Raw genomic sequence first — 60,412 nt, forward strand, 5'->3', positions numbered from 1 at the left:
TGAGGACAGTGGACCTGCAGCTCCTGCTCCTCCATCACCTCCACCACAACCACCACCATCATCACCACCACCACCACCAGCATCATCATCACCACCGCCATCACCACCTCCACCACCACCTCCATCACCACCTCCATCACCACCCCCACCACCATCTCCACCTCCACCACCATCTCCAACTCCACCACCATCTCCAACTCCACCACCATCTCCATCACCAACTCCACCACCATCTCCATCACCAACTCCACCACCATCTCCGTCATTACCAGAGCCATCAAACCTATTCTTCCACCACTAGCATCATCAGACCACCATCATTACTACCACCACCACCACCACCAAAATAACCATCATTACCACCACGACCACCATCACCACCACCACCTCCGCCACCACCACCATATACTCAGGGCAGAGACAGGAAGTTGCGTGTGTGTCCTTGGTGCTATGAGATTTCGGACATCCAAACGCTGGAGTAAGAAGAGATGCTACCATTGATCCACACCGTAGGAACACTAACCCTAGGTCACTTTATGAATGGGAACTACATATTTTTATATTCTTAGTTACAGAAGTATATGGAATGTACATGATTTTATTGAAATTGTAATTTCCTTTCCTGGTTCACAACTTCTGAAAATGTTTACTACCGACCAATTTTTACCAATGTTTTAACGAGTGGTAATGGTGAATATATCGGATTATTGCTCATTTATTTTTCCCATTACATAGTGAACATATCTGTGCACAAATGTCATGACCAAACTTTTAACTTTTAACTTTTATTTTAGTTTGCTTTCCTCAAAAAAAAATCTCAGATATTTTTAGATTGGTTTTGAGATTTTTTGAACCACCTTTTAAGGTATTAATCGTTTTTTTTTATATTTTCTATTTGAGTGATGGAATTCGCATGTACCATAATATGCACCATATATAAAGTTCTTAGAAATGTTTCCAGCTGATGTATTTCTCTACTTTTATTCAGCCACTAGAGGGCGACAGAAAAACTGACCTGGCTCAACTGCCTTAAAATGCTGCATTCATTCTTTCGAAATATGTACGTTCATCGTCCATATAATTTGTAGATTCTTCTGCGGTTTCTGCAGTTGAACAATTGAACAGCTTGAATACAGGCCTACAGAATCCTAAAAGGTTTATATTGTGTAATGCAAATACCACAGATTCCTTTACAGTATGCATCATTACAATCAGAAGAGAGGAAGTACAATTATGTAAATACGACCATCTTGCCTTAAATCACTGCCGGTCTGTTCGGTGTGTGAGACTGTCCTGCTCCATTCAGAGAGCTCTATGCCGCTGCTGCAAGCCGTGCTTATCTGGTGATTAAACAAAACACTCATGTGCAGAACGCACTTTGACCTCGGGCTAGGTTCTGCTAGCGTGAACAGCTAGCAGCTCTTAACATGCTCTGGAGCACAGTGTGATGGCGGGAGATTGCTTCTAGTCCTTACACAGGCTATTCTATGTCTCTTTCCAGGATTCTTTATTCATTCATTCATTCATTCATTCACTACTTCATTCATTTACTTACTTGAAGTGGCATCAGGGTCGCTTAGGCAGGGTGTTCGACTCCTGGCCAAAAGGTTCCAGGTTTGAGCCCCAATGTTGCTGCCTTACCTGTAGGCCTCCAAGAGCAAGATGCCCCTCACCCCTAGCTGCTCCTTAATGACCTGTCTCTGTACTGTCTAACCCCTACCTGCTCCTTAATGACCTGTCTCTGTACTGTCTAACCCCTACCTGCTCCTTAATGACCCGTCTCTGTACTGTCTAACCCCTACCTGCTCCTTAATGACCCGTCTCTGTACTGTCTAACCCCTACCTGCTCCTTAATGACCCGTCTCTGTACTGTCTAACCCCTACCTGCTCCTTAATGACCCGTCTCTGTACTGTCTAACCCCTACCTGCTCCTTAATGACCCGTCTCTGTACTGTCTAACCCCTACCTGCTCCTTAATGACCCGTCTCTGTACTGTCTAACCCCTACCTGCTCCTTAATGACCCGTCTCTGTACTGTCTAACCCCTACCTGCTCCTTAATGACCCGTCTCTGTACTGTCTAACCCCTACCTGCTCCTTAACGACCCGTCTCTGTACTGTCTAACCCCTACCTGCTCCTTAACGACCCGTCTCTGTACTGTCTAACCCCTACCTGCTCCTTAATGACCCGTCTCTGTACTGTCTAACCCCTACCTGCTCCTTAATGACCTGTCTCTGTACTGTCTAACCCCTACCTGCTCCTTAATGACCCGTCTCTGTACTGTCTAACCCCTCCCTGCTCCTTAACGACCCGTCTCTGTACTGTCTAACCCTTTACCTGCTCCCTTGTGACATTTATCAGAATTCACCGTTAGTCCTTTTGCATAATAAGCATCTCCTAATTGACTAAGTAGTAATAAACCGTACACCTCCGTTGGATCCCTGATTGGGCCCTAATGGGGGGCAAAGGTCAGAAGGGGAGGAGCCTAGGGTGGAACCACCAGAGCACCACCCCTCTCCTCCACCTTCTCACGGTGGGGTGAGAAGGTATTCATGTCTACTTGTAATTGCCCACTAAACAGAACATTCCCTCAAGGTCTGTTGGAAGCTGTGGAAACTGTTAAGTCAGGCAGCAGCAATTACAAGTAGACATGAATACAAAACGAAGGGTCTGATGATGATGATGATGATGATGATGATGATGATGATGATGATGAAGAAGGATGTATTGATGCGTGAAATTGGTTATTTTATGTGTATGAATACACTAATAATGTTGAGTGAGTGTGAATGTGGGTGTCCTAGCAGAAGTCCATTTCCAGGCCACATCTAGCTCATCATAACGTATTACACGCTATTAACACTATGAATAGATCGATGAATGCTGGCTGCGTTGCACAGATCATTCTGTCATCAGTAATTGTTGTGTGTGTATTGACTAATTGTCCCTAATCAACAAATGCTATTTCACTTTCTTATATAAATAATTTGTCCAACCTTAGCGTTGTGATGCTTAAAGGTCCTAATAATGCCGTTATTTATATCAAATTAAGTTATTACGGTGGCAAATAAAAAAAAAGATGTGACAGTTTTCTCACAACGTCTCATTGGTTTAACCGACGGCATTCCTTACATAAGCACATAAGTGGTGTTCACTGAATTCAATTTAATTGCATTTCAGATTTCTGAATAGGCTGTGGCTACATTTTGTGTATGAACTTGTCGTTCCCCCGAGGTGGTGACAGGGGCTTTCCCTGGACCAATCAGAAGGCTCGGACGAAGCTCCGACAACAAACAAAAGACCGAGGTTACCCGAGCTCCAGAACCCTGAACGAGCCATCCGGCCGACGTCGCTCTCACTTCCCTGCGAGTGTGGACCAACTGATCCGCCTGTAAACGTCGACCTCCCCCCCCACCGCCCCCAGCCCCGCGCTAGTCTCCTGTCGATATAGTGACCGCTACGCTGTCTGTTTCGGACGCGACCAACGAGGCGTCGTGTCAGCCGATGTCAACCGAGCAATTTGAGCCACGATCGCTTGTTTTCGCTGGGGGGGTTGCTGAACGCTAGCGCTAGCCTGGCGAGCTAACTGGCGCTAGCCTGGAAAAGCTACCTCAGCGCTAGCGGACGGCGGAGCCTGTTAGCCTAGCGTGCTAGCGCATTAGCTCTGCTCTCCCTCCTCCCTCCCTCCCCCCCCCCTCCCCTCCTCCTAAATAAAACTTGATCCTGACGGACACAAGCGGCGCTGGCTTGTTGCTGACAAGCCACGATCTATTCGTAGCCGTCGCCTGGTAGCCATGTCCGGCGGACAGCCGTCGACCGCCGCCGCGGGGGGCTGCGGGTTCCTCATGTCGGTGGTGGTTCACGGGGACTCCGCGCTCCACGAGCAGGAGAAGGAGCTCCAGCAGCGGCTGCGGCGGCTCTACCCCGCCGTCAACGAGACCGAGACCCCGCTGCCTCGGTCGTGGAGCCCCAAGGACAAGTTCAGCTACATCGGCCTCTCTCAGAACAACCTCCGTGTGCACTATAAAGGTACGCCGCGGCCGGCGGACCCCCCCCCCCCGGCTCCCCGCAGCCCCGGGTCCCGGAGCGGGCTAGCGCTAGCTTCTGCTCCGGCGCTACGTCAGCCCGCTGCGGCGTAGCAGCAGCAGCGGGCTAGCGCTAGCGCTAGCCCGTCAGCTAACGCTAGCACGTAGCAGCGAGCTAACGCTAAGCCGTCAGTTTGCAGGTTAGCATGTTAGCATGTTAGCCCGATGCCACTGTGGCTAAAAACAAAGTAGGCTAGGCTACTTGCTTGAACAACAACAAGACAAGAGGACATTTTGCGAGGAAAAAAAAAAAAAGAGGGGGGCCAGCTGGCGACTCATTCCCCCCCCCCCCCCCTAGATCTGAGCGACCGGGACCGGGGCGCCCTGACCCCGGTCCCCGGACACCACCGCACCGTAGTGCAGACTCCGGTTCTTTATCGGTGTTTTCTCCAGATCGCCTGGTGCACACATTAGACTCCGTCGCAGGATGACATAATTATGCAACTCGGCGAGCTAGGACTGGTCTGTTTGGTTTGGCAACCGTCTCAGTCGGGGCCGTGTGTTACCTCATGTCACGGTTCAGGGTGTATGTATTTATAACATCCCGTTTTATTTTGGATGACAAGGATATGGAATAGGAAGGCCCCCGTGGAGGATTAGGTGTCGTAACGCCAGTCCCGTGTTGTGAGCAGGCCGGGGCAGAACGGCACAATGCACAATGTTATGGCTCGGTCATATTTGACATTCAGGCTGGTCGTGGTGAGGGCGGTGGGACTAGGGGACCAGCCGGGCTGATCACACGGGGGTTTGGGTGTGCGGGCCTCGGGAGACAAGACCAGACCAGGCCAGGGTAAATCGAGGTGTGACGGGGCTGGGTGTGCTAGGCTTGTGTCTGGCCCTTCTCTCTCGCTCTCTCACACACACACACACACACACACACACACACACACACACACACACACACACACACACACACACACACACACACACACACACAGTGTTCCACAATGAAACGACGCCTCCTCACCTGACTGCTCCTTGTACATGTCTCGGGTCACACGGAAACCCAGTGTTACCTAAATAAAATGCAGCCGTTGTTCAGCTGTGTTGTTGTGCCAGTCACATCAGTGGGTGCTGTGCTGTCCATTCTGTTATGTAGGACAGCCATCCACTGAATATGTTCTACTGACACCCCGAGGGACGGGTTCGGGGAGCTGGGCCCGGCCGAGCCATTAGATCACTGGGACACAATGGGAGGACGCGCGGAGAACTCGATTAGCGAGAAATCATAGCCTGGTTTTGTTTGCATGTCCTTTTGTTGTCGAGTTATTCAAGATGGTCCCTTACTCCTGCTTTGATGAATGGACCATTTGTTTTATTAACATCGTCAGATAAGATGCGTTGTGATCGTTTCTTGCAAGATGTACTAGGTATATTGATATATAGTGAGGACTACATGCTCTGACACATGTTACTAGACCACCCTGGCATAGCTAATATTTATAACTTGACCACATTGTCATAACTAATATATAAATAGACAACTATTATTACTTGATATACCCATACCACACTGACATAAATAATATTTATATTCACACCAAACATAATACAACTAGACCACACTGTCCTAACTTATGTATAACTTTTGACTCCCCCTGTCATAACATCTATAACTAGACCGTACTGTCAGAACTAATATAACTAGACCACTGTCATAACTAGCCTACAGAGTCATAACTAATACAACTTGATATAACTAGACTACAGGGTCATAACTAATAGATAACTAGACCAAACTGTCATAACTAAGATAACTTGTATAATGAGACCACATAATCATGACTAGTACAACTTGATACACCTTGACTACATGGTCATCACTATTATAACTTAATATAACTAGTCTACACGGTCATAGCTAATATAAGGAGACCACACAATCATAACTAATACAACTGAAGTTACCTAGACTACATGGTTATTAGTAATATATATATTAGACCAAACTTAATCATGTCTAAAAAGAGAATGGAACTATTATGACTAGTGTAACTAGACCTGGTCACATCCTGGAAGTCCCACAATGATGCTAATATCATGAACCCCACTAATATAACTCTAACCTAGTACAAACACCATGTCACTCTCTTCTGTGGGTCAAAGTAAGACCCCCAAAGAGGCTAATATCATCATGATCCCAACTAATATAACTATCTTAACTAGTTTCACTACATCATGTTAGTTGGGATCAAGATGTTGGCGTCTTTGGTAAAACGGCCAAAGAATCTTTTAGAACTTTAATAACTATCCAAACTAAATTAACTCCCTCAGGTCACTCTCTGACCTCCCCATGCAGGTCACGGTAAGACGTCTAAAGGAGCTTATATCATGATCACAAACAATTAACCACGATTAACATCTCCCCCTCCAGGTCACGGTAAGACCCCCAAAGACGCTGCCTCTGTGCGGGCCACCCACCCCATCCCAGCGGCCTGCGGGGTCTACTACTTTGAGGTCAAGATCATCAGCAAAGGGCGAGATGGGTAAGCACACAAAGAGAGAGAGAGAGTGTTCCAGGTGGTTTATGGTTGTGGATCAGTGTTGTGGGTGTTTAGACTAGACGGCGGTACTCATGTTGTCTTGGAACCGTCCTATAAGTGATGTGTTCCAGGTGAGACCAACATACCTGAGGGTTGTGGAGCTATCCGGCATACACAGGATGGGAAGGTTGCTAGTTTGAATCCATCATGCCCAAGGCGAGCCACTGAATGGCTCAGCACGACCTCGTAGACATTAATGATAACAAAAACACATGTCTAAATTACTTGCCTTTTCCAGTGGTATTGTTCATCTGACAAAATTATAAATGGTTTGACTGGGCCGCTCCCAGTAGATAAGATCCACTAGGAAATTGTTTTCTAGGAATTTCTGAAAAGGAAACGTACACACCGGGTTGCCGGGTTCAGACGCTGCATTCCGACCGGTCTTCACAAGCCAGCGACAGGTCCGGACCTCACTGTTACCACGACGACCTCCACAAACATACATCCTCGGTATTGATTGCTCTGTCTGCACCTTAAGCACTATGTCGCTAGACAACCAACCAATCAATCAACAAATCAATCAACGAGCAGTCAATCAATCTAGGGTGTGATTGGCCAGTAGCGACGTTCCCTGGGTTTCTGTGACCTTCCGGACAACCCTATTATACAACCTGTGGACATCATGTAGTTGAGAGGGCCCCCGTTCCAATACGGTCTACAGGACTAGGTTTGCTGGTCCAATGACGGGCCCTGTCACATTACGGTTTAAAGGCGCCCTACTTGAACGCCAGCTGGGCTCGCTGATTGGCTGACTCCACTCCCATGTGTGATGTCACTCCAGGGTAGTTCTTGAGATGGCTGGATCAGGTGACCGGCACTGGTCTCATCCCACTGGGGTCTTACTAGGGGCCTGATTGGCCGGGTCATTAATGGTCATTAACCATCATCAGAACTTAAGGACATATTACCCTACACGGGACGCATTACCCTACACGGGACGCATTACCCTACACGGGACGCATTACCCTACACGGGACGCATTACCCTGCACGGGACGCATTACCCTACACGAGACGCATTACCCTACACGGGACGCAGTACCCTACACGGGACACATTACCCTACACGAGACGCATTACCGTTGTTATGATATTTTAGTCCAGGAAAGGCCGACGAGACAGGATCGCCTTTAACTCACTTTATTTGGTTAAGGTTATTGATCTATTGTCTATCGTCTATGAAACAAAAGGAGAGGGATGGTATATAACACGCGCGGAGCGTCTCTAAGCTTTACATCTAATCAATACGCCGCCCAAGAGATTCTCATTCTAAAATGGAGGAGTCCGAGTTAAATAGGCAGGTAGAGGTGGGCGTGTTCTGTGGCTTTAAAAGCCCGCCCCCTTCATCTATGACGCAAGTCTTACAGCTTATGTTATGTTTACTCAGTATTGTGGCTGTGGGAGAATATTATGGCTGAAATATGTTACACCGTACACGAGACGCATTACCCTACACAGGACACATTACCCTACACGAGACGCATTACCCTACACGAGACGCATTACCCTACACGGGACGCATTACCCTACACGGGACACATTACCGTCCCTTGTAGGGTAATGTTAAGAAAATCGTCAGATGATTTAAAACGCTGCTTCGTCCTGTAAAACGCCGTAGTTGTGGATTTGAATGAGATGGTGGCGACCTGTCAAACGGGGACCTCCTTGAGGACCGGTTTCATCCAGAGCTATTCACCAGTGAGGCCCAGAACAGTCCTAGTGGGCGTCCCTCCGTCACACAGACCCGCATTACCAACAACGCGCACCGGACCGGGTGCACAATAGCCCCAGGAATCCAAGTCCATAAATAGTCCATTAATTCAACACTTGGGAGCTAAAAATAAAACCCAACCATAACATCAGACGGGACGTGGACCTCGCCAGATGTTTCCACAGACAAGACACGGCCCAGAGGCCGGCAGCTCACAGCCACTCTGTCACCCCGGGGTGCTGCGAGGCTTCAGGGTCCCCCCCCCCCCTCCCGGGCTCCTCTAGTGTCTCGGGGAGAGCCTTGCACATGGAGGATACGGGGGATGTTATGGGATGTGTCATCAGTCAGTGTTCAGTGTCTGGTCCAGGGGGCTGAGGCCTGGCCTGTAGACCTGACTGGGTCATGCCTCCGCCAGGTCATAACATGTTGGGACATGTTGTAACACACTAGGTGCTTCTGGGCCTGATTATAGTTACGGCCAGTCAGTCGTTTAGCGGATGTGTCATGAATACTAATTGGATTAATTACCTATGGCTGCTGTGAAAAGGGCATTAATACCCCAAGGGTCTATCACTATCTCTCGTCCTAATCAGCCGTATACCATTTAATTATTTCAGATTGCGTTGTGTATTCCTATGTTATCCATTACCGAGAGTGTATAATTACCATCTCGTATCCTTTTTATTTGGATCCTGGCTCGTGTCTCGAGCGCTAAACTAAAGTTAAAGTCTGCAGGCATTTTCTGAGGTAGAGTTTAATGGCTGAACGACTACGGTGCGGATTGTCCCCACACTGCTACCCCATCAACACCTCCTCCGTCTCTGCCTGCACAGACGACGCCCTCCTCTCAGGCGTGTGTAACGACGGTGGGGGGGGGGGGGGTGCTAATGACGGCGGTGTGAGGTCTTCCTGACGAGGGTGTCGGGGTATACGATCATAACAACAACGGTGGTTCCTAACTAAGGTGTGCTGTGTGTGTTCCACAGGTACATGGGCATAGGCCTCTCTGCACAGGGGGTCAACATGAACAGACTTCCTGGTAAGTGTGTGTGTGTGTGTGTGTGTGTGTGTGTGTGTGTGTGTGTGTGTGTGTGTGTGTGTGTCAGTGTCGTTGCATAAAAGCTGCCTACTGCTCCAGGTACAGCTGTGTACTCGGTGAGAGTGGGCAGGTAGAGCAGGGGTCTGGGGGTCTGTGCTGACGGACTCACCCTGGAGTCCTCCTCCATGTCCTGGTGGAGGGGGGGGTCATGCAGAGGGTTAATCAAGCCTCCTCAGAGGGTTAACGAAGCCTCCTCAGAGGGTTAACGAAGCCTCCTCAGAGGGTTAGTGAAGCCTCCTCAGAGGGTTAACGAAGCCTCCTCAGAGGGTTAACGAAGCCTCCTCAGAGGGTTAACGAAGCCTCCTCAGAGGGTTAACGAAGCCTCCTCAGAGGGTTAGTGAAGCCTCCTCAGAGGGTTAACGAAGCCTCCTCAGAGGGTTAACGAAGCCTCCTCAGAGGGTTAACCAAGCCTCCTCAGAGGGTTAACCAAGCCTCCTCAAGAGGGTTAACCAAGCCTCCTCAGAGGGTTAACCAAGCCCCCTCAGAGGGTTAACCAAGCCTCCTTAGAGGGGGGTATCAGCACCCGGATGAGACCCAGTTGGATCCCGGAGCCTCCCGCTCTCTGCTGTGGTTATCAGACCTCCCAGCAGACGGCCCCGGGTGACGGGCTGGGCGAGTCCCCCAACCCCCCCCCCCCCCCCCCCCCCCCCCCCCAGCCTCTCAGTGCACTGATAACAGCCGGCTCGGAGCCAGATCACCAGGCCACAGCGACTGACCCAGCGTGCTGCTCTCAGCAGACCGGGGGCCCCCCAGCACCACGCTGATAAAGACTGACCCCCCGGGGGTCCTGAGTCACGGCTCCATGGGTGGAGCCTTTGGATGCGAGCCCACGTCAACGACGGCGTGTGATAATGTGTCCCATCAGAATAAGAACGATACGATGGTACCTTGTGGACAGGACAGGCCTGAAAGGTTTCTTGGGTCACAGCAGCTCACCCACGCAGAAGACAAACCTTAAGACGATAACGCGGATACGTCTAACTTGACGAGCACAGAAGTTCCGTATTCAAGCTCTGTCGATTTGTACGTTTGTGCTGGGCTCACGCTGGAGGTTTGGATTGACCGGTGCTCACAAGAGTGCTTCAGTCCAACCCGATGACAACGTGGACCTCCTCGTCTGGGGTCTGACGGGAGCTGTCAGGACGGTGGTTGGGGTCAGAGACGGATGCTGAAGAACAGCACTCGTATGTTCTTGTGGTAGGATGATTCAGAGTCTCACAAGAGGATGGCCTACAATCCCTGGGCGGATTTGAATTTGGTGGAGCAGTTTTGATTTTAGTGTATTGGGACACACACTCTTTTACCATGTAGTACTACAGTACTGTAGAAGTGTAATGTTTTGACCTGGTCATGTATGGCTCCTAAGGAAATGGATCAAATAACTGTTCTGTCGTTCAAATGGTGTCATGGTAGGATCCAAACGCTGAACATAGGGCTGCTCCATTATGGAAAAAGTCATAATCACAAGTATTTTGGTCAATGTTGAAATCTCAATTATTCAAACAATTATTTTTGAGTTTGAAAACACGATACACGATTTATTCATAATTTCTCTCCAAAAAAAAAAAACACTTTGTAAATGAGAACTTAGAAAAAAAAATACACAAAATGGTCAAATAGAAAATAATGTCCAGATATGTATCCAGCTGTTCTGCAGTTCATCATGGGTCCTAACCTCCTCCTCCTCCTCCTCCTCCTCCTCCTCCTCCTCGTCAGGCTGGGACAAGCACTCGTACGGTTACCACGGCGACGACGGCCACTCCTTCTGCTCCTCCGGTACGGGCCAGCCCTACGGGCCCACCTTCACCACGGGCGACGTGATTGGCTGCTGCGTCAACCTCATCAACAACACCTGCTTCTACACCAAGAACGGCCACAGCCTAGGTAGGCACCGCCGCAAAGACCGCCAAAAACATTTAAGATATAGTGATTTAATGTTACACAGTCTAACTGATCAGAGGGTCGGAATCTGAAACAATTTGTGGCCACATGTTTACATATTATTTATTAATGACTGAGTTATCTACATACTTGAAGAGTGGTAGAGACACATGTTTGTTATTTGTTTTTTGTATTTCTGCCCTTTAGTTTGTGTGCTTTGTTACTGACTGGAGATCAGCTCGATTTGTGTTTTGTTTTTCTTTGACAATTCAATAGTTAAATAAAGACGCATCAATTCATTCTGGTTGATCACAGAACAGGGGGTTTGGGGTTCTAGAAAGTTCCTGAGCAGCAGAGTGAGGTCAGGCTGTGGCTGGAGGCTAACGTTTTGTCTCTTTCGGTCTCCAGGTATTGCCTTCACAGACTTGCCGGTAAGTTTCCTCGTCCTACAAAACGTGTTGTGTATCGTCTATTTTAAAGTGTTTGCACCGTTAATCTGAACTTCAAAGCGGTTAAAAACTAAACAGTCACGGGTAATGAAAATCTGTGCCTTCTTTGGCCTTCTTTCTGACCAATGAGAGGCCTTTCCAAAATGGTGCCTCCCCATTTCGGTTTCATCTTTGATCAAAATATCAAGTACATCCGTTGCTCCATGAAAGGACACGCACACACACATAGACACGCACACACAGACACGCACACACATAGACACGCACATAGACACGCACACACACATAGACACGCACACACAGACACGCACACACAGACACATAGACACACACATAGACACGCACACATAGACACGCACACACAGACACACACACGCGACAGACACAGGTCATGCATGGATTAATTGTCAGAATCGCAACGGCCTTCGCCTCCTCTCTCGTGAGGAGGACAAACGCGAGGGGAGAATTAAATGCTGACGAGAGAGAGAGAGAGAGACACTCAGATGAAAGGCAGCGAGAGACTTCAATGATAAGAACGGTAACGGAGTCACTGAGGCTGAACATAAAATCGATTGAGCAGCCAAACGCGCTTGGCAGTCGCCCAGCCATTCATGGTCCTACGGTGTGTGTGTGCGCACACACACACACACACACACACACACACACACACACACACACACACACACACACACACACACACACACACACACACACACACACACACACACACACACACACACACACCCCTCTCTCTCTCTTCAGCTGATCAGACCAGTATCAGCCCTCCATGCTGGTTGAACACCAGTGCCTCGTTGGTTCGTCCCTTCTTCCTCAAATCTAAGTTCTGTAGGCTTTGTGCCGCCGAGCATGATGTCATCAGACTAGCGCTAATCTCTTTAGCACAAAGGACGACGTCACTCAACTCATCCCTCGAGCCAACGGCAGCAGAGCTAGTGGTTCTGTTGGTGTGGGGACCGGGGGGGGGGGGAGCTGAAGCCCTTAGGAGCCGAACGGGCACAGCCCCACCACAAACCAGTACCACAAACCAGTGCCTCATGGGCGATAGCTCTGGTGTGTCTCCATGCGTACGTGGTCGGGACAAAGCTACAGACTGACCAGATGCATGTCATTCGTATGAGGTACCACTTGTTTGATTGATTGGACAGCTTACCGGCTGTTTTAAGATGACTCTTTTTAGATAATAAAATAAAGAGATCCGCACATGACATTCAGAGACGATGAATACTGAAGGAGACCACACAGCCCCGGGGGGTATCCGCGCTGAGAGGAAGGTCACGTTCTGCGCACGCCACGTTCTGCCGACGGGGCGGTCCGTGGCCCACAACATGTGGATGTCAGCGGGGAGATGGAATGTTGGAATGTTGTCATTCCGGATCCAACTGACATTCAGGATCCAACTGACATTCAAGCGCCAAAGGTCTCTGGAGGATCCAAATGTCACCGAGGATCCAACTTGTCACCTTGCACCTTGGAGTAACAATGTCACTCCAGATACAACTGTCATTCAGCCTCCAACTGTCACTCAGGATCCAACAAAGCCGTTATGACCGGTTTGACCTTCAACGTGATCTACCTCTTGAGTGAGCTCAGTTCTAGGAGGAGGCCCTGCACCCCCCCCCCATGTCCCTGGTGTCCGGACGGTACCTGTGGGGGGGGGGGTACCAACCTAACTAGGCCTGGGCAATAAAACAATAAATGATCGTATCGTGATAGACTTTTGATCAATATCAATATCAATATAAAACATGTTCAATATATATCGATAAGAGACCGGACCACCAAATCTAGCAGCTGGGTTTGTTACACAAACACGGTTCCATACTTCTTTACAATATTTGTAGAGTGTTTTTCATTGTTGTGTCGACAGTGGAGTATTTATCAATGAAGAACAGTGGAAGGTTGTATAAAGTGTTAAACAGAAGTGTTTAAATCCAGCATGGTCATTCCTAGTCTTTTCAGGTCAATACAATTATCAAAAGCTATCGACATCGATCAATATGATGAAGTTATATCGTGATACGTCTTTCAGCCGTATCGCCCAGGGCCTAATCCTAACCCCCCCTGTGCCGTTTGTCCCTCAGCCCAACCTGTACCCCACGGTGGGACTCCAGACCCCCGGCGAGGTGGTGGACGCCAACTTCGGCCAGCACCCCTTCGTCTTCGACATCGAGGACTACATGAGGGAGTGGCGGACCAAGATCCAGGCCCAGATCGACCGCTTCCCCATCGGGGAGCGTGAGGGAGAGTGGCAGGCCATGATCCAGAAGTAAGTCCAGTGTCAGTCCTGGTGCTGGAACCAAAGTACGTGATCCAGAAGTAAGTCCAGTTGCTCGTCCTATGAGCAGTTCAAGAGTTCTGAGTCCTGGTGCCGGAACCAAAGGTCATGATCCAGAACCCCAAGAGTTCCGGGTCCTGGTGCTAATAACACGATCCAGTGAGTTAAGTCCATTGGTTTCAACACCAGGACTCAGAACTCTTTATTTATTTACTCTTATTAAACTGCTTATTACAGAAGCAATTAAAATGTATTGCTTCTGTTACGATGAGGCAGTTTATCTAGATTCTCATAAGTCATTTAGCACTTTGCACAAACACACAAACGCACACCACTTCCTAGTTGATTTTGTTATTGACCCTACTGCTCCTAAATGCAAATCCAGATGGCTGGTCTCGGGTTTTGTGTCATTTAGAGAGTTGTGATGTAGGGTTATTTGAGATTAGGGAGGCGTCCTGTAATGCAGACCTGCAAAGCCCTCCTGTGATTCAGGGCTGTATGGATCAAATGGGTTCTGCATTGTGTGTTAATAGACGGCGTTTAGACTGCCTTTTCCTAACCAGCGGTCGCTCAAAGCGCTTTACAACACCTGCCTCACATTCACCCATTCATGCACACACTCAGACCAGCGACGGGCCAGCTGGTCAGGAGCGGTCAGGGTGTGAGGGCGTCTCGCTCAGCGGACACCTCCACACTCCGCTAGGAGGAGGAGGAGGAGGAGGAGGAGGAGCCGGGGATCGAACTAGCAACCTTCTGGTTACCACAGCTCAACCCGCTCTACCCCCTGAGCCACGTGCCGGCCCTAGTTACCACCTAGTTAGGGGTTAGTGGAGGTGTTGGTTTGTAGTGAGGGTGGTGGTGGGGTGGGGGCGGGGGGAGATCCACACCTCACTGGTTCACCGTGTGTCTGTGGAGCTCCACCGCTCAGCCTCGTGTCGTCTCCCCAGGATGGTGGCGTCTTACCTGGTCCACCACAGCTACTGTGCCACGGCGGAAGCCTTTGCCAAATCCACGGACCAGGCGGTGCACGAGGAACTGGCCTCCATAAAGAACAGACAGAGTGAGTCCCCCCCGGCGCCGCCGGCCGCTTGTGGACGCAAATCTGGATCAGATTTTGTTTGTTTGAACCGAAGTGGTTTGCATGAGCTTAACCACGACATTGGAAATTACTTTTTTTTTTTTTATTCCTGCTTAAACATTGACGTTTGTGTGATCTAGATGCAACATGTTTTTTGTGATGCGTTGAGACCAGACTAGTTTACCTGGTGTGAATTAGGGATGGGTCCGAATATTCGATTATTCGATTATTCATTCCCGAGGGTCAAAGCCGATTATTATTTTTTTTTACATTTGGACCGTTAACATTTTTTCCCATTCAAATAAACAAGAATTAATGGACGGAACTGATGTTGGTTCTGTAGCACTATTAGTTTTTATTATTATTATTAATCATGTACAGAAAAACAATATACACAATACAGAAGCATAAATATTAATATACATGCATACAACACAAACACTGATCACTGTTAAAGTTTAGTTTTTTTTGCGTTTAAGATATTAAGTGATTTCTTGCCGGTGATCCATAGCTGCCTTTCTGAATGTCGGCACACATCGAATAATCGATTATTCGTTCATACCACCCGCTGATTATTCGACCATGAAAAATTTTAGTTATTCACATCCCTGGTGTGAATCCACACTAGCTAACGTAGCGTTCTGCGTGAATCCACACTAGCTAACGTAGCGTTCTGTTGTGAATCCACAGAGATCCAGAAGCTGGTGCTGTCGGGCCGGATGGGCGAGGCCATCGAGACGACCACACAGCTGTACCCCAACCTGCTGGAGAGGAACCCCGACCTGCTGTTCATGCTGAAGTAGGAACCTTTAATGTTCAGTACCTTCTGTCGGTTCTGTTAGTACGGGCTCCTATTCCCTTGACGTTCTGCCGCGGACGTTCTGAGAGAAGGTTCCGCTGAAGTGCTTTATGATCATTTTGATTGTTTTTAGTTTGTTTCTTTGGTGTGTTTGGTTTTGTCAGACGTTGTAGTCCTGTTCTGCTCTCTGATTGGCCGTCTCTCCCTCTGCCCCCCCCCCCCCCAGGGTGAGACAGTTCATAGAGATGGTGAACGGGACGGACAGCGAGGTCCGGTGTCTGGGCGGCCGAAGCCCCAAGTCCCAGGACAGCTACCCGGGCTCCCCCCGGGCCTTCAGCAGCCCCGGCCACAAGGCCAGCAGCTCCACGCCCTACCTCACAGGTACGGCCAATCAGAGAGCCCTACCTCACAGGTACGGCCAATCAGAGAGCCCTGCCTCACAGGTACGGCCAATCAGAGAGCCCTGCCTCACAGGTACGGCCAATCAGAGAGCCCTGCCTCACAGGTACGGCCAATCAGAGAGCCCTGCCGCACAGGTACGGCCAATCAGAGAGCCCTACCTCACAGGTACGGCCAATCAGAGAGCCCTACCGCACAGGTGCGGCCAATCAGGGAGCCCTGCCTCACAGGTACGGCCAATCAGGGAGCCCTACCTCACAGGTACGGCCAATCAGAGAGCCCTGCCGCACAGGTACGGCCAATCAGAGAGCCCTACCTCACAGGTACGGCCAATCAGAGAGCCCTACCGCACAGGGACGGCCAATCAGAGAAGCCCTGCCTCACAGGGACGGCCAATCAGAGAGCCCTACCTCACAGGTACGGCCAATCATGTCTCACTACAGTACATGTAGTGTGATCATCTTTTTATACAATCCTGTTTGACCAGTCCTGGCTCCAGTATGATCGATCACATCCTGACCGTAGTCCTCTAGAATGACCGACCATTCACTGCCACCAGTTCAGAGTTTTGAGTTCAGTTTTGAGTTCAGAAGAGGACGTGTCTGCAACGGGACAGCCGCGGTCATGACCTCAACAGGGCGTGGCCCACAGGCGAGCCGTCCCCTCCCCTCCCCTCCCCTCCCCAGGTGTGTGTGATCATCGCCCTCCCTCCTGTCCCCCCCCTCCCCCCCCTCAGGGTTCGACAGCAACTGCTGTAACGGCGTGACCACCAGCAAGAGCCACAGCTCCTCCCCTCACGCCCACAAGCCCTGCCCCCCTGCCACCACTAGCCCCGCCCTCCCGGCGTCTGACGGGTCCAGCCTCAACGGGACCAGGACTCAGCCAATCAGCAGGTATGACCGCCGCCGCCGCCGCCTCTCCAACCTCATGTTGCCACGCCGACGGCTACACGAGAACGCCGGTTTGGCTAACCTAACCAAAGTGGGTGTTGAGTGACGGCTAGCTAGATGCTATGGTAGCTTTAGAGGTGTGTTTTATGCTAACAAAGTAAGGAGACGATTGTATTAAAAATGATATATAACTTAAAAAGAGGGCTAACATGATTAGCCTCTTAGTTAGCCTCTTTTTTTTTTAACCATTTGTTAGCCCTAATGCTAGCCAGTCTGTTGACCTGGTATACTCTTAGCCTGTTCGTTAGCCTGGTCTTTTAAGTTTACAGTGTACGGTACCGCCTGTGACCTAGCCAGTCAGTTGTCGGGACGCTAGCCAGTGCGTTGACTTGCTAGCCGTAGTCAGCTAACCAGTCGGTCAGATACCAGCTGTGTTCGAAATCGTTCCCTATCACGGATATAATGCACTACATAGGGTGCTCGTCATTTTGTAGTGCTGTTTGAATTCTCAGTGGTTAATTTCGTTCACTATATAGAGGACTATAAAATACCCAAAGTTTGAGTGAACATACGACGGTCCCTACATGTTACTCCCGTATACCACAATGCAATGCGGGCGCATTTACTGACGCAAATGACGTTCAGAAATTAGTGTTAGTGTCCCAATTCTCGTTTGTTCGTTCCCTATATAGTTCACTGTATCATAAACACTATATAGTTCACTGTATCATAAACACTATATAGTTCACTGTATCATAAACACTATATAGTTCACTGTATCATAAACACTATATAGTTCACTGTATCATAGACACTATATAGTTCACTGTATCATAGACACTGTATAGTTCACTGTATCATAGACACTGTATAGTTCACTGTATCATAAACACTATATAGTTCACTGTATCATAAACACTATATAGTTCACTGTATCATAAACACTATATAGTTCACTGTATCATAAACACTATATAGTTCACTGTATCATAAACACTATATAGTTCACTGTATCATAAACACTATAGTTCACTGTATCATAAACACTATATAGTTCACTGTATCATAAACACTATATAGTTCACTGTATCATAAACACTATATAGTTCACTGTATCATAGACACTGTATAGTTCACTGTATCATAAACACTATAGTTCACTGTATCATAAACACTATATAGTTCACTGTATCATAAACACTGTATAGTTCACTGTATCATAAACACTGTATAGTTCACTGTATCATAAACACTATAGTTCACTGTATCATAAACACTATATAGTTCACTGTATCATAGACACTATGTAGTTCACTATCATAAACACTATATAGTTCACTGTATCATAAACACTATATAGTTCACTGTATCATAAACACTATATAGTTCACTGTATCATAGACACTATAGTTCACTGTATCATAAACACTATAGTTCACTGTATCATAAACACTATATAGTTCACTGTATCATAAACACTATATAGTTCACTGTATTATAAACACTACGTAGGGAACAGTGAGCGAGGGAATAGGGAACAGTGAGCGAGGGAATAGGGAACAGTGAGCGAGGGAATAGGGAACAGTGAGCGAGGGAATAGGGAACAGTGAGCGAGGGAATAGGGAACAGTGAGCGAGGGAATAGGGAACAGTGAGCGAGGGAATAGGGAACAGTGAGCGAGGGAATAGGGAACAGTGAGCGAGGGAATAGGGAACAGTGAGTGAGGGAATAGGGAACGATTTCCAACCCAGCCCCTGTGTTGACGAGCTAGCGCAGCCCGCGGCGCCCACAGCGCTCTGACCGGTCCCTCCCCCCCCCCCCCCCCCAGCGACGTGGACATGGAGGTGGACCACTTCTCCAACGGCGTGTCAGACTCCTTCTCCAACGGCTTCCTGAACGGCAGCACCAAGCACGCCGCGGAGACCCCCGACTGCGACGCCGACATGGGTCAGTACGGCCCGCCACGACCCCCCCCCCCCCATTCACAAACCCCCCCCATTCACAAAACCAAACGCTTTACACGTCATCATCCCGCCGGTCTAACCTTTTATCCCTACGGCCGTGTCCTCTGGCTCGAGTGCTGATGTGTGCGGAACACGTCGTACGATTACCCCCCCCCCCCCCCCCCTCCCCCCTCCCCTCCCCTCCCACGAGAGTCCCTTTTGGTACGTTCCTACGTCTGACTCTGACTGAGATCTGATTGGCCCGGGGTCCCCAGAGGTGGAGTCGGGCCAGTCCAAACGGCAGCTGTGCGGGGGGAGCCAGGCGGCCATCGAGAGGATGATCCACTTCGGCCGGGAGCTCCAGAGCATGAGCGAACACCTCCGCCGGGAGTGCGGCAAGAACTCGGCCAATAAGAAGATGCTCAAGGTAACCTTTGACCCCTGACCCAGATGGCTAGCCCTGTCGGCTAGGCTAACGCCTTAACGGTAGATGTCCTTTTTAACTCGTACAGTTAAAAAAAAAAAAAAAAAAGTTAACCGTGTTATAACGGCAGCGTTTGGGTCCACAAAACGATGACCGCTAAAACGCAATTTCAGCTGTACGGCTTTTAAAAGTTTTTAAAGGTCCCGTGATATGCGTGATTAGCCGTTACAAGCCATTTTGTCCGCCTAGATGTGTTGCTGTGATGGATCAGTCCACCAGCCCTACCCCAGTGGACCGTAGCAAACGTTCAGCTCATCTACTCCGTCACACATCACAGGTGGACACGCCCGCTTGTGATGTCATAAGGGGCAGATTTCCAAAACGGCTCGTAAACGGCCAATCACACTCTCGCCTGGTGGCACGTCGTGGGACCTTTTGAAGAAAGGAAGAGAGTTGACAAAAACGTTCTCTTCTCCTTCTTCTACTTCTGCAATGGATGGTGTGCCTGTGACCACTGCGTGGCGTCTGCTTTAGTGGATATATATCCTTCACTTGTGCATCTTATAGGGAATTTGGTCTCTTTTCCACATACCGGAAAACATGGTTGCAACAGCGCCACGGCGTATATGATAACGGGTCTTAAGTCTACGTTCCAGAATACATGAGTGGGTTTGCTGCCCTCTGCTGGTTAACATCAGGGAGTTAACGTCCAGGAGTGCGTTGGAAGTGCAGTGTGATCTTGGAGCCACGTGATCGGACTTCAGAGATATTTGAGTTTGTGAAAATCAACATGTTCACAAATAGATTGTGAAGTCACGGTCATAAATACTAACATGGCTCCACCGGTCTCTCTCGCTCTCTCTCGCTCTCTCTCTCTCGCTCTCTCGCTCTCTGCAGGATGCCTTCAGCCTGCTGGCCTACTCAGACCCCTGGACCAGCCCCGTAGGATACCAGCTGGACTCCATCCAGAGAGAACCTGTCTGCTCCACGCTCAACAGTGCAATACTAGGTAGGCCTACATGGCAGTGTGAATTATAATACTAGGTAGGCCTACACCATAGTGTATTATAATACTAGGTAGGCCTACAGCGCAGTGTGAATTATAATACTAGGTAGGCCTACACCATAGTGACTTATACTAGGTGGGCCTACATGGCAGTGTGTATTATAATACTAGGTAGGCCTACACCATAGTGTATTGTAATACTAGGTAGGCCTACATGGCAGTGTGTATTATAATACTAGGTAGGCCTACACCATAGTGACTTATAATACTAGGTAGGCCTACACCATAGTGTATTATAATACTAGGTGGGCCTACACCATAGTGTATTATAATACTAGGTAGGCCTACACCATAGTGTATTATAATACTAGGTAGGCCTACACCATAGTGTATTATAATACTAGGTGGGCCTACACCATAGTGTATTATAATACTAGGTAGGCCTACACCATAGTGTATTATAATACTAGGTAGGCCTACAGCGCAGTGTGTATTATAATACTAGGTAGGCCTACACCATAGTGACTTATACTAGGTAGGCCTACATGGCAGTGTGTATTGTAATACTAGGTAGGCCTACGTGGCAGTGTGAATTATAATACTAGGTAGGCCTACACCATAGTGACTTATACTAGGTAGGCCTACATGGCAGTGTGTATTTAACGTTCTCTCTCTCTCTCTCTCTCTCTCTCTCTCTCTCTCTCTCTCTCTCTCTCTCTCTCTCTCTCTCTCTCTCTCTCTCTCTCTCTCCCCCCCCCCCCTCAGAGACCCATAACCTCCCCAAGCAGCCCCCTCTGGCCCAGGCGGTGGGGCAGGCCGCCCAGTGTCTGTCCATCATGGCGCGCTCCGGCAGCGGCTCCTGCGCCTTCGCCACCGTGGACCACTACCTGCACTAGCCCCGCCCCCAACACACACACACGGACAGACAGACGGACAGACAGACACACACACGGACACACACACACACACACACACACACACACACAAGGATGGACACACAGACGGACGGACACACACAGACATACAGACGCACACACTCACAGACTGACATGGACGCAGACACACAAACACACACACATAGAGACAGACACACAGACACACACACACAAGGATGGACACACAAACGCACACAGACACGGACACACACAGACTGACATGGACGCAGACAGACACACACACACGGATGGACAGATGCACACAGACGGAGACACACAGACACAGACACACACTGACGCACACACTGACTGACAGACGCACACACTGACAGACTCACACACCTTATAATGGATTCCCTCTCCTTTGCGAGCGCCCCCCCCCCCCCCCCCCCTCTAGCCAGGGCTGTGACATCACTCAGACGCTGCTAGCCGAGAGTAGCTAACATCAGAACACTTTTTACCCCCAGATGAAGACTGCAGCGCTACAAGTGCTCGCCCCCCCCCTCCCCCCCTCCCCCCTCCCCCCCTCCCCCCCTCCCCTGGTCGGGCTAAGCCCCGCCCTCAGGTGGACGTACGCCTGAGTAGCGAGGCACGCGCAACACCGCCGCACTTCATCGAGCTAACGGGGAGCTAGCCTGCTAAACCAGAACAGGACTGCCAACAGGAAGCTAACGGGGAGCTAGCCTGCTAACGAGGATTGGTAAGCCTGAGAGGGGGGGGGGGGGGGGGGGGGTTGCTAGCCGTGCTATCGTTGGCTATCGCCGCGCTAACAGCCGCAACACCGTAGCTAAGCCGGCTCACGGGAGGGAGCGGGTCAGAGCTAGCAGACGCTAGTTCTGCTATAACCGGCAGTTGGTCAGCCAGTCGTAGCTCGCTCGCTAACGGAGGCTAGCCTAGCCGACGGAGGCTAGCCTAGCCCAGCACACAGGACTGCCCCGCGGCCCCGACTCTTCGTCTCATCAAGGCTCCGCGGACCGAGTGCACGTGAGCCGACCGCTACGACACAGAACCACAGACCCTCCGCCTCCGGGGAGGGGGGGGTGGGGTGGGAAGACGGGGGGTGGGGCAGGAGACCTGTGAGTTGCATGAGGACTCCTGACCTCCAGGGGGCGCACCCCACCCCCACCCCCCCACTACCCACCACCTCGTTCAGGCTGTTATATTTTGGCGGGCGGGCGGGGGGGCGGGGGGACGGGGGGGGGGGGGCGATATGTTACTCCCCGTTTTGTTTTAGGTTTTCCTCCCCTGGGGGGTGACATGGCATCGGACAGATGAGTAATATTGTTATTTTTATTCTAATTATCATTATCCAGATTGTTACTTGCATTCACAGTATATTTGTTAAGCGACCGTAATAAAGCCCCCCCCCTCCCCCCCCCTCCCACTCCGTCTAGCGCCGCTGGCTGTGATGTACCTGTTGACCGTTGACATCATCCCCCCCCCCCCCCCCCCGCTATTAGCTACGTATCCAGACCAATGGACACCGCCTCCTCCATCCGTTAATTTAATGAGCTAGCCCCAGTATTAGTGGTACGAGGCCACGCCCCCCCCCCCCCCCCACCGCCCCCCCTCCCCCACCCTCCAGCGTTGAGATGAACCGCTTCGATTGATGATCCTTAAAGGTGACATGTTTACACCACCAGGTGTGAATATGGCTACAAGCCGTTTGGGAAACCTGCCTCTTCTGACATCACAGGTGGGCACGCCCACCTGTGATGTCAGAAGAGGCAGGTTTCCCAAACGGCTTGTAGCGGCGACTCACACCCACACCTGGTGGTGTAAACATGGGACCTTTTTAAAAAAAAAAAACGATTCGGCAGTTAGTGAACGCGTGAGCGAGGGTGAAGTCCCCCCCCCCCCCCCCCCTTCTACGGACGTAGCCACACCCTGACCTCCAGACTTGATACCTTTTACCTTTTTTTATGATTTAGACTTTGATATGTGTTTATATTAACCCTTTATTAACCCAGAACTCAGGAGCCAGCCTCGGCGCTCTCCTCTGATTTGGTTCCAGAGCGCCGAGATCCCAACTTGTCAATAAAGGAAGTGGTTGGCCGTATGTTTTGATATGTATTGATTTGACCCCGGGTTCCAGAGGCCGCTTAGGACCGGTCTGAACAGCCCCGTCTCCCCCCCCTCCGCCACACGTCTGTCTCCCTTTTAGAGGGGCCACCCTCTCCTTCTGTCCACGGGTCCTCCCTCCTTCTTTGTCCCCCCTCCCCCACTCCTCCTCCTCCTCCTCCTCCGACCCATCCCAGTTAGAAACCCGTCTGACGTCCAGTGCGGCGCCCGGGCCGTAGCCCGGTTGTGCGTGGGCGTGCGGGCGGGGCCCCGGTACCGGCTGAAGCCAGCCGGCGTCGGGCCGACCAGAGTCGGACGACTCGTGTCCCTCGTGTTCGTTGGTCTGGATGGAGAGCAGTCACAGCTTTAGAAGTCTTTCTAGACGTGTTTTGAGTGCGTGTGGACCCTGTGCATGCCGTAGTGAGCAGCTGGGTGTGGTTATATTTCTGCCCCGTGGCGGTTGCTACATGATGTGCAATGTGTGTGTGTGTGTGAGGGTGAAAACGATTTCTATTAAACATGACAAACGACAGCGTGTCTGGATGCTGACTGACGCCGGGGGAACGATTCAGGAGGAGCCTCAGACAGAACTTCAACGTTAAGGTCACCTCAGGATACTTTGTGACGGGCCAATGGGATCCAACCGCTTCACCCGAGTCCGTAGTTTGTTTAAGAGCGTCGTAGTAAACTTTAAGCTGATCTATTCTACCGAAATTAAGTAAAAGTACAAAATGTACCAACAATACATTATGACTTGTATTTGACGGTTGTCATATTTAAACTTTAAGTGTATATCAGGTCTTCTAAATTTCACCTGAAATGATTTAGATTTAGAAATATAACCGTACCCAAACTAGACTTAATCTGTTGAGCGGCTCACTCACAACTCACTTCAAATTAATTTGCAGTGCGTCAAGCTGAAACCAGTGACAAATTAAACCCAACAAATCCAGTATCTTCAAAATAGTGTTTATTAACAGGAAATCATAACAGCTGAAATGTGATATGCGCTCAATAGCAAAAAAAACTTTAGTTTATTTTACAGGATTAAATTCCACCTCGTGTCAATATCAAACGCACACTTCAAAACCATGTACAGCAGCTATACAGCAGAAATACCCAGGTCATCACCGCCACAGGACCGCTCCTGCTTCTTCAGGGTACAGGGCTCTTTGTACAAACTCAACCCCACTCTCTCGTCCAATCAGACGGCAGCGTTGTGCACAGATCAGATGTATTACCAGGGTAGGAGAGGCTGCACGCCCTCATCGTTTAGGCTCCCGCCAGAGGCCGTCTGACCCCTGACCTCTACAGCCGGAGGCCGTCTGACCCCTGACCTCTTCAGCTGGAGACCGCCTGGTTCCTGTGCAGCCAGCGCTGCTTCATCCGCTCCGCCTTGGCCTTGTGTTTGGGTGCTGGGAGGGGGACACATCGCCACGGTAACCACACGTTAAGTTACTGTCTGCGTTCTGGATGACGCTTAAACGCTTAAACATTAATTTAATTTGCAAATGCATTCACAGAAGTTTCCATACTTCAGTAAACCCATCAGTACACCTCTAAAGATTGTTTGATGGTTCAAATCACTGCCAACACGGTGGGAATTGTGTAATACCGGGGTTTAGCCAGAGGTGGTGCTGTTGTGCACAAATCACTGCCAACACGGTGGCGATTGCGTGTAATACCAGGGTTTCGCCACAGGTGGTGCTGTTGTACGCGATTGCGTGTAATACCAGGGTTTCGCCACAGGTGGTGCTGTTGTACACATTTATACATCACTGTTCGGTCAACTCACCCCAGCCCTTCTTCACGAACTCCACAGACGGCGCCTTCCTGGGCCCCTTGTTCTTGAGGGACAGGATCTCCTCATCTGCAGAGCGACATCCGTTAAGTCACCGATCGAACAGAAGCTAACACACAGCCTACAGCGGCCCTAGCTAGCATTGTAGCCCGTCTCTGTGGAGGTCGTCCATGTTGGGGGGGGGGGGCGTCTCTCGTCAGAGGCCGGCGGTCGCTGTGGCAACGCTCAAATTGAGACAGATCATCGTCCGAGGACTTCTGCCACAGAGTGTAGCTTGCACGCCCGTTTCTATTTCCACTTCAGGCCGTATTACAGTACGGTGCCCACCTGTGACGTCACTACAGGGTCGGATGTTGAAACGGCTAAACGACGACAACAACACTGACACCTGGTGGTGAAACGGGGGCCCTTTTAAAGAGCCACCACACACCTTAACGACCCCCCCCCCCCCCCCCCCCACCCCAGGGGCCCACCGGCCAATCGGGTCACTGCAGCTGATTTGAATACGAGAGCCACTTCATTCATACAAATCAAACCGGTTCTGTGGTTAAAGAACGTGACGGCGGCGTGGAACCTACTTGTGGTCCTGCGGCTGCCCGGTCCGTAGAGCCGCTCCTGGACGAAGCTCGCCGCCGCCCGCTGCTGCGCCGCCGCTAGCGTTAGCTCGCTGGCTAGCTTCACCGTGTAGCCGCCCTGCATGCTGAGGGTCAGAAGGTCAGAGACAGAGGGTCAGACAAAGGATGCTGGCCGAACTCGGGAACGGACAAAATAAAATGAATAAAAAAGAAAATTGGTGGAAACGAAGGAGTCCCATTTTACACAATGCGCGTATAAAAGAGACCGCTTATTATTACTTTACATTATTAGATAATAAGAGATTGATTGACTTTCTTAAAGTTAAAATTAAATTAAGTACCACGTAATGTAAAGTTTTAGGAATAATTGTTATTTACGTTCTAATTTTCCCAGATGCGTCGATCTCCTCCCCTGATCCGACTCCTTCGTCGTCGTCGTCATCATCACTCTCCTCCTCCTCTTCCTCAGCTGGGAGGAAACGACAGGTTAACTTCTATAACCTGTATTAGTCACGTTCATCTGAGCACAACAGATGTACCTAAATATATACTTAAATATACTGCACACTAAAACAGATGGATCCCACTCTCAGGCTTCCACCTGAATAACAGGATAATAACAAGACGTAAATAGCTCTTATTCTTTAGTTATTTAAGTGAGGTTGAGGTTGAAGAAGTTCAAATGACTTCCATCGAGTTTCTTTCCTTAAAGCAGCATGTTGTGATGTGAACTCGGGGTTAACATGTGGAGTGTCAGACGTGAACGTGCTTACCTTCGTCTTCATCTGGTTTCTTCTTCCTGAAAGATGAGATCAGAGTCTGGTTACTTGAGATCATTACATTTGAGACGTATTTATATACTTCATATACGTGCACTTGGATCCGTTCATTGCGACCAGGCCGCGCTCTTACTGTGGAGGAGCTGCCTCGATTTCCTCCAGGACGTCATCAGGGAGGAGTCTCCTCTTCTGGAGACGGAGAAAAAGGAACATCGGTTTAATAAAGACGCTCCGTTTATAACTAATCCACAAGGCGAGGGGTCTGTACGAGATACACAAGGCAGGGTCACGGGGTCAACTCCCCGTAGCCAGCCACACACACACACACACCTTCTGCTCCTGGAACAGCTCGTGTCTCTTCCTCCGCTTCTCCTTCAGCTCTAGTTTCTCCCTGTGGAGGAAGAGACCAAACGTCACGACAGCGTCCCACTGACACTCAAACTGCCAATCAAATGCACCAGTGCTCCCTGGTGGTTCTGGTTTCTGCGCACGCCGACAGTTCACTATTGACCCGCGTGTGTAAAACACACACACACACACTGTACCCCTGAACTCTCCGGTAAAGACGCTATAATACACTATCAAAGTAGGTTCCCCGTATTCTTGGTGTACGCGGGGTGACCAAAGTGACGTAAAACAACGTGATTCTGTAGCGGGAGAGCATCGTTTGATGGAGGCAATCTCAGGAGGAGGAGGTGGGAGCGGGTCGGCTGGTTAACCGGAAGGTCGCTGGTTCGATCCCCGGCGCCTCCTCCTATCTGAGTGTCGTGGTGTATGACGGATAAAAGCGTCAGAGACACATCGCCTCATTGTAACGTAAATGCGATCGGTCTACAGATTAAAATGCGCTAACATACACATAGGGTAGGGTCTTTGGTAGAGACTCTGCCCCCCCCCCCCCCCGGGGGTGTGTGGGTCTCTCTCTCCTCACCTGCGGGTCGACTCCGCGGCGGCCGCCCGGCTCCGCTGCGCGGCCGCCCGGGTCGCCTCCAGCGGCAGCTCGTCCGGGGCCTCGTCCCCGCTGCTGCAGTCCAGCGACAGGCTGAACTCCTGCGACATGTTTCGGGGTTGGATGGATGGATGATGACGGCGATGCCTGAACTGACTGACTTGTTGTCGTGTTGTCGGTCCCACGCTGGATCTCCAACGTGTTGCTGCTGAGCGGAGGGGAGCTCTAGTACGTAATCACCCCGCGCCGCCGGTTTGGGCGCAGTACTTCCGGCGGTGGAGGGGGGGGGGGGGTCGGTCGGTCGCCCCCTGGTGGTGGAGGCGGTGAACAACAGCCGCACATGTTTTAAAGATAACGGCACAGTAGAAATAGATTATTACCGGAGGGTTTTGTGTGTGCTGCTGGGGTGAGGCGTATGTGTGCGCGCGATATCATAAACACACAATTAAGAATAATGAAATGAAATAGATTTCAATATTTCACCATTTCCAATGAGCCCATTTAGCCCGTTTACATTGTGCTGCAATGTAGCATTATTATAAGGTAAATATAACCGTGTATGAATGTATGAAATGGACTCTATAAAGTCAAAGTCTATTCATGTGTATTCTCGGTCAATCTTCCGCTGGGTTCCGTGCGGTCGGAGGTTGATGAGCGCTCATAGGCTGCGGCTGGCGGGTGCGTAACTGCGCGTAACTGCGCATCTAACAAAAGACCGATTACACACGCACACACACACACACACACACACACACACACACACACACACACACACACACACACACCGCTCTGTCCGCCGACAACCGCCCGGCGCCGTTTGGCTTTAATAACACCGACTCTCCTCTCCTTCTCGCGGTAATGTTTCGGTTCGTGTTTCTATTCCTCGCCGCCGCGGCGGGTCAGTCCGCGCTCGGCCACCCCGCCCTGGACGCGGCCCGCCCGACCGGGCCGACCGAACCCTGCCTGGCCCCGATGCAGTGGGAGGGCCGCTCCGTGCAGTACAACCACAACACGGGCCGCAACACCCGGGCGGCCGTGTCCTACGACGCCCAGAACCAGAGGCTCCGGGTGCTGCAGCAGCACAAGAAGCACACGCCGTGTCAGAAGTGAGTGATGGACAGATGTGTGTGTGTCGGGGCGCGTGTTCTAGGAGCTACCAGGCCGCAGTAGGGCACTCGTGCGGCACGGAAACAACAACAACAACAACAACAACAACAACAATGCGTTCATGTGACTATGCTGCGATAATTCGCTGGGTCATGTCAACGTGATTAAAGAGTTAAAGGTTCTGCAGGGAACGGACCGCGAGTTCAAACCTCGCGATAGGTCAACAAGGCAGACGATCCAACCTCGAGCTCATTTCATTATCACTTACTCTGTGTTTTATTCATTATATGTAAGATGGCTATAATTAGGCGTGACGCACTAGTATGTTAAGGGCGTAGTCAGGTGCCGCTCCGTGGGTTTGTTGACATGCTGTCCCGATACTAGTCATCATGACGGTTAGCGTCATGGTCTTCACTACCATGTTTCAATCGGGTTTTATTATCTACTGTGAGGGGGAAACGTGGCAGGTGTTAGTCTCAGTTTCAGTGGTGGCGGGTCAAGTGTATTCCGCTTCTCGGTGGGTGGGGGTGGTGGGTGGAGGTGGGTGGGGTTGTGAAACACCACACCCTCCACCAACAGGAACAACAGGACGGGTCGTCTGATTTCAGAAGATCTCCTACGCCTTTTTATTTCTATTTCCGTGTCCTAATGCATATTCATGTCTTTTGTAATGTAGCTCCACGTGTGTGTCTCTTAGTTCGTAGTTTGTCTTTTGTGTGTTATTGAGTACACGGTTTTAACTAAACAACACAAATTACATATTATATATATAAATATTATATATATATACATATAGATATACATACATATACATAGAGAGATATATAGATATTTATAATATATATTTTGTGTTTAGTTAAAACCGTTTAATCAATATTTGAATATGCCCTATGACAGCTTGACTGATTGATGGACCGTCTGTCTGGTTATCAGACTGTCTGATGGATGGACTGTCTGATTGATTGCTGTCTGATTGATTGATTGATTGATTGATTGCTGTCTGATTGCTGTCTGATTGATTGATTGATTGATTGATTGCTGTCTGATTGATTGATTGCTTGCTGTCTGATTGATTGATTGATTGATTGCTGTCTGATTGATTGATTGCTGTCTGATTGATTGATTGATTGCTGTCTGATTGATGTCTGATTGATTGATTGCTGTCTGATTGATTGATTGATTGATTGCTGTCTGATTGATTGATTGATTGCTTGCTGTCTGATTGATTGATTGATTGATTGCTGTCTGATTGATTGATTGATTGATTGCTGTCTGATTGATTGATTGCTGTCTGATTGATTGATTGATTGCTGTCTGATTGATGTCTGATTGATTGATTGCTGTCTGATTGATTGATTGATTGATTGCTGTCTGATTGATTGATTGATTGATTGCTGTCTGATTGATTGATTGATTGTCCGCAGGTATTTCGAGTACATCTTCCTGTTCCAGAGCGGCGTGATGTTCCAGATCGAGACCAAGACCCAGCAGTGCTCCAAGACCGCGCTGACGGAGGCCTGGGACCCCTTCGACATCCCCTCCAACTCCACCTTCGAGGACCAGTACGTCATCGGGGGCCCGGGGGACGTCCTGGAGGTGCAGGAGTGGTCCGACAGGAAGCCCGCCCGCAAACGTAAGGCTGCCATTGGTCGAGTTCTGCCCCTACGCCGCGGGTCGCTACGTCGCTGACGTAGCTGCTGGAGGCCGCGGCCGCGACGGCCCTTCTGTGTAAACACGTAAACTACACCCTGAGGAGGGAGAGGCTCCGCCCTCCGGCTCCGCCCTCCGGCTCCGTGGTTTGGGGGTGGAGCCTGTGAGGAGCGATGCAGTCAGACATCTTGTCTGCTGTCAGCTCTGTTCTGTTCTATCAGGACGCCTGTAGACTGTCTCACCTGTCCACCTGTCTGTCTCACCTGTCTGTCTCACCTGTCCACCTGTCTGTCTCACCTGTCCCCCTGTCTGTCCACCTGTCTGTCTCACCTGTCCACCTGTCTGTCTCACCTGTGTCACCCGTCCCCCTGTCTGTCTGCCTGTCTACCTGTGTGTCTCCTGTCTGTCTACTTGTCTTTCTACCTGTCTGTCTCACCTCCCCCTGTGTGTCTACCTGTCTGTCTCACCCGTCCACCTGTCTGTCTCACCTGTCTGTCTCACCCGTCCCCCTGTCTGTCTACCTGTGTGTCTCCTGTCTGTCTCACCCGTCCCCCTGTCTGTCTTACCCGTCCCCCTGTCTGTCTCACCCGTCCCCCTGTCTGTCTCACCTGTCTGTCTCACCTGTCCACCTGTCTGTCTACCTGTGTGTCCACCTGTCTGTCTCACCCGTCCCCCTGTCTGTCTCACCTGTCTGTCTCACCCGTCCCCCTGTCTGTCTCACCTGTCCACCTGTCTGTCTACCTGTGTGTCCACCTGTCTGTCTCACCCGCCCCCCTGTCTGTCTCACCTGTCTGTCTCACCTGTCTGTCTCCTCCAGACGAGGCGTGGGTGGGGGTATACACCCTGAAGGACTGCTACCCGGTGCAGGAGACCTACACCCTGAACAGCAGCGTCAGCACCTCCACCCGCTTCTTCGACCTGCAGCTGGGCATCAGCGACCCCGCCGTCTTCACCCCGCCCCCCACCTGTCAATCAGCCAGCCCCCGCAGACTGGACGAGGAGGAGGAGGGCTGCTGAGACAGGGTCCCGCCCCCCCCCCCCCCACCCACCCCCCACCTGTCAATCAGCCAGCCCCCCGCCGACGGGACGCGCTGGGCTGCTGAAGACCGGCGGACATTTTGTTCTGATTCCACCGTCTATTGGTTATTAACGAGGAATAGTGATTATAACGGAGGAAGGTTGATTGATTATTGCTGAGAAAGACTGAGAGAAATGTACTGAGATTGAGAAAGATTAACTGTAATTAACTGTAATAAACCTCAACTGTTAGTTTATGTCCCAACCTGTTTAGCTGCTGCTGTGTTTCAGTCACCCAGGGGTGGGGGGGTGGGGGGGTAACCACAGCGTTGTCACGGGGACGGTCAGGGGAAGTGAGACACAGAGGGGTTGGTTAGGACCGGTTCTCTGTGGTGGAGGAGGAGGAGGAGGAGGAGGAGGAGGAGGAGGTGAGAGAACAGGTCTAACCTACGATGGGGAACTGAGGCTTCAGCATCAGGAACCGAGAGATGAAGAGACTCCACCACAGAGATGACAAAGTGCTTATTTAGTCTATTACGCCTGCACCGATACATACGTGCCTATACTCCCTCCTATAGCAAAGCTTTGAGGTGGAGGATTAAATCGACCTCATTTAAGTTCTTATTTAAGTCCATTTTAAACAGCAGGCTGAACAACAGAGTTCAGGGCAGCAGGAGGGGAACGTCTGTGATTCAGTCGTGACAATCGAAGCCATAATGACAACGTTTAATCCAATATATTACCTCTTGATTTGCATAATTCTGACTACTGAATTTTGAAGCCAACTGACTTTTCCTGTGACGTTTCTGAAACTATTTGCTTTTAGCTTTACTGATCAATAAAAGGTGACCAATTTACAAGTGTCACGTTTTTTGTTAAACCTAACGGATGTTAACAATTCTACCAAGGCCTCATATCTACACAATAAAAGTCTTTTTTTTTTTATCTTGAGCATATCTGAAATAGGTAAAGAGAAAAAAACTGTTTTTTATCAGAAGACCTCAAGATATTAGTTGTATTGTTTATTGTTATTCATGCGCTGTCACATACAATCGGAGTAGGCCTACTGTGCAACAACCACCTGATTACAGCATCACGCTTAAGATGATGGTGCTATCCATTTGTCGGGTACACCGTGACGTCCAACCTGCTCTAGCCAGAACGTGACATAATTTCCTGGCTTCCAGCACTTATAGCGTTCCCGTTCGCGAATTTACGATTCCTACTATGGCCACACCAAGACCCCGAAAAGACACGCCCGAGGGTAGCCTAATAGGCTAGTTATTAAAAAAAAAAAAAGCAGCAGCGCGTCTTATATGGCCAATCTGTTTCAATTTGATGTGATGACACACCGAAGCTTCGTTCATGCAGTTTTGCGCATGTTTAAAATCTTTGGCCTATAACGGCAAATTGTCAGCTGTGACCGAAAGCGTTGAAGCTCAATACATAAATAAAATGCCTTTAATAAATTCCACCTTTATGTCCTAAATATAAGATGCGTTTGATTAATGTTTGTATGGTGCATCTAATCTATCTTTTGTTTAATCAAATTGGCTTTGCCCGCCCGTTCTTTTCTGTGCCACCCATGTGGACATTTCTGGCTACGCCAGTGCGGCGCACACCTGCGTGTAGTTCCGCTGATTATTCACACCTGCGTGTAGTTCCGCTGATTATTCCCTGATTATTTCGCGGGTCTCGGTGCGACTCGCGCTGCGTCTCCATTGAGCCTCACTGTGCTGCTGCTGCTCGCGCTCAGTCAGCTGTTGACTCCACCAGATCAAACAGGTAAGATTGAAAAAGACGTTGAGCCGTCTCCATTACACGGGTAATGTTGACGTTATTTTAGAAGTTTAACCGAAACGTGGTTAGAAACGTCCGGTTGAAGTTATAAAAGTAGCCTAACTAATGATCCGTCCGGTCCTATGTTCTCCAGGTTGACCGTCGGGTTAACGAACACTTTTTGAAGTAAATCGGCCCGCTACATCCGGACCTGCTGTGAGTAGGACATTTATTTATAATTTATCTAAATTGTTTTTTACTAGGCATACTTGATAAGTTGAATAATAGTAGTTCTGGATGTATGTCGTCGTAAGCTGTTTTTAATTGAGTTAATTGATATTTTTCGCCGGGTGACGCGGCTGCTGGTATTTATCAATGACTCCATGACGGAGTTGGCGGCGGAAGACGTAGGGGGGCGGGGCCATGACGTCACACAATGACTCCGCATTCGGTTACCGTCGTAGTTAAATGGGAAAAATAACTTATTTTAATAACTTATTTTGATTGGATTAATCACTAATTAAAACACACACACACAAGCTGTAAAACTAATCTTGTTGCTCTCCTTACAGCTCAAGAAGAAGAAACAGATTCTGTGAGTATCACGATCGAATCATGAAGAAGAAACTGCGAACTGTAAGTCACAACATTTTCTCTTAATGCTGTGGGCTGACAGCGTTTAGTTTGAACCAGTTCTCAGGCCCCGCCCCACGTAGGACCTGCCCCGCCCCACGTAGGACCTGCCCCGCCCCACGTAGGACCTGCCCCGCCCCTTGTAGTGTCTCTCTCTCTCTCTCTCTCTCTCTCTCTCTCTCTCTCTCTCTCTCTCTCTCTCTCTCTCTCTCTCTCTCTCTCTCTCTCTCTCTCTCTCTCTCTCTCTCTCTCTCTCTCTCTCTCTCTCTCTCCCCCCCCCCCCGTTCTCATGCCTCTCATTCGCCCCTAGAAGATTATTTTTCCGTCCACTTTCCTACTACATTGCATCACATCCCATGTGTGTTGTCCTACTGTTAAGGGTGTGGTCTGACTGACCAGAGATGCATGCTAGGGTTCTGCGCTGTTTGAGGCCTTCAGTTGTGTAGACGTTCCCCCTCAGGGGAACCCAGTGTTTAAGAGGCCGTCGTCACGTCAGTTACATGAACTGGAACGTCCTTCAGGATGGAGACAGGGACTCCTCAAGGAGACACACCAGGGGGCGAGATGTGAGGGCTGTCCCTCTCAGCGACTAGAACCCAACCTGGTTCCTGCACCTGAGAACCACGGAGCACGTTCCAATGTTTCCCTCCGTACGCCTTGAAGCCCCAGCCCCCCCACCACTGGTCTGACCCACCAGCCCCCCCTCCACTGGTGGCCCCTTACTTTACGGTATGTCTGTTAGAGACCTACAAACCCTCCACTGGTCTCTCGTCTCTCAAAGACCTACAAACCCACCACTGGTCTCTCGTCTCTCAAAGACCTACAAACCCACCACTGGTCTCTCGTCTCTCAAAGACCTACAAACCCACCACTGGTCTCTCGTCTCTCAAAGACCTACAAACCCACCACTGGTCTCTCGTCTCTCAAAGACCTACAAACCCACCACTGGTCTCTCGTCTCTCAAAGACCTACAAACCCACCGCTGGTCTCTCGTCTCTCAAAGACCTACAAACCCACCACTGGTCTCTCCTCTCTCAAAGACCTACAAACCCAGCGCTGGTCTCTCCGTCAAACCCTCCACTGGTCTCTATTCTCTCAAAAACCTACAAACCCTCCACTGGTCTCTCCTCTCACAAAGACCTACAAACCCTCCACTGGTCTCTCCGTCAAACCCACCACTGGTCTGTCCTCTCTCAAGGACCTACAAACCCACCACTGGTCTCTCCGTCAAAACCTCCACTGGTCTCTCCTCTCTCAAGGACCTACAAACCCTCCACTGGTCTCTCCGTCAAAACCTCCACTGGTCTATCCGTCAAACCCACTACTGGTCTCTCCTCTTTCAAAGACCTACAAACCCACCGCTGGTCTCTCCTCTCTCAAAGACCTACAAACCCTCCACTGGTCTCTCCTCTCTCGTTTGGCTTTGTATTCCTTCTTCTTTGCATGGCATGGGGTACTACTTCATGTGAGGGGCAATATTTAACCTGGCATGGGGCACTGTGAGAGGGGCAATTGTTGCCTTTGCACGGGGCACTAAGTGTGAGAGGGGTGATGTTTAACCTTGCATGTGGAGCTAAGTGTGAGACAGGCAATTGTTGCCCTGGCATGTGGCACAAAGTGTGAGAGGGGCAATAAGTGTGAGAGGGGCAATCTTTAACGTTGCATGGGGCACTTTCAGGTGAGGGGTGATTGTTGCCCTGGCATGGGGCACTATGTGAGAGGGGTAATCTTTGCCCTGGCATGGGGCACTATGTGAGAGGGGTAATCTTTGCCCTGGCATAGGGCACTATGTGAGAGGGGCAAGCGTTGCCCTGGCATGGGGCACTATGTGAGAGGGGTAATCTTTGTCCTGGCATAGGGCACTAAGTGTGAGGGGCAATCGTTGCCCTGGCATGGGGCATTAAGTGTGAGAGGGGCAATCTATAACCTGGTACTGGGCACTACATGTGTGAGGAAATCTTACTACTTCTACTTGGCTTGTATTACCTGAACATTTTAATTTTCAGCTATAGGAGGACGCTACTCTTCCTGAAACACCCTTGAGGTGTCTTTTGGTCGGACGTTTCTGGAGGACTCAAGACTGTGGCCTAAATCAAAGCGGATAACAAAGTGGGTGTTCAATACAGCAAGAGCCTGGAGCAATCTAGCATCTGGATCTCAATTCGACCCTTCTACACACTGGGCAGGATGACTTGAGTGTCATGTAGCTTGGACTCCAGTGTGACTGAATCATGCAAACAATGGGAATGGCTACTTGGTACAATGGATGCTGGACTAACGGCATTCCGAATGGACCGACTCGGATGAGAAACCAACCAACTGACTGAAGATGGAAGATGAACAGTCTGCGACGTGGCTTCCCTACCTAACCTCAACATGGACTGCTGGCAAGCCCTCTGGATCTCCTGTACTACTGCCCTGAGATCCAAGTCTTTCTCGGGCTGAATTGTAATGATGAGGCTAATTGGACCTGGGAGATGGGTCCCCCTTGAATTGGAAACCATCTTGGAAACATCCCAACTAGCGGCCCCATCTTCAGTTGTGCTCTTCAGAAGAAGAGGTGAAGAAAGCCTCACTGGGGCTTCAAGGTCTATGAAGAGGAACGTTGAAATGTGCTCCATGATTCTCTCCTGTAAGAGCTGGGTTGTATTCTAGTCGTCGAGTGGGGGAGCCTCACGTCCTACCCTTTGGTGTTTCTCCTTGGGGAGTCCCTGTCACGGTCTTGATGGACGTGACGGTCATGTAACTGATGGGGGAACGTCTACAGAACTGTAGGTGTCAGATAGCACAGTATCCCAGCATGCATCTCTGGTCACTCAGATCACACCCTGATCAGTAAGGCAACACTCATGCGATGTGCATGCAATGTTTTGGAGAGTAGTAAGGAAGTAGACAAAAGGCATGAGAACAGTTTGTTATTTTGTACTGTTGTCTGTCAGCCTTGTTTATGGGTGGGAATTCTTTGCTAAATGGGGGGGATATGAAATGTATAGTCAATTATTTGTACATGAACCAACGGCAACAAACTACTAGATCTGCTCAAGGTGAGTCTGTTGGCTGTATTTTGCAACGAGACGACCAAAGCACCCCAAGATCTCCATCGTCGTTCCAGCTCAAGGTAAGGGGCTTCTGCGGGGGGGTTGGTAGTTAGATTCGAGACCGCTATGTGCACGTGTCTATAAAGATGCTGTCTGACTTCACAGGATCTCCTGGACCAGGCTGAGGACCAGCAGGTGACCAGATCCCCAAGACCAGGCATGGGAGACCAGATCCCGCTGGACCAGGTATGGGGCACCAGGGATAATAATAATAATAATAATAATAATACATTGGATGTGTATAGTGCTTTTCTCACGCTTAATTATAATGTAGGGTAACTAGATCCCCTAGACCAGGCATGGGGCACCAGGCTGGACCGGAGGGTATCCAGATCCCCCTGGACCAGGAATGGGGCACCAGGCTGGACCGGAGACTGGGGACCGGAGGGTAACCATCACCAAACACTTTTCAAACAATCATTCATTAGTTTTTCATTCTGTGAATTTTAGCCAAAGCTGTGATTTGACATAATTAAAGTCACATCAGCTGCTACTACTATAGTTTATCCAGCGTACATCAGGGTGGACACTAAAACACAACTAAAATGTAACAGCTGGTCACACTCACACCTGGTGACGTAACATCACCCTTTTAATGTGTTTGTATTGTGAACAGATGAAGCTGACGACCCACCAGGAGCAAGACGAGGACTACGATGGGACTGCTCAAGTCTTTGGAAGGTTAATACCAACAGTTTTCTTTACATCGTTTCACCACCAAAGCTATGCTGTTAAATTCACATAATGTTTTACGATATTCCTGAATTACAAATTCCCAAGTGTGTGCATGTTTCATGTTGAAGTTTAACATTTGATTTGATTCATAATTATTTAAACGAGGTGTCCAAAGAATAATAAACTACTACCACTGTGTTTCTAGTTTAGAATTCTCAAAACAAAACAAATTTCTTCAAGTATAGTTATTTACAATTTCAACACAAATTATATTAACTAAAAAAAAATCATGGACAAAATGATGAGGAACCCTGGGCTGAGGAGAGCTGATGGAGGAGCCACCTATCTGGAGGGAGACCCGGAATGTGGTTAGCCTCCTAGCTGGACATCGTTAGCCTCCTAGCTGGACATCGTTAGCCTAGCATAGTTGCTATAGTTAGCTTCATAGCATAATGGATATTGTTAGCTTCATAGCATAATGGATAGCGTTAGCTTCATAGCATAATGGATATTGTTAGCCTCATAGCATAATCGACATCGCTAGCCTCATAGTGTTATCTATATCGTTAGCCTCATAGTATAATTGATTTTGTAGCATAATGGACATGGGTAGCCTCATTGACATTGTTGGCCTATGGCTAACAACATAGATTATGCTACAAGGTTAACGATTTGTGTTTTTCCTCTTGCAACATTTCAGTGACCCACCGACGGCGCCTCATCAGAGCTGGACGGTGGAGACTTCGGATTCAACGTCTACCTCGCAGGACGTGACTTGAGTCAAAGGTTGTCAAGGGTTCCTTGTTCTTTCGAGGGTTCCTTGGTGGGTTCCTCATGGTTCAGTGTTAGGGACAGAGTTAGGGTCAGATGGTCTCATGATGAACCGTTGTTTTTTTGAATCACATCCCAGAATTGTTTCACTGTGCGCACAGATGTTGAAATGTATACTGATGTTGTTTTATGATATAAAATCATTTAAAATGACCTGGCTGTGTGGCTTGTTGTGCGGTCATTTGTATTATACACATGCATGTTACCCTAATAAGGTAAGGTTACCTCTCCCCTCCCCTATACCCTAACCTCCCCCCCTCCCCTATACCCTAACCCCCCCTATCCTCCCCCCTCCCCGACCTCCCCCCTCATACCCTTACTTTCCCTATACCCTAACCTCCCCACTCCCCTATATCCTCACCGCCGTCCTCCCCACCCATACACCCTTACCTCCCCCCTCCCCTTTACATACCTCCCCCTCTCCCTCACCTTAACCCATACCTCCCCTATACCCTGACCTCTACCCTCCCCTATACCGTAACCGTCCCTCACCCTCGCCCTAACCCTCACCAGCTGCGGCATTCGCTACAACCGCTTGTCATATGTGACACCGGCCGTAGTGGTTTTTCACACCAAAGTCCGTCCCGGCGCACGGGAACGCTGACCCTGGCCCTAACTAAGGTTGACTTGCGGACAACGTCTATCCCCACTAAACTGAGGATAGACGTCGTAAATCTTATGCCTGTAGCGCCAGAACGGAAGGTCGTAGAAACTTTCTTCCAACTCTGGCGTGTTTCGTGGCCGAATTAAGTGAGGCGGGACTGACCCACCCCCGAGTCTCTACGACTCTTGGGGAATTTAGTGTTTTCAACAATACAAGATGGAGGTAAATCTTTTCAAAGAAAGTCATAGGTTCTTCAGCCAGATTTGTTCAACATGAGGATATGCATATGTGAACAAAGTTTCATGACTAAGTTAAAGCGTTTACGAGATATGCTTGTACAAAGTTTGCATTTTTGGACTGTTGCTATAGCGCCACCTTTGGACCAATCAGTGTAACATTTGCTGTCTGTTAATGTTGAGTCAGCCTCTACAGCTGTAGTAAGTTTCATTAAAAAGTGTGCGAGCGGTTTAGGCTGTGTAAGTCAAACGTGGCGGAATAATAATAAAACTAACAATTACAATAGGTTGCCTTCGCACTTTGTGCTTGGCACCCTAATTAGTGAACAATGCTCTCCATAGGGGGCAGCCCTGCTCCTTCAGAATGGAGCGTAACAGTGACCGCTCCCTTTTTTAACAGCTCTGGTGCCGGAAGTAAATTTCCCATGCATTTATCTCGTCCACTTTTCGTAAATTTCTTATACAAAGAGTTTTAAGCCTGGAACCAAGCCAATTGTTCGTCAAGGTAGTCGTGACCAGATTATGTTTGATTTGGGCCAAAAAAGAATTTGGAAAACGGAAGAAAAAGGCAAAGGTACAAGACTGTGTACATTATTTTTTTGACCGAGTGAGGAACTGCTCATCCCATGATGCATTGCAAACCTTTTCGCAATGGTTCCAAACCAATAGTTTGGCGTGTTTCTTGCATCTTATAGCCTTTATCATTATTCTATTGTTAATATAAGTTGTCATGTATTCTGTGTGTGTTAGTGTGTGTGTGTGGGTGTGTTAGTTTCATATAGCGTGTAGCGTTGTCATCGACATGGTACATCCCTTTTCTGACTGCAGTCACCATAACGGTAGGCCTACTCGTTTTAATACATGTGAATTCAGTCTCGTATTCCAGTTACGTATTCATTCAACATTATGTATTCCTTTGCTTTTATACTACCCAAATTACTAAAAAGCACTGCTAGTGCCATTATTTTTTTATCATATATTCTATCAACATATTTTCCCACTGTTACAGCTAATTTCCTCTACAGCTCTAAGTTACTCTAACTTTCCATTAATATAAATCATGGTTGCAGTGGTAAGCGATTGAGTTCAGTAGCAGCAGAGTGTCTAATGCAGGGGTCAGCAACCTTTTCAACATGCAGTGCCAGTTTGACATTTTCTCGTCAATGAGTGTGCCTTAAGCAACAATAGGCCTACATTAAATATTAAGCTAAATTATGATACCGCAACCAAAAACATAGTCCACAATCATGCATCAACATTTAAGTTTTTTTTTGTTATATTTGCAACATTACAAATTATAATTACATATATCCCATCTCAAAACACTGCTTTCAGAAACTTTCAAAAACACATTTGCAATGTAAGAAATGTAAAAAACAGACGTATGAGAATGTTGGAAACATTCCACATCAATATCTTTAAGACATGTACAGCTTTGCAAAAACCATGTGAAGGCCATGCATACAGGCCACTTGCAACAATATTTTCTTCTGTAACTCAACATAGGTTTAAAAACTTATTTCAGAACACTGCTTTCAGTAACTCATTTAAACATTTGCACTGGGAGGAAATGCCAAAAACAGAATAAAGTGCAAAAAAAGAAGTGTCATTATTGGTACGCGAAGCACAGCTGTAGGAACGGGGCGCTTGCGTCGAGTTCTGAAGTCCTGTGCTTCAAGTACCAATAATGACATTCAAGAACGCCATCGAGTCTATTATAGTGTAGTATAGATTGCGATTCAATAACACAAACCATCTTCATTATCAACAATATTGTAAAATATTTTCATATTGTGGGTTCATTTGCCCTCAAATTAAAGCTTTCTGCCCGAGTTCATCTCCATCAGAAAATAGTTCCTATAGTAACGATAGCCGACTCTTGGTCAGTTGAACGTTGTTATGGAAACTAGGCTCATGAAAGTAGCTTCGGCTAGTCAGCGTAGCGATACTTTCTGTAATTAGGCACACTCTTTTTGTCCGTTCTTTCACCAGGCATTTAAACATGCTCGAGAATGGGGAAATTACCAATCGGAGTGCTTGCTTAAACTTGCTTGTTATTGAATACTCATTCAGTGCTATTTATAGTCCAGGGGAAGATCCTGGAACACATAGATTACATTTGCTACGGCAGAGTCACAGTTTATCGGTGGATAGAAGATCACACATGTGAGATTATAGATTATTTTCAGTTCACTACTTAGACAAGGTGCTTAGTTCGGTTAAGAGATAGTTAAGAGCTTTTTGGTTATAGTCTCGTTTGAAGTATAGTTAGTAGTTCATCTTAGTGATCGACCATTAAAGCATATTATATTTTGACCACTCGTTACATGGTGACTGGAACGTCCGAAGACGTTAAATGTGGGTCCCACCAACGCGTTCTGTTTGATGTTGTCCATTTGGTCAAATCGAGGCGGATTTTCCCAGACGGTTTGGTCCCCAATGGCATTCCATAACTGGACAACATGTTGGGTGGGTTGAATCCTCGCTCGTTGAACTTGTCAATGAATCAGCGTAAACTGTGGAGGAAATACTGAAATTAATAACCTTATTTCCATGATGATAAAACCGATATAGCAGGAGTTCTTAAGGCCGTTAAAGAAAAGAGAGTGAGACAAAAAACAGGCTCTGCTTTACTCTCTACTGTTATAATGAATTATGAGTCATGAATGAATTAAAGAACCACTTTAAAGATGTGATGACATTATTTTTTTCCAATTTCAATCCTAGTAGTGACGTCCCTGGTTAAAATACACAAATGATTTAGATAGATAGAGATACCATACACAGGTTATAAAAAAAAAAAAGGGATCCACATGCAGGATCTGGCGTGACACTCACGCTCTCAGCATCAATCTCACGCTGTCGGGCACACGCAACAAATGTCACGCCATAAAAAAATAATAAAAAAAACTCCCGTGAATCTTCTGACGATGACTTGACTAGACTAGACCACAGCGTATTGTTTTTAATGAAAGGGGAGGAGTTTAAGACATCCCCCTACAACGTTCCCACAGCAAAATCATCTGATCGTTGATTCCAGTCGATCCGCTACATTGCAGTCAACAATCCCGTGTTAGCCCGCAACCCCACACGCCCCCCACCCCCCCACCTCCACTCATCTTTTGTATTTCATCCCTTTGTGTATGTTTAGTTGAAAATGATGGATCCTTATCAATTGTTGAAGTGCAGATACATACAATCAAGAGGCAGGTTTATGCTTCTCCAACGTCGTAGGAACAGTCCACCTGGCATCTTGTCCTCCTTATGGTCCAGGCGCTCAGCGGGTTGTCTGTCTGTGTTAAAAGAGGACGTTGTAATGTTGAAGTGCATTCGAGTTCCTTTCGGTTCATACGAGTCACGACACACAATGACCACATTCTCACGAGGAAGTATTAGGTTTCGATCACACATCTATTAGGCCTATCTATTCTGGTAAACAACTTTGGCCGTAGCTATGAAGGTATTATTGTAGCTAAACATCACACTTGTAATAATATAAATCACAATGAAACTTGAAGTAAAATCCACGACATTTACGGTCCACATTTCTAACGTTAGTTATGGGGCTGATAACCACTGATTACGTCCATTCGATAACGTTCCAAACGGATTAGTCAACACAACTGATCAGAGAACGTTTCCGTCCTACCTTGGCTGTCCCGGCTGCAGGATGTGAGCTCCGTCTCTCTACCGCGCCTCTAAAGCTGAGCTGGGTGGGCTACAGCCAGGAGGGGCGGGGGCTATGTCATTATTTGATGTCACACCATTTACAAGAAATGCTCCGGATTCTCCCAACTGAATTATAAACCCAACATTACACTTCGAGAGCGTAAGTTCCTAGACGTATATAGGCCTACACTAATATTAAATCAAAACTTGTAAAAAATAAAAAAACGTTCATTTATTGAAATATCAAATTATATACAGAGCGCTCCCAGAACCTGCTTACCTCCAACGGAGATGGCCTAGTTCTAATGTGCGGGTAGCGCAAACGACCAAAATGCGTGAAAGTAAACAGACAAGCAGTCACGCAGCCTCATATACAACCTTGGAGAATGCGGTACAACATCTGGAACCCATTTCACAATGTTAGTAAACAATAGCCGTAACGATAGCCGTAACGACACTTCCGGGTGGCAGAACGAGCGGCTACCACTGACCTGAAGCCATCCAGCCGGCTGTAAACACAAATAATAATAATAAATAATAATAAATAAATAACAATAAAGACTGTCACACAGTCAACAAAACATTGTTGTTGATCTGAAGTTAAAACGATAGACCGAGTCGGCAAGCAAGGAAACGTCACTTCCGGTCAGGGCCGTGGGGGAAAACAAACCGTTTTCCCCATACACACTCATGCAAAAAGGCGGTATTTTAAACCTTTGTCAAACGCTTGTCCGCTGTCATTTCTTGGTTTGAATCACTTGTATATGCTGTCAAAGGGCTATATATTAAAAAAATTATCATGATCGGGTCGATTGTTGTCCGTATATTTTTTAAAAAGTGGATCTTTCACAGTTGGTCTTCCCCCACAGCGTTGAGTCTAGGTGGGTGTTCCCTTGGTCGCCGGCTGTAGACACTCGGGAGACTTCAGGCCATTGTGTAGGATCATTTATCCATTCTTTCAAAGCGTAAGGACAGCAATCGACCCCGATTATATCAAGTTTTTTAAGATAAAGCTCTTTGTCAGCACATACAAGTGACTGAAAGTAAGACATGACAGCAAGAGACAAACACTTGCCGCGTTTTTACGATATAGATCCGGCCGGCGACCAAGGGAACACCCACCTAGACTCAACGCTGTGGGGGAAGACCAACTGTGAAAGATCCACTTTTTAAAAAATATACGGACAACAATCGACCCGATCATGATAATTTTTTTAATATATAGCCCTTTGACAGCATATACAAGTGATTCAAACCAAGAAATGACAGCGGACAAGCGTTTGACAAAGGTTTAAAATACCGCCTTTTTACATGAGTGTGTATGGGGAAAACGGTTTGTTTTCCCCCACGGCCCTGACCGGAAGTGACGTTTCCTTGCTTGCCGACTCGGTCTATGACAAACTATATTAATATAATATATATATATATATATATATATATATATTAATGAGACGTCCCGTAGCACCCCGCAAGAAGAAAATCATTAATTCAAGCCATTTACTCTGTTTTCTCGATCGTGGAAGGGTTTGTTTACTAGTGGTGCCAACGGAGAACGCATCGGCTTTTGCCACCCGGAAGAACATAGTGTGACGTCATGGTGAATTGCCGTATAAAACATGCGTATTAACAATAGCATGTTAACATTATAATATTGTGAGATTTCACTTCCGAGTCTTTCAACTCCGTTACACACGCATTTGACTTAATTTCTCCTTCAGAGACTGTTTCATTCTCAGCTTATATTGTAGCTCATTATAAAATGCTAAAATGTTTTCACGGAAGAAACCTGCTTGCTGTGGTGGTGGTGTGTGATCAATGGACGTATCGTAATCGTAATCGTTTTAATGTCCACAGTGAAAGTTCATCAGACGAGGATCCAACTGTACCTGATCCTGACCGTATGGAAGAAAATTCACCTTACATTATTATGCTAACATATACTTTTCTTCTGGCCTATATGCTATATAAATATAATAATGTTGAAGAAAAGCTTAAGAAGACAAGTCACCACCCCTCTCGAACTATGACCTGTCGGTTGATAAACTTATCTGTGTTTACCCACTGAGGAGGAGGAGAGGCTAGAGAACAGGAAGGGTGGGGGGGAAGCACATTCCAATAGGCAGAGATAAAGAAAATTTAGCAAACGAGTAGAATAAACTCAAACAAATTGTATTAAAAAATAGTGTTTGTACACCTAAGAAAATAAATATGGCACCGACAGCAGTGGAGATTTTGAGTAGAGACCGTCCATTGCTTAAAGATGAGATAAAAAATATCTCTGACAAATGGGAGAAGTCAGCGCTAGCCTTGTTCCAAAAGGAAGGAGAGAGATGGAGGAAAGAAGAGTGAACAGCTAGGGAAATAGTGAATAAAGATGAGAAAACTGAGCCATTACCCCCGAGGGCTCAGCCACCACCGTATCACACAGGACTGTACCCATTGACAACAGGCACAGTAGATATTAAAGGGGAGGTCACATTAAATGGAGAAAATAAGGATTGTGACACACAGGGAGGGAGAGGCCCACCCATACACATGGACTGTTATGAAGGAATTAGGACAACAAGGAGAGAGTTGAATAGCGATGACAATAGTACTAGTGACTAGTACTAGTGAGTACTAGCGACCAAAATGCGTGAAAGTAAACAGACAAGCAGTCACGCAGCCTCATATACAACCTTGGTGAATGCGGTACATCATCTGGAACCTTTCATATAAAACATGCATATTAACAATAGCATGTTAACATTATAATTTTGTGAGATTTCACTTCCGAGTCTTTCAACTCCGTTACACACGCATTTGACTTAATTTCTCCTACAGAGACTGTTTCATCCTCAGCTTATATTGTAGCTCATTATAAAATGCTAAAATGTTTTCACTGTAGCAAGCTGCTTGCTGTGGCGGTGGTTTATGATCAATGGACTTGACGTTATCGTTTTAATGTCCACAGTGAAAGTTCATCAGACGAGGATCCAACTGTACCTGATCTGAAACCACACCAACTCAGGAAGTCATGAGACCAGGAATAAACTCACCTCCATTGAGTGATCTTCTGGTGTGTCTCTTATTGTCTTACCTATTCAATGGACTATTGGGGCTAAACAAACAAGGCTTATTGTCATCATTTGTTATTTTATTATTATTTATTCATTATTTCTGTAGTTCATTTTAGCACATTTACGTTTGTTGACAGTTGAAACGTCATCCAATCAAAACTAAATTGATGGGCCTATCTTGTTAATTCACTGGCAGTACTGTCATGTCCACTAGGGGGCAGCCCTGCTCCTTCAGAATACCTTACAGTGAATGGTTCTTTCTCGAATGCATTGAGTCAACGTGTAAATGACCTCACAACGCTGTGGCAGAGGCACGGGGTTAAACATCATTCATTCCGTGTTATTTATAGTCTGGGGGAAGATCCTGGAACACATAAATTACATTTGCTACGGCAGAGTCGCAGTTTATCGGTGGATAAAATATCACACATGTGAGATCGATTTAAGATTATAGATTATTTTCAGTTCACTACTTAGACAAGGTGCTTAGTTTGGTTATGAGATAGTTAAGAGCTTTTTGGTTACAGTCTCGTTTGAAGTAGTAAGTAGCTAGTTCATCTTAGTGATCGGCCATTATAGCATATTATATTTTGACCACTCGTTACATGGTGACTGGAACGTCCGAAGACGTTAAATGTGGGTCCCGCCAACGCGTTCTTTTTGACGTCCATTTGGTCGAATCGAGGCAGATTTTCGGATTTGGTCTCCAATGGCATGCCATAACTGGACAACATGTTGGGTGGGTCGAATTGAATCAGCATTAACTGTGGAGGAAATACTGAAATTAATAACCTTATTTCCAAGATGATAAAACCTGATTACAACGTATTCATTCAGCTAAAAGCAGGGACGTCGTTGGGCCTATTTTGGGGGGATGATCAGATGATCAGAAGCACCCACCCATAAAAGAAATATATATAAGGCCTATATATATATATATAATTTTTTTTTTTTTTTTTTTTAATATATATATATATAGAATTATTAGTGGCAGGCAGAAAGATGGCTAAACCAGCCTATACATTTTTTCATTTTAACATATTGTCTCTTCCGTGGTCATTACAATTTTACCATATTTTAATCTTATTGAACTCACCCCAATATGTAGACTTTTAAATCATATAAACTCTTGTCTCACATTTGTCTAGATTATTTCTATTTTTAAAAAGGAGGACATCCTGAAGACTCAGAGGGGAGCAGGAGTTCTTAAGGCCGTTGAAGAAAAGAGAGTGAGACAGAAAACAGGCCTGGTAGAGGCTCTGCTATACTCTATACTGTTATAATGAATTATGAATCAGGAATGAATTAAAGAAACACTTTAAAGATGTGGTGACATTTCTTTCCAATTTCAATCCTAGTAGTGACGTCCCTGGTTAAAATACACAAATGATTTAGATAGATAGAGATACCATACACAGGATTATAAAAAAAAGGGATCCACATGACTACTATGGACAATAAGAGATACTAAATAAACTAAATTAAATGTCCACATGAATGTGCTAAGGGCTGTATAAGCTTGCATTTCTCTAGGAAATCAAGTTTCTTAATCTTTCCTATTTGAACTGTGCTTTTTTTTCTATTTCCTCCTTTTGTGTACGTTAGTTGAAAATGATATATCCTTATCAATTGTTGAAGTGCAGATACATACAATCAAGAGGCAGGTACATGCTTCCCCAACGTCGTAGGAACAGTCCAGCTGCCATCTTGTCCTCCTTATGGTCCAGGCGCTCAGCGGGTTGTCTGAGTGTTCGGAACGGCTGCAAACCCAAATTAAGCAAAGCACAGCTGTAGGAACGAGGCGCTTGCGCCGAGTTCTGAAGTCCTGTGTAAGATTGCGATTCAATAACACAAACCATCTTCATTATCAACAATATTGTAAAATATTTTCATATTGTGGGTTCATTTGCCCTCAAATTCAAGCTTTCTGCCCGAGTTCATCTCCATCAGAAAATAGTTCCTAGTAACGATAGCCGACTCTTGGTCAGTTGAACGTTGTTATGGAAACTAGGCTCATGAAAGTGGTTTCGGCTAGTTAGCGTAGCGATACTTTCTGTAATTAGGCACGCTCTTTTTGTCCGTTCTTTCACCAGGCATTTAAACACGCTCGAGAATGGGAATTGACCAATCGGAGTGCTTGCTTAAACTTGCGTGTTATAGACCTCTGAAGAATAAGTCCCGCCTCCGAGGCTCCCGGTTCCCTTGGTCAAATGTCTATGGGAAATAACACGGGGGTTTATATCAGCTTTTACTTCTCCGCCACCTACAGAGTTTGTTATGTACGATCATTCATAAACCCCATGTTATTCCCCATAGACATTTGACTGAGGGAACCAGGAGCCTCGGAGGCGGGACTTATTCTTCAGAGGTCTATTGAAGGACATAATGTTGAAGTGCATCGGTTCACATGACACACAATGACAACATTCTCACAACGAGGAAGTGGTTAGGTTTCTATCACACCTCTTATCTATTCTGGTAAACAACTTTGGCCGTAGCTATGAAGGTATTATTGTAGCAAAAGTCTAAGCACATGTAACTGCAGATTTTGCATGCATACACTAAAGTCACAAATGTGTAACAGTAAATTTGAAGTCGTAAATATATTTCTACCACTGTAAACACAACATAGGGGTTATGAGTTCACAAGTCTTTTGTTACAGTTGCACAAATCCTATCATAATCTGCGGATTTTGTTACAAATTATTCGGAATAAATAATTATAACAATGATCATCGTAGGCCTAATAATGCAGGCCTATCGCAATTATAGTGCCTTTCATTCCCCTACACAAAAATAGTCAAAATATGTATCCCTTCTCTATAATGCACACTGAAGAAAAAATATACATGTTTCTTCTTTCCTAGCCAATGTTATAGAGGGACACATATTCGGACAGACTGTATTTTCATCCTGCCACAATACTAATACTTATTGCATCCCTTTGTGTATGTTTAGTTGAAACCTGATCCTTCAATTGTCGAAGTGCAGATACTTACAATTAAGAGGAAGATTTATGCTTCTCCAACTTCCTAGGAACAGTTCACATGCCAGCAGGTTGTCCTGGTCCAGTCGCTCTGCGGGCTGTTGAGTGTGCAAATAAGAGGAACCTGTTGAGTGTGCAAATAAGAGGAACCTGTTGAGTGTGCAAACAATAATAACCTGTTCTTGACACATTGTCAGTCTTCCCCTCCTCCTGGTTGAGTTCCTCCTACGTGGACGTGGTAACCAAACAGATTACATTCCATGGAATCAAATGGAAGGTCGACCTTTCTGAACCAAAACGCTGTTACGTTTCAGTGACAGACGCCACCCAACTATCATCAGGACACAGGAGACCGGAGTCCACGTCCCTCCTGGTAGTGCTTGGTAGAGACAGTTTAAAGCCAAACCAAGATTTTTCCATAACCCCGACTGTAGACTCTAGAGCATTCACTACGCTCTCCTCTTTAGTCATGTCCTGTGGGTCTGATCTAGGGCTTACCATTATGTCACAATAAATACTATTCCTGTTGCAAAGTATTCCCTCCGTACATGGTCATTCAACACTGACCAAGTGTTTTGTAACTAACAGTTAGTTACAGGACTCGTGTATATATATATATATATATATATATATATATATATATATATATATATATATACGGGGGAAGGGGGGTTATAGGGCCCAGGTTTAAGAGTCACGGTTCGCTACTGTATATATATATATATATATATTGTTTTTTTTATTGCTAAGGCTGGACTAGCGTATTCATTTTTGTTTCAGAGCTGGAATTGTCATAGGTAACTTTTGCAGTACTATAGAGAGGACACAGTAAGATAAGCTGGTGGTTTGCTTTTTTCGCGACGGGGGAAGGGGGGTCAGAGGGCCCAGGTTTAAGAGTCACGGTTCGCTACTGTGTATATATATATATATATATATATATATATATATATATATATATAATATAACGCGACAATGCTTCTCCATCTTGCCATTGTGTGTGGCGCTCTGTTTGCTTGCTCAAACAGGTTTGCAGCCTCACCAAGCTCAAGAGTCCATTCAGCCTGACTGAATACAACCATGCAGACTCTCACACCAGGGGCCAAGTCTGAACTTGGCCTGCGTAAAATGTTGAGAAATGTTCAACTTAGACTTCATAGGCACAGCAAAGCATGGGTTTGGGGCCAACGTCGCCGCCTATTATCAGAGCTAATATGCTAATATTACCGTCCCTCACACCTAACCCAACCAATCATAGATTTGACTCGTCTCATCGTAAACGAGGAAACTCGTTCGAGAACAAGGAGAAACTCGTTCCACGGTTCTTGCCGTGTCGGACTATCGGAAACGTTTTGTTTCATGAAATATAGATAATAGAAAGGAAACTACGCAACGCTACTCTAAAATACGGTGGTTGGTGACATGTTGTCATTGAGAAAAAACTTTTTTCTCTCGCCGACGAAGCGCCTCCTCCGAGTGTGTGTGTGTGTGTGTGTGTGTGTGTGTGTGTGTGTGTGTGTGTGTGTGTGTGTGTGTGTGTGTGTGTGTGTGTGTGTGTGTGTGTGTGTGTGTGTGTGTGTGTGTGTGTGTGATGGGTCGTTTGCGAACGAATCAGTTTGAATGAACGACTCTTTAACGAGAACGAACCGACCTGGGCGTGGGTGTGGAGCGGTTGACGTTGATGACCACGTCCGTCCGATGAGCGCTGCTCATGCCCGCCCGCTCATAGGGTTTTACACCCGTTTTCTCCATGCGGCATGTGATGGACACTTTTAGTGTAGCCTAACCCCAATAACAACGAAAGGTTCTACATCACATTTGAATCGAATTACTAGCCCTGAATAAACACGACCAGAGGCTGACGATCAATAAATAAAAACACTTTATTTTACGATTGTTGAGCAGAGAGCTGATGGACATCGTAGCAGATTGAAGCTTTGTCGTACTACAGGGAGAACACAGGCTAATGGCTAACAATAGCAAGTACGTCTCGCTGCGGCCTGCGGGAAGGCGGGGCGTGACATCACGCCCCGCCCACATCACGGGCGAGTGCATTGTGGGACACATCACGGGCGAGTGCATTCTGGGATTGTTTGCGCCCGAATATATTAATTAATATTTTAATATATAATATATATATATAGATCGTTAAATCGCTTGACGGTAAATTACGTAAATATATTAATTTATATATATATATATATAAAACGGGTGGCATAAATCAAGCGATCTGATTGGTTCCCAACTGTTGTATATTGAGCGTATACACACAGCTATACAGAGCTGCTATACACAGCTATATATATATATATATATATATATATATATATAATATTTTTAAGTCAGGTTTTAAAGTGTAGGAAGCATCACAACTTGGGGCATTCATGGAAGACAACTGCAGTGTATTAACACTTTGGATTTATGTTCACTCACATTTGATAACAGAGATCATAGTAATAATAGTAAAAATAATAGTCCAATCGGAGTCCCAAAACAGTAGTTAGTCAGTTAGTCAGTCAATCAGTCAGTCAGTCAGTTAGTTAGTTAGTAAAATAGTCCCAAAGCTATTCTACAAATTATCTACAAATTATATTACAAGTCGCCTATTTCAAGTCTCATCGGAGTCCCAAAACAGTAGTCAGTCAGTCAGTCAGTTAGTTAGTTAGTAAAATAGTCCCAAAGCTATTCTACAAATTATCTACAAATTATATTACAAGTCGCCTATTTCAAGTCTCATCGGAGTCCCAAAACAGTAGTCAGTCAGTCAGTCAGTCAGTCAGTCAGTAAAATAGTCCCAAAGCTATTCTACAAATTATCTACAAATTATATTACAAGTCGCCTATTTCAAGTCTCACTGTCTATCCAAGAAACCAATGAAGAACATAAGAACAAAAACTAAAAGAAACAAACAAAAAGAACACTCATATTTGATAAATGACTGGTAACAGTGAAATAAATGGTAACAGTGAATTTTTTGGGTTTTTGGGTTGGCTGGGTTCCTCTCCTTCCCTCATCGCTGTGAGTCCTTCTCCGTTGTGTGTTGTTCCGATGGTGTCGGCATTGAAATTACCTACCGACGGTAAAACAGTCAAACTGAGTGAACTCATTAAGAGAGAATGTGAGAAAGAGAAAGAGAAAGAGAGAAAATACCTACCAATACCTACCAATGGTCATTGACCCATGCCATCAACAAAGATTACTGTACATACCTGTCAAGGGTGTCATTTTCCAGTAGCAGCAGACACCACCATCTCCGCAGGGCAGGCATGTCGTGCTGAAATTAAAGAAGGTTTTGCTTCAGTACTGAACACAGAATGAAAGAACCGGGTACAAATTATATTACAAGTCGCCTATTTCAAGTCTCATCGGAGTCCCAAAACAGTAGTCAGTCAGTCAGTCAGTCAGTCAGTTAGTAAAATAGTCCCAAAGCTATTCTACAAATTATCTACAAATTATATTACAAGTCGCCTATTTCAAGTCTCATGGGAGTCCCAAAACAGTAGTCAGTCAGTAAAATAGTCCCAAAGCTATTCTACAAATTATCTACAAATTATATTACAAGTCGCCTATTTCAAGTCTCACTGTCTATCCAAGAAACCAATGAAGAACATAAGAACAAAAACTAAAAGAAACAAACAAAAAGAACACTCATATTTGATAAATGACTGGTAACAGTGAAATAAATGGTAACAGTGAATTTTTTTGGGTTTTTGGGTTGGCTGGGTTCCTCTCCTTCCCTCATCGCTGTGAGTCCTTCTCCGTTGTGTGTTGTTCCGATGGTGTCATGGAGAAGACATGAAAGACAGGAAGACAGTAAGGCAGGAAGGCCAGAAATGGCATATTGAAGAACACTTAGTGGGTGTGTTGGTGCAGTGGTTAGCGTCCCCTACTTTTAGATTAAATGTTAGGGGTGTCATCAGAAAAACTGGTTGGTTATAACCCTAAATTTAAAAAAGGTGGTTGTGTGTTGTGATGAGTGAAGTCATACCCTAACAGGTGGGGGGGGGGGGCGGGGGGTGGCCTGTGTGCTGTGTATGTGGGGCAGTGGCTTACTGATGATGCAGTGGGTTGTATGTAGTCTGTATATGGGAGGGTGGCACAGTAAGGTGGGGGAGTCAGGTTAAGGTGGTGGTGGGGAGGGGGGCAGTTTTGTGTATTAGGTTCTTCCTCAGGACTAACCTCAGAGCCCAGTTTGCGCGTTCTCTTCAGCCTAAACACTGGGGAATAATTGCCACTCAATAGCTCCTGGCACTCTGCTGTCCAATGTGCGAAGACTTGGCCATGACTACAAATGAAAATGTACAATTGAATAAGTGCGGCATTGAAATTACCTACCGAAGGTAAAACAGTCAAACTGAGTGAACTCATTAAGAGAGAATGTGAGAAAGAGAAAGAGAGAAAATACCTACCAATACCTACCAATGGTCATTGACCCATGCCATCAACAAAGATTACTGTACATACCTGTCAAGGGTGTCATTTTCCAGTAGCATCAGACACCACCATCTCTGCAGGGCAGGCATGTCGTGCTGAAATTAAAGAAGGTTTTGCTTCAGTACTGAACACAGAATGAAAGAACCGGGTCATAACAATGTCATAATAAAAAAATACTTACAACAGAGTAGTCAAATTCGGCCTCTAAGGTGACGTACAAGGCTGCCTGTACCCCAAAAAATGTTTTATAGCTTCAAAGTTTGATATAGACATGTGTGCAGCATTGGAGTAATTTATGGCAAATTTAATAAATTCCACCATTGACATAGGACCCACCATTATCATGAAGATGCCGCAGTCCAAACCCATTTGCTGGCTAGGGAAGCCCTTAATCAAGAAAGTCAAGTATTCATGAATTGAACACACTCACTCGCACATGCAATGTGTGATGCATATAACTATTTAAATACCTGCAACTCTTTGCCGGTTAGCTCCTCCCAGGAACCAACAGAAATGTTTTGAGCAATGTTCCTAAAATAATCAAAGGTAAACAATTACATTTGTCATAATGAAGAGAAAAACAATCAACAATTGCTTCAATTCAAATGAAAAGGGCCAGAAGAACACAGCCAAATCAATTACAAGAGTCAAATGAACTCAACCACATCGTAACAGTGAAAAGGTCAAAGGAACATGACCAAAGAAAAATCAGGGTTGCAAACGCATGTATGGTCAAAAAGAAGAGAGCGGTAGTTGAATCAAAATTATCTGTGTTATTCAGTGTTTTTCCACTCAAATTTATTAGTTACCTGTCCACTATTTTCAACTTTTATCTATTTATTTGATTTCATCTGAAATGTACAGGGCACTTACACATGAATCCAAAGATATGTTCAGAAACATTTTTGTCTCTCCTTCAAGCCCTCATACTGCCCTAACCCTAAGCCTATCTCCAAGCCCCAGGCTTGCCACACAGGGTCCAGATCTGTGTGCCAGCTCTTACCCTGACCTTTTTTTATAAAACCCCCCGCGAGTTGTTAGCATCCCTGAAAAATGAAAACGGTCATATGAACATGACCAAATGAAACTTATGAAAAGGTCATACGAACACGACCAAATGAAACTTACGAAAAGGTCATACGAACTTCATGGACAGGTCATAGGAACGTGGCCAAGTCCAACATTTTGCTATGTGTATATGTAAATATATAGTATATAAAACCTCAATAGTGGAATATACTGTTGCCCTCCTCTAAATCCAGACTCACTCACTGCAAAAAGCGAGTCCAGGAAGAGGATGCGTTTCTGAGCTGGCTTGATGACCTAAAGAGAACAACCTTTGGTTTAATAAGTTAAAAAAGCATCATGGTGAAGTGCATCTGAAAAAAATGTTTCCTCGTGGAGGTACATGTCAGCATGGAGCCTGGCTGCTACGTCAAGCAATTGTGAAGGAAATGAGAATATACAAAGAAGAGACATGATTTCCCACTTCTTTCGAGACAGTGTAATTAATGGTAGATAATACGCACACAGATCTGATAGTGACCAGGTGTCCACAGAGGGATGAAAATGGCATCCAGCTGATGGGCTTGGCTCTAACAAAAGAGTTTTGCAAAGACAAGATTAATCAATGTACTCAACTCAAGCATAGCATTGTCCAACATCATAGGGATCATACTTACAGGTATATTTGCCATAGGGTCCTTGCTAAGAGGTGGCAGCCAAGTTGGGCAGACGTACAGATCTACAATGTGGACCTTCTTCCTCTGATCAAGCATCAAAACACAACCTTAATTTAAATTCAAGGGTTAACACCTACAATGGCAATTAACTCAGCACATAGCAGATACTTAGTTTACTCTACCTTGGAAACTGCTATCCTCTTGATTATATCAAAACAGGCATTCCCAATCTGTGACAAAAAAAGTTGATTACTACATGTGGAAAATTGGGTATTGGGTTCGCACTATGTACCACAAGGAACTTACAGTTGACTCCATCTCCCTCTGCAGGCCTAGTGTTTGGAAGTCGGAACGGGTTAGGCAGCTGTTGTGGTCACGCACTATGAGTTCATGGCCCGGTCTGTTGTGGTCCAACACATAATGCAGCTGGAAAACACAAAGTACTATTACTATTTAATTCAAACCTAGTTTACCTCTTTCAAATATTCCATTATAACTATCGACAATCACAGTACCACTTTTTGTTGATCAGGGTGCGAAGCGAAGGACCAGCGTGACCTCTTGGCCTCTATTGAGCCTACACATGTAAGAGCTGCACAGTGAGGCCCACACGGCATGCCTGCTGTTGAAGTGATATTGAAAGACAAAATGGGAGAGCATTGGTGCATCGTACATAAACTATTTGCGTGCCCCTTTAAGAACAAAAGGACATAAGTGTACCTGCTTTAGGAGGGTCCACAGTCATGTCTTCATGTGTGCTTTGGCCTTGCTCTGCTGACACATGGCTGTTTTCTGGCAGATATTGTACACATAAGGTACGTAAACAAGTGAGGTTAAAAAAAAAAAGAAAACACCAAAAGTAAGTAGTTAAGACAAACAAAATGTGTTGTGAAGGACAAAAGCAATACTTCTGTGCAATGTCATACGGTTACTAATGACCCATACATTAAACATTATGTGCCACTTCAACTATAATAGACATAGACAAACCTTCTTCAAGAGTGTCCCCATCGGTCGAACCTTGTTGAATTGTGCGGGAGTCTGTGGACTGTGTGCCTTCTACAATACAAAAAAAAACAATATTAAAATCATCATTCATTCAGCTTTCTGCTTTTGTGCTGAAGGATGCTGTAAATTAGACTTCTAGGTGAAGGCATAAAGGCAACATTTGTGTCATTTCAAATACATACCCAACACTGCTTGGCCATAAGAATTTAGAGTGACTTCCTGGCCAAATGTCCTCTTCAGTTTATCCATTGTGGCAGCATTTTTGTTTTGGTTGTAATGGTGCAGAATGTTTCTCATTAGGAAAACATGCGAAGATGGCGTCATCATGTTTAAGAAATGATTATTCTGCCTCATTCCAGAAAACAGCTGTTCCGCTGTCTGACTGTTCACCCAGCCACAGATCTCAGGAGAGAGTTCGATTTTCCGAAGGACATCACTCTTGTCCTTTGTATTGTCCTCATGAAAGCGATCATAGAGGGCGTAATGATCCGATGATCCTGTGAGAGGGTGTCCTTCTTGGTCTGGCAACTTTTTTTTGTTATGTAGCCATGGTAAGTTCACTGTAAGTTCACCTGCGTTTGCCTCTGCAATGTTGCTCTCGGTGGGTTCAAGCAACCTGCCACCATGCGGCCGAAAAGTGCCAGGCACTCTTTGGTTGGCGTGGGTAGCCAAACCGCGGGCAAAATCGTACAGTGTTAGGTTTGGAAAATGCTTCATGGACAGCAGAATGTCGGTGTAGTCGCGTGGGCTTTCTGCTCGGATATTGAATTTGACAGCATACACCACGGCACAAGGACAGGTTACCACTGCCCATCCACCTATGAGAACAAGCCCCAAAGATAGAGGAAAGGCGTCAGAGCGAGAGAACATGACCTTGGTAGATAACGTTTCTGTTCTTCACTGTTATCCACAGATTGAGTAAGGGTTCTACACTACAACTTAGTTTTTCAGTTGCATTTCTGTTATTCTCAGATCATTAACATTTTCACAGTTTTTAGTGCATTAAAAGTGCTTAAAGTTTATCTATAATTTTTTAATGTCACAAGTGTCCTTCTTTTGTGAGACTAAAGCAACTGAGAAACACTTATTAACACAACACTTGGTTTCCAGAGAGGGTTGGTTACCTGAAGCTCCCCAGATCTGAGAGAAGACCTTGTCATAGGTATCTCTGTTCTTCATTTGTTGCTGAAGTCTGTTGACAATGTCCATTCGTGAGCCCCGGGGGTCCACACCACACTGCCCACACAAGGCACGTAGATCTGCCATCTGTACAACACAATGTAAACATGCACACACACAATCTAAGTGGCTATTACGGCACGTTTCTATCAACGGTCACAGGCAACCGGTATAACACTCCAAAGCATAGGTACAGGTACGTTAAAACAAGCAGTCTTCTTTACAATCAATCTCATCACCCAATACATCTACCGTTCAAGGCAGGCACTTGCATATGCAAATTGTGGTTAAAGACAAAAAGTAAATGCAAAAAGTGTAGTCACAAATGACCTAGATGACAATTAAAGGCCTGTACATCCTACACAGGGACATTATTGCAACACTTTGCTTTCATACCTTGACCTTGAGAAGCTCGTCTGTGAGTCGGTCTTCTGTGACGTTCAACTCCAACTCTTCTGCTGGACTTGGTGGGGAATGCACCTTTCTGAATTCTGTGTTTAGGACTACGTTGCCACTCCTGGTGTGGGGCCCTATCCAAGGCGCCCAGTTGTGATAGCTAGGACGTACAACAAAAGGGTTTTCCTTGTTACCTATGAGGGTGGGTGGGGGTGGTTTGGGAGTAAAGAGAACATTTTATTTTATAACTCCTATGGGCTCACCTTGGGCTTTGCTGGCGAAGCAAAGCCCAAGGTGGTTAAATGAACACAGCGGCTACAATCCTCAAAAGCATGCATAGGAATCCACGACAAAACTAAATAGATGCACTGCATGCAAATTATATCACTCCTGATGTCAATTAAATGCTGAAATCACACACTTACCTTACACTATGAGAAAACAATAATAACTGAATAACTACCAATCTAGAGACAACACTGTTTTTTTGTGTAGCAGGCCCAATAACTTTTCGTTCTCACTGATTGGGGATTACCTCCTTGCCTGGGTTAAACAAATGCCAAGTAGAGCGGGTACTGTACATTACTGCCCCCTAAAGGCGACCATAGGACATCACAATGATGGTCCTATTGAAGTACCAGTGACAAAATATTATAAGACGTATTTTATTACCCTTTCAATATGTTTCATTATTTTTTCTTTTTTTTTTTTTAGCAAATACTAAAATGTTTTCACTGAATAAACCTGCATTCGGTGGTGGTTTGTGGTAGTGGACATAACTTTAACATTGCCAATGTCCCTCCACAGTCAATGCCGACTCAAAGACAAGTTCAACAGGCGAGGATCCAACTCTGACCGGATCCACCAAACCTCCAAGAAACCACCAACTTGAGTCTCTTCAGCCTGTTGTCAACCTACAGGATCGGTTGTGTCAATACGCCCCAAAACGACCCATATGACCGTCGGCTGGTGGTGAAAACCTCCCGTATGTCAGGAGATCTGCCTGCCTAAACAAAACGGACGACACTCGTTATAATCTCAGGGGGAAAGGCCACATCGTAATGTCGTTTCGGCGTTAAAATGCACTACGACAGCGTTTCTAGCGTTCTTCTTCTTTGGGAGGGATAAGGACGGTGTGTTTTTCCATTGCAAAGGTTCCTTTTATAAGACATTTAGTTGAACACGATAATCACGACAGATCAATGCCACTTTAACTTTTTGTTAAGTGTGAATGCAATCAAAGTACTGGGCAGTCAAAACCTTCTAATATTATCACCATCACAGACATACAGTAAGTGACCCAAACACTCATTCATGGGGGCACAGAATGACTTGTGAGGGAGATAGACTATCTTACAGTGAAAATATATTTTTGAAAGAGTTTCTGAAAGCAGTGTTTTGAGATGGGATACATGTAATTATAAATTGTTAGCCCCTCGCTCACACACACACACACACACACACACACACACACACACACACACACACACACACACACACACACACACACACACACACACACACACACACACACACACACACACACAGTTAAATAGCAGAACTTGTTTCTCTGTTTGAAGAGAATGAACACAGGACCTTAAAACATTAAATATGATGTTTTACGATGTGTTAATAAAAAGGATAAGAGGATTTCAAATAATTGATTCATATATAATGTCTTATCTATTTGACGACAATAGGGCTAAGAGAGGAATCAAACATTCAAAAGATTTAATAAAAAATGATTTTTACAAAAAAAACAACTAATAAGCGTTATTTTGGAACACTGCCATTCAAAATATGCCAGATTTAACATTTATTGACTGACATTAGTACGTTTTGATCCCAAAACAGTCGCAAAAGTAAATTAAATATCAGGTCAATGTCTGTTCTCAAAGGGACTAAGTACAAACTTCATCCAAATACCAAAATATAAGCACAACATATTACTCAAGAGCTGCTTTAAAGAAAATTTCAAATTCACTACAAATACAGCTAAATAGACGCTTAATAGATCAACACAATTTACTCTGTATGTGTGAGAACGCACGCATGTGTACTTCAAAAGGGTTCGTTTAGTTACACAAAACTAAGCTTGTAGCATTTTTTATTGACAATGTATTTTTTGACCACTAGGGGTCAGGCTTGTACAGCTTGTAAAAGCAGTCTCTAAAACGGTCCGAACGCGGACCTACAAGCCTATTCAGACACCAGGACGCAAGTTGTTCTAGCTCAGTGTTTCTCAACCTTTTTTGAGCAAACGCCCCCCTTACCTTACCCTGATCCTCTGGCGCCCCCCATTATTGTTAATTTTGTTTAAAATAAATTGCGACGCCCGTGGGTAGGCTATATCCATTACCAACTCCACTCCAACTCGTGCTACATTGCTTGAATAAAAAAATAAAAAAATAAAAGCCGTCTGTGCCGTTTTGGTTTCTTCTGGACAGGAAAATGTGTATTCAGAGTTTTATTAAAAGGTTTTATTATTGAGCTATTGAAGTTTAATACGTAACAGTGCTTGTGTACATTTTTATTGGTTATTGAACTGTTAATAACCCGCGAACTTGGGTTCAATTATGTGTACGAAAGACTCCCTTTGTTACGTGACGTTGCCTAGCAACGCTGCGGATGTGCAGCCTTTATCCGCTTCGTTCTGAGTTGGCGAGTA

General features: G+C 46.4%; 4 protein-coding genes and 1 long non-coding RNA gene across 5 annotated transcripts in view; 3 read left to right on the forward strand and 2 right to left on the reverse strand.

Moving 5' to 3' along the window:
- rnf182 (ring finger protein 182) overlaps nt 1-62 on the forward strand; it is a 1,269-nt gene extending 1,207 nt beyond the window's left edge. Inside the window, exon 2 of the mRNA XM_084490128.1 lies at nt 1-62. This exon is cut by the window's left edge and continues 442 nt beyond it. The gene's annotated coding sequence lies outside the window, so the exon portion shown is untranslated.
- A 3,299-nt stretch (nt 63-3,361) lies between these two features.
- Nucleotides 3,362-22,228, forward strand: ranbp9 (RAN binding protein 9). Its single transcript, XM_084490132.1, has 14 exons — nt 3,362-4,028; nt 6,459-6,570; nt 9,327-9,379; nt 11,156-11,323; nt 11,729-11,751; nt 13,872-14,056; nt 15,013-15,125; nt 15,834-15,942; nt 16,169-16,323; nt 17,078-17,234; nt 19,060-19,178; nt 19,450-19,601; nt 20,496-20,607; nt 21,370-22,228. Exons 1-14 carry the CDS (start codon nt 3,794-3,796, stop codon nt 21,498-21,500), a joined length of 1,824 nt encoding a protein of 607 aa, XP_084346258.1. The 5' UTR covers nt 3,362-3,793; the 3' UTR covers nt 21,501-22,228.
- A 2,384-nt stretch (nt 22,229-24,612) lies between these two features.
- On the reverse strand, nt 24,613-27,904 carry nol7 (nucleolar protein 7). The gene is made up of 9 exons (XM_084490130.1): nt 27,687-27,904; nt 27,086-27,146; nt 26,889-26,944; nt 26,750-26,775; nt 26,355-26,445; nt 25,980-26,101; nt 25,396-25,470; nt 24,940-25,015; nt 24,613-24,901 (listed from the first exon to the last, which is right to left on the reverse strand). The coding sequence occupies exons 1-8, from the start codon at nt 27,812-27,814 to the stop codon at nt 24,942-24,944; spliced, it is 633 nt and encodes a 210-aa protein (XP_084346256.1). The 5' UTR covers nt 27,815-27,904; the 3' UTR covers nt 24,613-24,901; nt 24,940-24,941.
- Nucleotides 27,905-28,458: 554 nt separating this feature from the next.
- Nucleotides 28,459-32,327, forward strand: epdr1 (ependymin related 1). The gene is made up of 3 exons (XM_084490133.1): nt 28,459-28,810; nt 30,236-30,444; nt 31,279-32,327. The coding sequence occupies exons 1-3, from the start codon at nt 28,563-28,565 to the stop codon at nt 31,476-31,478; spliced, it is 657 nt and encodes a 218-aa protein (XP_084346259.1). The 5' UTR covers nt 28,459-28,562; the 3' UTR covers nt 31,479-32,327.
- Nucleotides 32,328-40,588: 8,261 nt separating this feature from the next.
- LOC311373370 lies at nt 40,589-47,837 on the reverse strand. Its single transcript, XR_014642257.1, has 2 exons — nt 47,714-47,837; nt 40,589-41,850 (listed from the first exon to the last, which is right to left on the reverse strand). It is a non-coding gene; the product is annotated as an uncharacterized lncRNA (long non-coding RNA).
- Nucleotides 47,838-60,412: the final 12,575 nt, after the last annotated feature.

The sequence above is a fragment of the Micromesistius poutassou genome, assembly GCF_964030765.1.
Source record: "Micromesistius poutassou genome assembly, contig: SCAFFOLD_156, whole genome shotgun sequence".
NCBI classification, from domain to species: Eukaryota; Metazoa; Chordata; class Actinopteri; order Gadiformes; family Gadidae; genus Micromesistius; species Micromesistius poutassou.

Excerpts from the sequence above, each read along its gene's own strand:
- ranbp9 (XM_084490132.1), top strand. The coding sequence starts at position 3,794 with ATGTCCGGCGGACAGCCGTCGACCGCCGCCGCGGGGGGCTGCGGGTTC. Across the intron at positions 15,943-16,168 it reads GACCTGCTGTTCATGCTGAA|GGTGAGACAGTTCATAGAGA; the intron begins GTAGGAACCTTT and ends CCCCCCCCCCAG. Across the intron at positions 16,324-17,077 it reads CTCCACGCCCTACCTCACAG|GGTTCGACAGCAACTGCTGT; the intron begins GTACGGCCAATC and ends CCCCCCCCTCAG.
- nol7 (XM_084490130.1), bottom strand. The coding sequence starts at position 27,814 with ATGTCGCAGGAGTTCAGCCTGTCGCTGGACTGCAGCAGCGGGGACGAG. Across the intron at positions 26,102-26,354 it reads GCATCTGGGAAAATTAGAAC|CATGCAGGGCGGCTACACGG; the intron begins GTAAATAACAAT and ends TCTGACCCTCAG. Across the intron at positions 25,471-25,979 it reads GGGCAGCCGCAGGACCACAA|ATGAGGAGATCCTGTCCCTC; the intron begins GTAGGTTCCACG and ends GTCGCTCTGCAG.
- epdr1 (XM_084490133.1), top strand. The coding sequence starts at position 28,563 with ATGTTTCGGTTCGTGTTTCTATTCCTCGCCGCCGCGGCGGGTCAGTCC. Across the intron at positions 28,811-30,235 it reads AAGCACACGCCGTGTCAGAA|GTATTTCGAGTACATCTTCC; the intron begins GTGAGTGATGGA and ends GATTGTCCGCAG. Across the intron at positions 30,445-31,278 it reads CAGGAAGCCCGCCCGCAAAC|ACGAGGCGTGGGTGGGGGTA; the intron begins GTAAGGCTGCCA and ends TGTCTCCTCCAG.